Consider the following 55,766-nt stretch of genomic DNA (forward strand, 5'->3'; position numbering starts at 1 on the left):
CCCAATTTTTTTATTTTTTTTTAATTATTAGTATATATAGGTATTAAGTTTAGCTATTTTATTCTATAAAATTACACATAATTACTCTTAACAATATCATTAATACTTTTAAGAGTAATGTTATAGGTTATAGTCACAAACTTTTTTACAGTATTTTTATAAATTGTTGAGGTAACAAATTTAGAATCACCACATACATCACTTTTTTACATAACAATAACCGCTAACCACATCAATAATTTATAAAAGATAATAAATTCTGTAAGGATATGGTGTAAAACCTATGTTTTATCCTTCTAATCCCAACATGCCCCATCATCTTATCACATATTTAAAAATAAGCAACACTACACTCAATCAATTCTAATATCCATATATAAATCCAACCAAATTGGGAGTTTATTGAGATGTTATTAGATGTGGTAGGATATATTGAATTTTAAGTAAATGGCCGACATGACAATCTCTTATTGTATTTATAAAACATGGGTTTTACACCCCATCTTTACCCAATTTGGACTCTTTATAAAAACATTTGTAACTCTAGCATTTTCTTCATTTTAAAGGCTATAAAAAATTTATAGATCTAAAATCTAAAACAAAATATACAAGCTCAAAAATTTCAAACAAAATAGTTATGTCCTTATACATCAGTAAGCATCAAAAACACAAAAAATAAAAATAAAAATAAAAAAACCCAGCAACAACAACAACAAAAAAAATCCCTTAAAAGCTAAACAACAAAACCGAATGCCAGAGCCGCCGCAACCAGCAACAAAGCCACCCCTAATTTCAATTACCGGCTTCGTTCTATATACAGAAAAACATCGTAAAGAAAAGACTTTACGTGTATGTGATTGCCTTCAGTTCTATATTTATGTTTTCAAAATCAAATAGCCAAATATAACTGAAAAGTAGTATGACCAATGAGCAATTTTTTGTCCCTTTGGTCTCATTGATGGTCGGGCAGACTTTGGGAGAGAGAGAGAGAGCGCTAACTTTTGTATTTCTGTTAACTATCATGAGTTTAACCATTATTGATGCTCAGCTGAGCTCAGAAGCATATTAACTATGGAGTTACTTTTGAATAATTTATTTGTATCTAGCCAGTTTTAACCTTATGTAAAGGCCAAAGTCTACTGATATCATAAACAATGAAAATAATGCAAATCTTACTCATATATTTTAAAAAAATTAAGGATGTGGGTCTCCAATTCTCTGGATACTTTTTTTTTTTCCTTTTTTTGTGGTTAGGGGAATATGGTCGCCTATTCCTTACAATAAGCAATTCAATAGAAAAATATCTATGAACAAGGGAAACCAATGAGATGCAAATGCATAAAATAAGGAGCAACACATACAATATTGAGGAGCTGCGGTGGACCTAAACCATGCAACGAATTAGGAGCAAAGGACAAAGACAGAGTTTAGTAATGGCTAGCAGAGAAGTTTGATGGACTTTTTAGACCAGCTTGGCACTGCCCCAGCCACACACATAGGTCACTATTTAGTAGGGACACCACTGGTTCGATTGACTTTAGAGAGAGAGGAACGGTCCTATAGGTCACTCGTGCTTAAATAGTTAAGGGAATTAGTTTAAGGGAGCTACAGTGAGTATAGTGAGTGACCCAAGACGAAACTGCATTGAAAGTTCAAGAATTGGCTAGGGAACAGAGACCCGTTAGACCATGGAGAACAACTTCAATGATAATGGTTTCTTATTTACTTGAAATTTGTTTTCTAGTTGTATTTTAATCTAAAACTTAGAAAATTGTTTTGCTTTTGGGGTTATCTAGGGCTTGTGTGGTTGTGTTTTTTTTTTTTTTTTTAATAAAAAAAATATATATATATATATATATATTTATATATAAAAAAAATATAAAAAAAAAACCTAAAAAGTTGGAAGAAGAGGAGGAATTTGAAACCCTACAGGTTTATATATATAGAAAAACATGCTATATTTAAGAGTAACCATCTACAAATAACTTCTGAAAACGTATTTGTTATGCATAAACATAATTAATAAAAAATAGCATTAAAAAATAAGTGTTATAAGAATTATGTGTGATCTAACCAAAATAGATAAAATGGGAAGATATTATCTAGCTCCTTGTGCATGCATCCAATATCTTATAACATGAAATTTTACTTGTATAGTTAATTCCAGCAAATAATGAGGATGATCAAGTTTAAATGGTCACCCTTATTGTCACATTACTAGTATGCAATTTTAGCATTTAGCATCTAAAAAATCAACTTTATAACATATAACACATCACTTTACAATATACCTTACATCAAAACTTTTTTTTAACACTTTATTTAAATATTCTTTCTTTATTATTTTTTATTCTCTCTCTCTCTCTCTCTCTCTCTCTCTCTCTCTCTTTTTAACACTTTATTTAAATATTCTTTCTTTATTATTTTTTATCTCTCTCTCTCTCTCTCTCTTCTCTCTCTCTCTCTCTCTCTCTCTCTCTCTCTCTCTCTCTCTCTCTCTCTCTCTCTCTCTCTCAACCCAAGTATTCTCAGCACTGCCAACCACCACATCCACCCACCCATACCACATCCACCCACCATCACCGCTACCAGCCACCAGCTAGATCCACCGCAACCACAAACAACAACAGAAGAAAAAAAAAAGAAACCTAAAAAAAAAAAAATCTTTGGAACATCGAACCATCGCCGGACCACAACCATTGAGAGAGAGAAGAGAGAAGTGAGAGTTGGTAAGAATATATATATATATATATATATATATATATTTTTTTTTTTTACAATCTAGCTATAGTGAGCTGTTATCAATTACAGTTCACTGTAGCTCAATGCTAAAAATTTTAGCATTTAGTATCTTTATTGTAGGTGTATTTTTGTGATTTGAGGTGTTATAAATGCTAAAAAATAGCTTTTAGTATTTTTAGCACCTTTGATGAAAATGCTCTAAGCAATGCAATAAGCTTTAAAATAGGAGCACCCACCTTAATATCCAAATAGCAAAGAATAAAAATACTTCTAGTTTGTAAGAAGTGAGAAAATACAAAAGTATGAGAAGGACTTCTCTTAGAACAGTCTGTTTAGCTAGACCCAAAAACTAAATAGGTCAATGCCTATGAAATAATGAGTAAAAAATATTTGTATTGGTCTAGCCATACCTCTCAAATAAAAAACCAATGAATGAGTGAATGCCAAATGGCAAAATTAAAGCCTCACTCTTTCTCTTTTTTTTGGTGAAATGGATAATATATTAGAAACTACGAAACAAAAACAATAGGTTCAACAGGGCAAGCCCTGTTACGATACAGCCCTACAAAATCAGAAAAAAAAATAGAATCAATTGAGGGCGGGGGTTTACAAAACGAGTACAAACAGAGGAGGAATTAGCTCCTATCCTAGCTAATGCATCGGCGCAGCAGTTGGCCTCCCTATAGCAATGAGACACCTTAGCCTGAGGCATCCGCAGCAGCATCTCCCTGCAATCATCAACAAGACCGGAGAGGTCCCCGTTAGTAGAACAAGCCTCACTCTACTACTACAAGAGTTAGACATTTTTGTAGTGGTACTTTAGGTTAAGTAATGTGTTTGAATTTGGTGAGAGACTGTAATTAGAGTAATGTTTGTGTGTGTTAGCAATTAGTTTTTTTCTCCAAAAAAAAAAGGCAAAATTTGAAATTTCAATTAATGGGGAAATAAAAATAATAACATAAATATTATTTTTATTAAATAAACCAACAATATTTTTCAATTTCATGTTTTGTATATATTAATTTAAAGACAAAAAAAAAAATATTTTTAAAAGCAATAACCAAAAAACATGCCCCTAGTTTTTCAGCTACTCAAATAAATCCAAAAAGGAGCTAAGTACACAGAAAGCACGTCTAAATTAATGTTCTTCCCGATCTAACAATTTAAAAATAATTAGCTTTTTCAACGAGCAATATCGAGAGACCTCGTCATATATATAATATGAAAGCACAGTTGCACACGTACAATTACATAACTATTTTATTAGCAATACATTTTATATATATACAAAACTTAGAGGTCAACAGCTGTAATGCAAGATAAGCTTAATTTTGGAGTGTAAGGAAGATGATCAATGCCATCACATGTTGATGTTAGTATGTTAAGAGTGTCATTATTGAGTTTTTTAAACATTTGCTACTATTTCTTTGCGGTTTCCTGGAACTAAAGTAATTAGGTGTACTTTCTCTCAAAAAAAAAAAAAAATTGTAATTAGGTGTACTATTCGTCTATTAAATTAATATTATGTTTATGACATTTTTACAATACTTTCCTAACAAATTTTAAGTAACAAATTATTATTAACTATTATTGGTGGGCTAAAAAGTAATGTCAATTGTTAGTTCAAATTAGAACCAATAACAACTTACTACCTATAATTTGTTGTGAAAGTATTATAAAAATATTGTAGACGTAGTAACACTTCTCTTATAACTATATATTTTTTATTTTAAAACATAGTTTAGGAAAATTTTAATACCACTTTGATGGAAAATATAAAAAAGTTATTAAAAAAATTAGTTATTTTTTATAACGGAAAGCTAGTGAATCATTTTTAGAAAATTTTTTTCACCCAAAAAAGGTTTCTAAAAATGATTCACTAGCTTTTCCGTTATCACAATTTTCTTAAGCCGATCCATTAACAAATGCTCTAAGGGCATTTGTCAATTGAACCTGATTTTCAAAATATGCATATTATATCATACGATAATATGATGCTTCTTTTCCCCTCATAAAAGGGAAGCTTTTATTAAAACAAATATAAAATATATATACTATGATCCTACACGATTTAAATAAATATTGTCAATAGTTTAATTTTGTCAAAGGCTATTTGGTGAAATATGCCGGCATGCCATCTCTGTAAGCCTATATTAACTTCGTAGTAGATCTTTCCATTTTCTACCACGTGGAAATTTTATGCATAATTAAATAATAGTAGATAGTTCATCAATTACTTGACCCACTAAAATGTCATAATTGTGATCAATCACGACTGGTTGTTCAGGCACCTAATTTTGAGTTGAGGACTTTGTTTACATTTAAGAACTGACTTTAATTTACACTCATTTGACTAGGGCGTAAATGAAGTAAATTATTTATAATTTATAAATAGTTCAGATTTGGTTTGAGAAAAAAAAAATGTTTATGCATATTTGTTTAACTAACAAGTAAAGCTCAAACTCAATTTAATGCTTGATAATTAAACAAGTCAAGTTGAAATATAATAATGTGTTTGTCAGTAAATTAGTGGGTATGTATTGGGACATCATTGTCTAATGCTACAATCAAGATAGATGACGATCATCAACCACAGTCCACAACCGAAACCACATCAACTGTAAACTCCAAAAGAGTTTGATAATAATTAGGAGTTTTTATGTAATCTAAGGTTGCGTTTGTTTTGGCGTAAAACCATTTCAAGAAATGATTTTACACCTCACCGTGTGTTTGGTTGCACATGGAAAATAGAATTTTTCGAAAAAACATTTCATTTGACCGTAAATATTATGGCTTTGATCCGGAAATTGGTTTACATTTCTATTTTCACTTCAAACCATTTCCGGATTCAGACGCGCAAAGAGAGAGAGAGAGAGAAAAGATAGAGCTCAAGCACACTCCACTTGAAGAACCCAAGCATATCCTCGCCAGTCAGATCGCCGTCCTTGTTCAAACCCATCCTCGTCAGTGATGCCCAGAACCACCCCTCAACACACGGCCCCGCCGTCACATGCAAGCCACTTCGCTGACCCATCCCTTGTCCTCGTCCTCCGCCGACCCATCCCTCATCCTCGTCCTTACCAACCCACCTCCATCGACCCATCCCTCGTTCGAACCAACCCATACCTTCAAATCAAGTTTTACAGATTGAAAAGTCACCGCCAAACACAAATCGAAGCCTTATCATCTCATTCTCATTGCCGTTGAAGCTTGTCGTCAACGCCAAACACAGATCGGAGCCTTGACCCAATTTCAATCTCTCACTCTTTCTTCCTCCCCCTCTCTGTTTGACCGAGTTTGAAAGTTTAATGGTTTTATTTTGATTTTTGTTTCTTTAAAAAGTTTACATCTTGCAATTTTCTATTATAAATTTGTTTGGAAGTTGAGAAAATGTGAGAAACCAGTAAAAAATTTATATTTTTCAGAATGTTACCAAACACCTGAAAATATTTTCTAATACAATTTTCAAAATACAACCAAATACTAAAAAAATATTTTCCTTTCCGGAAAATATTTTCACCTAAAAATATTTTACATTCAACCAAACGCAACCTAAATACATATGTATAGTTATCCATTATTTTGTTATGTAAAATCTTCTCAGCATACATTGAATATAAATACAAGAGGCTTCTTCTGATACATTAATTAAAGAAGCAAAACAAAACACGTTCTCTATAAGTTTCTTTAGTATGTAGCTTGATTTGAGTATATATAATATTATATGTTTATTTGTATAGATATAGAAACTATACTTACATAGGCATGAGACTAGATTGTCTAAATTTGTAAATAAGTTACAAATATATCAAATTATTACTTATAATTTATTGATAACACAAATAGACAAATAGTTCATTTTGTAATAAATATTATATATGATTTTCAACAATACAAGATTGATAGATCTAATTTTTAAAAGTTCATAAAAATTATTCTATCTAATTAAATTTAACAATATAGTTGTAACTATAATTTAATTATTAGCTAATAGCATAGATTTGTGAAGAGTAAAAAAAAAAAAAATGTTGTGTTTACTTTCTATAGGAAAATAAGTTAATCAAGTGACTTGTAAATAAGTTTGAGTTTGTTCAATAAGAAATTAAACTAACCTTGAACATGCTATATAGCTTGGTGATAGCTCAAATTTGGCTTATATTCGAAATAACACTAAATGAACAATCATAAAATTTTAATACTCGACTTGTTCACAACCCCATTACATGCGATTTGGTTTCATACGTGATTTTTTGTATTATTCAGATATGTACCATGTGTATGTCTTTTTCTTTTTTCTTTTTTCTTTTTTCTTTTTTTTTAACAAAAAAATAAGTGGCGACTCCACACATAATCCTGAAAATGGAAAATGCCGATACCTCTCCCCTTTTCTGAGAGCACCCTAGTTTTTCTGGTCTCTAACACACCCACTTAACCTCATGTATCGTAGATGTTAGATATATTATGCCTTAGAGCAATTGCATCAATACTTCTAAATTTTTTTTGTCTATTTTACAAAAAGAACCTACTTTTTCTATTTTACACAGTCACTTTTACAAAGCAACCACATTAGTTTATCTATTCTAAACATTTATTTCAATAAAATATTCATTCTATTGCATTTTTTATTATGGCAAGAGATAAGTGGCAAGAAGAGAGAGAAAGAGAGAGAAGAAAAGGAAATTAATAAAATAATTTATACAAACCTACAGTAACCGTGTATATTTACACGGTTAGGTATATTTGCACAATTATAAACAAGAGATGTGGGAGCTTTCCATGTCATATTGTGTAAATTTTATCACTTTTTATATTTTAGAAGCATTACTGCAATAGGCCCAAACTTGTTGTCCATAATCAATGCACTCACTACGGGTTGTAAAACTGACTAATTTTCCAGCCACCCACAACGGAAAATGTGTTTTGGTAGATAAAACCAACACACATTTTGGCAATTGGTTTCCCTCATTGTCATTGTTTATCACTATATGTTGCCACCAACATTTGTCTCACGCATTCCATTCCACATTGAGTACAAGCTTTTGCGCATTATATTCGCCTAGTCTAACATGCCAAACTCAAAGTTTGTAATGAGTATATGGGTCTATAATAAGTTTTGTTCTTTTGGGGCATAATATATCTAACACCTCTATCAAACTAAAGGTATAACTTAGGGTTAGCATGAGGCTAGACTATATATTCTACATTGAGTTTATTGTAATATATAAAGTTGAATAGTAAAGCTGTAGCTATTTAGTACTTTCCACTTTGAAATATAGACGGTCAAATTAAACCATGTTGTTCTCACTCTTTATTGTCTTACAATCACTTTTAATCTCACAACAGTTGCTGTTCTAAGTTCTAAAAATAAAGATATATGGATTAGGATCGAGTGCAATACTAAAGATATTGCATCTGGTGCAATTACTCCCTCCCCACTCACAAACTTTTTTTTTTTAAAATCATTTTCACATTTTAACTTTAATTTTTTTTACTTTTTTATTTAATGGTCGAGATTAAAAGTTGTATTTTTCAACTCTCATTCTTAACCGTTGATAACTAGTACATCATGCGGTATTTCACCTAATCTTGATCCAAAGATATTGCATGGTTAGTGTAATTTATTTGAACTTAACCCTGATCATTCCCCACTCACAGATCAAAACTAAAATAATCTTTCGAATAGATAAAATTTGAAATTACTCAGCATACGTACTTTCCCCTCTGCCGACGGTACGTCAAGAAGAAGCTTAGCATCAACATTTCCTCGCCAAACATATAGAACAAAGACCTTATTGGTCGGTCGGTTGGTCCGACGTAGTCACGAGCACACAAGTTATTTGTTTTCTGTTTTTAAAGGAAAAGGTTATTTATTCATGCGCAACAGATATGAGCAAAACAAATAGTTTTTTTTGGATGAGTCAAATGAAAAACCTATAGCATAATATTTTATGTAAAAGAATAGTAAAACGTTTTTTTATACATAATATTACGTGTAATGTAGATCGGTACGTACTGCATCTGACATGAAATGAAATTACTGCACCTATAGAATTGCAACTTGCCTGACTCTATTATATATGTATGAGTTTTTTTTTTTTTTTTTTAAAAGAAGTACATGATATTACAGAATCATACTTATTTTTTTAACCATATTGAACAATTGATATATATATAAATGCTTATATTACTGAATTATTAGACTTTTTACTGTTTATTACAAATTGTTGATAATGAAATGGCTAATGCATGCCCACTTAAGTTGTTTATCAAAATGACCATAGTGATCATCAAACAGGGTCAAACAATGTCCAGTACAGTACTTGGAATAAAAGAAATAGTTTGAATTTCTTGTCTTTGAGATTTGAGATGATCTTTGGTAGCCTCTCGATCAATCCGTGGATGTATATAATGTTATGAATCACATTGTTACAGCATAAGACTAAGTCCTTGATGAAATGTCAGATCAACTTTTTTTTTGGGGGGGCCAAAGACAAATCAAATTATTAAGTTAATTTCTCAAAATAACATAGGGTATAACCTCGTCAAAGATTGGGTAGTACATATATAATATCATTATTCGCAATATACAGTCAAAATGAACGGAAAGGAAGGTTAAAATTACCCAAAGAATTAAAAATATAAAAAATGAAAGAAATGATAAAAGCATGCATCTCGGTGAAATTTCAGAGAAGAGAGAATTTGCAACAAGGACTTTGACAGAGTCCAAACAATAATGAATCTGTGTCTTTTAACGAGTTGGTTAAGGAGACTCCGACAAATAAGTGAGTAAATCAGTGGAAAAGAAGGTAAATGAAATTGACAAAATAACAATGTTCAAGGTCTCATATAGCTTACTTTGGTATGAGTAGGGTCAATTGGAACTCCTTTTGAGAATTGTTATACTAAATGGTCGATTTTACATGGCCGACCTAATAAGTAGATGTTGGTTGCACCGATGTGGTTGATCTGGTAGGGTAGTACACCTTTTTTGGTCCAGTCAAGAACGACCCCCACACGTGTTTTGCCTCTCATTATTGGTAAAGATTTGTGTACATTGCCGCTATGATAACGTGAAGAAAGGGTTAAAATCATTCCTAAAAAGAAGAATAATAAGTCAAGGAATATACATGGCAACAATTTCTATAATTTTTGTTTTAAACTATTGAGTTTGTATGTTATGATTGGTACGAATAAAAATGATGCTTTGATTTAAATTAACTTAAATATCCTCAAATGAAGGACTTTTAGTTCAAATCCTTCTTAAATAAAAAATCAATTGGTTTCTTTATTTGAGGGTAAAAAAAATCATTATAAGTTACAATCCTATTGTAAGTATAAAAGGGAAAAATATGTCTGTAATTGACCTATTAAAAAGCGAAGTTACTTCAATTATTCTTCTCAAATAATAAAACAAAGCTACTTCAATTGTAATTATGACATCAACAATTTGTGGGGAAAAAAAGGGTGAAAATTTGCGGTAAGAAAAAGAAGAACCCGTAAACGTCAATGAACTAATATGGCAAAGGGACCCTACTAAGATGAGCTGCATGGAAAAGTCAGCTGCCATTTATAAGATTTTCCATTTACAATACATTTAATTGAGAGAGAGAGAGAGAGAGAGAGAGTTACCAACAAGGATAGGTGTTAGGAAACAGGACAAAACGTTACAGTTGAGTTTTTGGAGTGATGGCATATAGGGGCTTTCTCAGTCCTTAATTACCAGCTCGTGGTCTGACTAAACCATTGTCAACGGTTCGTTATATGAATAGAAGTGTAGAACCAATCCTAGGGATTCACAAATCCGAAAATGGTTTCTCAAAAACTTGCTACTGTTCCAGCCCCCTCTTGCCTCTCTACTATATATACATGCATCAAAACCTTCTTATTATCACGCACTTCATTTCATTCTTGTACTCACTGTCCCTTTTATCTCTTCATCAACGCTTCATTTTTGGTTTGTATCTAAACCATAAACCTCTCTCCCCTCTCTCTCTCTCTCTCTCTCTCTCTCTCCCCACAAAAGCATAATACTAAGCTTAATTATAACATCATTTTCCTTATTTGTGCATTCCAGGTTATTGTACCATGTCTCCTGCAATGGTGATGGCAGCTAAAACAAAGCAGAATGACAATCTAGAAAGCCAATACCAGAAAGGAGTGAAGCACCTATGTGAAAATGGCATAAACAAAGTTCCCAAGAAATACATATTACCCGTTTCCGATCGACCCAATATGAAAGATAGAGAGCTAATTAATGTCAACAAGCAAAATCTTAAGTTGCCCATCATTGATTTTGCAGAATTGCAAGGTTCCAACCGGCCTCAAGTTCTTAAGTCTCTCGCTAATGCTTGCGAACAATATGGTTTTTTCCAGGTACGTTTTTGTGTGATTTGTAATTTGTTAGCAAGATCCTGACCTAAGACCTAGTTGTATTACATGTATTGGATATGTGCATTTTCTCTCTTCGAATGGATAAGTCTTACACAATTGTAAAGCCTACATAAGACACTATGCATATATTGGCCAGATACATAAAATACCTATTACTAGTTACCTTATTCAACTCTCTGAAATGTTTAACCCTTATTTTAAAGCAAATATTTTTGTTGGTTAATGCAGTTGGTAAACCATGGAATTCCAAGCGATGTTATAAGCAGTATGATTGACGTGAGCACAAGGTTTTTCGAGCTCCCATTTGAGGAAAGAGCCAAGTACATGTCCTCGGACATGCAATCACCAGTTAGATACGGAACTAGCTTTAACCAAAACAAAGACGATGTGTTTTGTTGGAGAGACTTCTTGAAGCTTATTTGTAATCCCATATCAGATGTTGTCCCTCATTGGCCTTCTTCTCCCGTGGACTTGAGGTGAGAAGCTTAGCTTAGCTTCAACTAATTTTCTATTTAAATTCTCTCTCTCCAATTGCTTGGCCTATAATCGCTGTCCAAGGCTTTGTTGGATTAGCTGCACCTTTCTCAACTTAAAGAACTGGTTGACTTACAAATCATGCAATTATATATCAAAAAAATTTATATTAGTAAACAATTTTGAATGACTTGTTTCAAGTTGTCTATCAATTAATGTAACTTTTTTTTACTTTTTTCTTTTTTAATTTGTCTGTCTATGATGTTGGTAATCTAGCAAATGACCAATCAAGCTTGTTGTTGTTGTTTAAACAGGAGATTGGTGGCTACCTACGCAAAAGAAACCAAATACTTGTTCCTAATGATCATGGTGTCCATATTAGAAAGTTTAGGACTTGTGGGAACCACGGAGAACAAGACAGAAGAAGATGACATTTTAAAGGACTTTCAAGATGGGAGCCAGCTAATGGTTGTTAATTGCTACCCTCCATGTCCTGAACCCAATCTAACCCTAGGAATGCCACCTCACTCCGACTATGGATTCCTCACTCTTCTTCTCCAAGATGAGGTTGAGGGTTTACAAATACAACACCAAGACAAATGGGTCACCGTCGAACCAATCGCTAATGCCTTTGTTGTCAACGTTGGTGATCATCTTGAGGTGGGTTTATCATATTAAATTAAAGAATAATTAAACTAAGATGACACATAAATTTGTAAGAATTATATAATAAAATCTGTACGTGTCATTCATGTATGCTAACAATAGTACTATTAAATTTTGTAGATCTTTAGCAACGGGAAGTACAAGAGTGTTTTACATAGAGTCTCGGTGAATTCTATGAAGTCTCGGATATCGGTGGCTTCTTTGCATAGTCTTCCTTTCAATTACATGGTTGGGCCATCGCCTAAACTCGTCAACGAAGAGAATCCAAGGGGTTACAAGGACACTGACTTTTCTAGCTTTCTTGAGTACATTTCATCTTGTGAGCCCAAGAGGAAGAATTTCTTGGAGTCGAGGAAACTATGCTGAAGGAAAGCGAATGATTAATGGATAAAAGATGTTTAATTATGTTGACTTTGTAACATCAATTATCTTGCGTTGATTACTTGATTAGATGGAATGTATTTTCCTTCTTTTTTTTCTTTTTCTTTTTTCTTGAGTGGGTCACGAATGGCTGTCAAACCCTAAGCTAAGCGGCTACACCCCCTCACCTGCTTGAATTGTAAGACAGATGTAGCATTTGCAATATATATAGTGTGATTTAGCTAATCTAGGGATATAGATTGTGTTGAAGATGATCTAGCTCTATTGATTGTACTGTTAGATATATAATAGTATATTTAAAGCTTTTCTATATTGTATATTTTTTTTTCTTTGTGTCTTATTTTATAATATCTACCTGCTACATTTTGTTTTTGTATGACATATGATCTCTGAACTCGCATCCACCCTTTAATCGCTTGAGCTAAACCAATCACTAGTCAATAGGCGGCAAATTGATTAATATCTTAATATTTATTCAAGATTTTCAAACTAATAAAACCATCTACAAACACAATTGGTAGCGCCATTAAGAATAATGTTTTATTACCCAATATTCAAGTCTCTTTTGTCGCCTACCTATCACATTTTGATATGATAGCGGTCACATCTAAGTTCTTTGAGATGGTCCACTCTAGTACTCATGATAAATTGATAATGAGTTGTTTGTTGACCGTTATTGTTGTGTTATACTTTAAACAAAAAGATGTTAGGGAAATAACAAATTAATGACAAAATGACTTTTATTATGTGTAAGTAACTTAAGCTATGAAGTATATATAATTAAAGTTGAAGTTTGTTAGGCTAGCCTAGACAAGTATATATTTATCAATGTCCAAGTAAATATATCAAATAGCAAATCCACCCTTTAATCACTTGAGCTAAACCAATCACTAGTCAATAGGCAGCAAATTGATTAATATCTTAATATTTATTCAAGATTTTCAAACTAATAAAACCATCTACAAACACAATTGGGAACGCCATTAAGAATAATGTTTCATTACCTAGTGTTCAAGTCTCTTTTGTCGCCTACCTATCACATTTTGATATGATAGCCGTCACATTTAGGTTCTTTGAGATAGTCCACTCCGGTACTCATGATAAATTGATAATGAGTTGTTTGTTCACTGTTATCGTTGTGTTATACTTTAGACAAAAAGATATCAGGGAAATAAAAAATTAATGACAAAATGAGTTTTATTATGTGTAAGTAACTTAAGCTATGAAGTATATATAATTAAAGTTGAAGAAGTTTGTTAGGCTAGCCTAGACAAGTATATATTTATCAATGCCCAAGTAAATATATCAAATAGCAAATCCACCCTTTAATCGCTTGAGCTAAACCAATCGCTAGTCAATAGGTGGCAAATTGATTAATATCTTAATATTTATTCAAGATTTTCAAACTAATAAAACCATCTACAAACACAATTGGAAGCACCATTAAGAATAATGTTTTATTACCCAGTGTTCAAGTCTCTTTTGTCGCCTACCTATCACATTTTGATATGATAGCGGTCACATCTAAGTTCGTTGGGATAGTCCACTCGGTACTCATGATAAATTGATAATGAGTTGTCTATTGACCGTTGACTGTTATCATTGTGTTATACTTTAGACAAAAAGATGTTAGGGAAATAACAAATTAATGACAAAATGAGTTTTATTATGTGTAAGTAATTTAAGCTATGAAGTATATATAATTAAAGTTGAAGAAGTTTGTTAGGCTAGTATATCAAATAGCAAATCCACCCTTTAATCACTTGAGCTGAAATAGTCACTAGTCAATAGGCGGCAAATTGATTAATATCTTAATATTTATTCAAGACTTTCAAACTAATAAAACCATCTACAAACACAATTGGGAGCGCCACTAAGAATAATGCTTTATTACCTAGTGTTTAAGTCTCTTTTGTCACCTACCTATCACATTTTGATATGATAGCCGTCACATCTAGGTTTTTTAAGATAGTCCACTCCGGTACTCATGATAAATTGATAATGAGTTGTTTGTTCACCATTATCTTGGTGTTATACTTTAGACAAAAAGATGTTAGGGAAATAACAAATTAATGACAAAATGAGTTTTATTATGTGTAAGTAACTTAAGCTATGAAGTATATATAATTAAAGTTGAAGAAGTTTGTTAGGAGCCTAGACAAGTATATATTTATCAATGCCCAAGTAAATATATCAAATAGCAAATCCATTCCAATAAATGTATTTACCAATGTCGATATCCTCTTGTCGAATCGACCACTCATGATGGCAATGTGTGAAAAATGTTATGTGTGTGTTCCTCATACATGCCTTGTGCATGTATGAGAGTGTGAATTGGTAATTATGGGGAATTGCCTAAATTTACGAAGTCACCGTCCATCATGGGATTTGTAAAGTGTGACGTGATTGGTCACTTATATTTATTTGATATTTTTTCCAAACATATATAGAAAGGAAGTCTAGTTCTCCTACTCTAAAAAAGGGTAAAAAACCATGTCTTGAAGCTAGAGTCATGAATTCAGGAGTTAATTACCTGTAGGAAATATTCTATGCAACCTGTGACGCTTGTCTCTCGACAACATTCTATCTTGAATTATTCATTGACATATAAAAGAGCTACTGACATTATCTTTTGGGTCAAAAATGTTTTTAGGTTTTTGAAGTTGCTGTGAAAATCATATGTGACAATTATGCGTGCTTTGCGAGCTGATAGGAATTCCTACTAGATTTCTATGACGAAAATCCCACAACATTTCTCCTTATTTTCATAATAGAAATCCATAAACGATCCAAACCTAGTGCATCACTATGCACTAAACATGATCCTTACCAATATTTTGTGGTAAAATATCGGCATCATTTTGCCTTATATTTACGGTGAAAATTTGGTAAAGATTCGCATTAAGTGCATCATGGTGCACTAGCAAGGTGTTGTGCCTGTGTGTACAGGGTGCACCAACAATGTTCATGGCCAGGGAGGGGTAAGCACACATAAAGACGCATTTTACACAAAGGTGCACCAATGACTTCCCTTGTGGTGCATGTCATACACACGATGAATCCACATATATATCACTAAATAACACGAATAGGGGAAATCACACACAAAGATGCATTGTACACTCCTGGAACATGCTTACATATCTACAACATAAGCTTTGAACACTTACATACTTTACAAGGTTAATTAGAAAATTTTATAACCAAGGAGGGTCGTTCCTTGTCACAAATTTCCATCATCCAAAGTATACAACTTGCCTTATTGCACACATACATCACTTATAGTATATAAAAGTACAAATGACAAATGGAAGTATGCTTAAATTAAATACGATTAACCATGACCAAAGTGAAATTCATGCATTGATGCATGAGCATGAGTAGGAGTGTGTTCTTTTTTTAATAAGATATTTTGTTAGATAAGTCAGACATGAACTTATATGTCACATTTATAAAATCTGATAGAAGTGAGTATTATTTATACAAACTTTTCAATAAATCCATCGGTGTAATCTATTAAAAGCATTTTAACTTTAATAGAGTAACTTCCATAGTGGAGCTGCTAGGGACTATATGTTTTGTTGAATACAATGTATTTGAAAATCTTCTAATTAAGGCAGTGACTAAAACTAAGTACAACCTACCGAACACAAAAATTCAAACACAAACAAACAAAAGAAAAGGCTAGCTCTGTTCTTGTAAATGCTGTGGAAATGAGCCTTTTTTTTTTTTTTCTTTAATTAATAGAATAGTCATGCATGTGTATGCTTAGGAGTAAAAAAAAATAACCTCAATGCTGATCTCATCATATCTAGCAGATCCCTTGTATCATTGTATGAGGTACTATCTGACATGGCTTTTGAAAGAACTATTGTCTTGCCGGGAAATAATGATGAGTTGATTAGGAAAGATAATCAAAAGGTCTGCTATTATAAATGATTTCTATATATGATTAAAATTTTCAGATAATCATATATATATTTTTATTAGAACAGTTGTCATCTAATATGCTTATTGAGAAGTACACGGAAAAACTGCTATACTTTATTATAGGATATCCAAATGCAAGTTCTCAATCATTTCTTAATCTCTCTATTTGGGTAAATGTTCTAAATTGTTGCCACCTTTAAGTGAATAACATTATTTATTTTCCTTATAAGAGTTGGTATTCAAATCTCCCCCCTAGCTCTACTATTGAAGTAACTATCAAATTATTTTTTTGAAAAATTATAAATTGTTATATGCTATGGAGTGGTTACTATAACTAAATTCTTATTTGATTCTAAAAATAAATTTCTTAATAAAAAAAAGTTATTGACTATTTTAGAATATTAAGTCATTACTTGTAGATGGCCTTCAATTATACATCTAAAAGATAAAGTTGTACCTTTAGATTGTATCCTGATTCTTGAGTACAAAACTAAACTATTTTTATAATGTCTGGAAAGGGTTATGGTAGGTAACTTTACTCTCAAATTTTTTATTTTTAATAACAAAAAAAGTTAATTCATAAACTTGAATTCGCCACTTGTCACTTTTGATAGAAGACATTTGCCATCACACTAAAAGCCGACTATATCCTATTTAAAAAAAGAAAAAGAAAAAAAGAAGTGATACTCTCCTAATTGAATAAAAAAATCTAAAACGTGTGGAGTGGTACATGGCACAAATAAAACAGAGGGAGGGGGAGGATGAACTTAAAAAATCAGAACAAAATCATTTCAAATAAGTGGGCGTCGAAGACCACTTTGATAAATACAGAAGGATAAGAGAAAAAAAAATGTCTAAAGACTATGAACAATAGAATAGAAATTCAAGGGCGTCTGTGTCCAATTAATCTCGTGGTTGAATTTCATTCGATGGCTCTAGCCCATGATGATATTATCATAAATCATAACTCGTTACTTGTGCCGTGACTGTGAGTGACGACCTGATCTTAGTTGACCCACAGTCCGGTCATTTTCTGCCAATGGCTTGGTTTCTAAAATTGGTAAAAATCTATAAAGTCACTGGAAACATTTCTGTGCAACTGCAATAATAGTAACATTCCTTCAGCTCACTACTTTGTACTCTTATCCTAATAATCACTCTATAAGTACAAAATAATTATGAGGTGAGAGAATAAGGGTCAAGGTTTAAGTTAGAATACATTCTAAAAAAAAAAAAAAAAGTTTAAGTTAGAATAAGTTAGAGTAGAATTACTATTTTTTTTTAATTCCTTTTTTTTTTAGAGAGTTTCAACCTCTCTTTAATTCCTTTTAACTAGCTCATTTAACCTCTTTTTTTTCTTTTTTTTTCTTTTTTTTTTCTTTTTTTTTTTTAAAGAATCAACTCATTTAACTGGTGTTCGGCACTACTCACATTTGTATAACCCACAGGGCCACAGTGAGTGGAAGGAGTATTATTGTGGAAAATTATAGTGGGGATTCCAATAATGTCTCCGAACAAAAAATGATTCTTTTAAATGCCTACATAAGAAACAAACCCAAAAAAAAAAAAAAAAAAAAAAAGTCCAAAAGAAAATGGAAGAAATTTCTTTTTCTTTTTTTCTTTTTCAAAAGTACATGATGCCAAAAAAAAAAAAAAGCAAAAAATATTAAGGGAAAGGATTTACTATACATAAGAAACAAACCCAAAAAAAAAAAAAAAAAAAAAGTCCAAAAAAAAAAAAAAAAAAAAAAAAAAAAAAAAGCAAAAAATATTAAGGGAAAGGATTTGCTATAAATTAAATTGTAGCAAATCCTGCAAAAATACATGTGTCAATGCATCATATAAATACCTATCCAGTCTTATATTTTTCCGTGTCAAGATTGAATTTTTCACGAAATAGAGTCTACTTGAGGCATTGACACATGCATTTTTACAGAAATTACTGCAACTTAATTTGCAGCAAATCTTTTTCCAAATATTGATAAGTTAACTGTACTAACAAACTAACGTTAAATAAACGTGTTTTCTACCACCTTAATAATATAATATAAATATAAATTTAAAATATTGTTTATAATTAGTCACACATTAATTTATACTATCCTAATATTACTGTAAACAAATTAAAACTAGGAAAGAAAAAGATAAAGAATGGCAGGTGTCTGGTGTAGTTTCAATTAGTGGGTGTGTATATATATGTATATTAGTTTATCAGAAAAATTAGTGGGTACGAAAGAGATCACATTTTCTTTTAAAGGGGATCGAACGTGTTTTCTCTTTTTCCTTATTTCTGTGTGAACCAAACATATTATTTAGTCTAAGGGAAAGAGTAAGGCCATTACTCTTGAAAATCATAATTTCAAGTCACGGTTATGATTTTTAAGTTAGAAATTGTGACTTCAAGTCAATGTTTCAATTGTTTTTGGAGTTATATGTAAAACAATTTGTGTATAATAAATACAACTCTATTTAATAATAATAATAATAATTTAAAATTTAAAAAAAAAAAAAAAGAGAGAGGAAAAACTACAAGTTTCATGATCCTATTCTATGAGAACAAACAGTTTCATGTATTGCTTTTTCATTTTTCTTTTTTCCAAAAGTTTCGTGATGCCAAAAAAATATTCTAAAACTATTAAATTTAACCACAAAATGCTAACAAGGTAATATAAACATATTTTTTATAAATAAAGGCTTGTTTGGTAATGTTGTTCTAGTAATATTGTTTGTATTTTTTGGAAATACGTGTAGGTGAAAAAGTGTATGAAAATACGTATAATATTGTTTAAACACTGAAAACTGTTGTTTAAAAAACGGTTCTAAATATTTGAAATACTATTACGACGATGAGTGATAAGTCAATTTATAAGAATTATTTAGTAAATTTATAGTAACATCCTATCCTAGCATTACTAAAAAAAATAAAAAATAAAATAAAAAAAAATCTAAAATATATTTTAATCCTTAATGGGCTAATTCAAGCACAAATAAATAAAAAAAGCTGCAACTTCTATAAATTGTAAAATATAGGATTGTAAAGAGGCACCAATTAAAACATATTTTCTCTTTGTTCTTATTTTTGTGTGGATCAAACATATTAATCAGTCAAAAGGGAGTCAGAGTAGGGTTTTTACTTCAAAGGCCCACTCTACGACCAAGTTCATTTTGGGCCTAATACATTAGCCTTTCGAAAAGTTAGTTCACAGAGAAGTGCGGGGACACGCACGCAGAGCCTCAAAGGTTAATCCAACAACGTGTTGTGCCATTATCATGGCCCAACCTATTTGAAAGAAAGGCCCAAATCTTTCCTCTGTCGATAAGAGACATGATGCAGGTAGAACTGTCCTTCCACTTGAAATTTTTGCAACAACTATTGCATTCAACTCGTGGATATATTGAATCTGATCCAATTCAATGATTCAGGTTGGCTTTTTATGAGTTGATGAATTTGGTTGGGTCTGAACATTTTCTCCGAATCTCATATTGGATTTGTTTGGGATAGTAAAATTTTCAACCCATACCATTATATCAAAGAAAAAAAAAATGAATGGACCTTAAGAACATTGGTTTATAAACTTTTTATGAAAAAAAAAAAAAAAAACTGATTTTTTTGACAATTTTTTAAATTTCTTATTAAAGTGGTATCAAAACATATGTACTTTTTATATATATACTTCAAAATATATATGTACTTTTTAGATTTTGAAACTTTGTTTAAATTTGTTAATCTAGTTTTTTTAGGTATTTCAAGACTTATAGCGAAGTGAAATATCAAATGAACATGTAATTAATTTACTGAATAATAAGCTTGTGGGGCCCAATAATTTATGGGCTAGGCCCATTTGCTCGTGGGGAGTCCAACGGCCCAAGCCGAGGAGGGCTATGGCCCCAGCTCAATAATATAAAGTACAAGATAGCCTTGGGATATAGTCAAGGACAATTCAGTTCTCGGCAGACCCAAAGTCCCACCGGAAGGAGGGGCAATAATGGTATAGGGCCAACTTGAAAGAAAATCTAAAATATCCAGGGAAAGCTACCTTTACTGTCATTCAATACTCTGCACCTGACAGATCCGTATTTTTCGGCTTTTACAACCACCCCCAACGACTTTGGGTATGGGCTGATGGGACAAGTATCAGTCTTGGAAAGGTTGACCCTATACGTGGACGAAGGACAGTGAACGCAGGCTAGTATAAAAGGAAAAATAAGTAATTTAGAGAGGAGGCTGAGAAAAATGGCCAAAAACCAGAGCCTCCCAGCCCACCTCCAGGAGAAAGACTCCAGGAGTGAAGAAAACTTAACCATATATGAACATCACGAAAAACCCACCGTCTAGTGACCAAGACCTAGCATTTCAAACCCACGCTCTACAAATAATATTGTTTGGGCCTTTTTACGTGCGAACCCAATACAGTTACGGTTCGTTGCAAAATCGTGTCCTTACAAAGCTTATATAGGGTGTAATGAAAATCCAATCTTTCTATTAGACCTAATAAAATGACCTAGCTTAATGGCCCAACTCAGCCCAACCGCATCCCTACATGTTGGGTTAGGGATTTTCTCAACTAAAGTAAACCAAGATGAGTTGAAAAATACCCTAAATACAACCCAATCCAATAGTAATGATGTAATAAGGTTTGTGTTAAAGATATCGAGGCCAAGCCTAGCCCTTGGTGTACAAATAAATTATTATTCTTATACTACAAGTCTATAAACTATGGTTTAATAAAAAATAAAATTTAGTCTATAAAATTATAAATATCATTTATTGGGTTCATTGTAGCATGTAATTTAGCATAGAGAAAATGTAAGAATGAAGGGCTTTCTTTCATGGATGTGGGTCATTAGGCAAAACCATATATTTCTTATGCTCTCTCTCTCTCTCTCTCTCTCTCTCTCTCTCTCTCTCTCTCTCTCTCTCTCTCTCTCTCTCTCTCTCTCTCTCTCTCTCTCACATATATTATAACATGGTATTAAAGCCTTTACTCTTACTCTAAAGTATCTTACTCTATGGTCTTGTTCTTCTAATGATAAAGGATTTCCAAGACACTTCTATTGTTAGATTCATCCTATTCACATCTCCGATCATGACGTTGATCACATTGTTAAGTACATCTCATACCGATGTAGTCAATTAAGTGGGGAATTAATCACATAAAACCCTTAATGCACCCTAGTACACCACTCAAATGTTCAATTTGTACCATCACATGCTACACGTGCCAATAAATGCCCCTCCTATGCTCTCACCTCTCACCCTTTTTGCATTTTTCCATGTGTAACAGTAATACTTTAGACTCCACCACCCTTCAAATGAAATGTTTATTAATAGTGAGATCTTTACAAGAATTGAGAGATCTCATTATCTCTGTCACACATTATCGAAAAATATATGATAATTTTTTTTTAATTAACAACTTATAAATATTCCACTACTCATCGAGAAAGTATACCATGTTTCGGTAATACCAACTCAATATCTGTTTTGGTATTTCCTATCCAATAAATGAGTGACACCTATTTCAAAAAATTACATTAAACTACTTCAATAAATGATTAATTTATCTTCTAGATAGTATAGAAAATTGTGATTAATTTATTGGAGTAGTCTGATGTGATTTTTTAAAACAGGTCTTACTCATTTACTGGATAAAAAATACCAAAATAGATACTGAGTTGGTATTACTGAAATATTGTATTATTTCTCCTAATCATCAATGAGTGAGTTTCTAGGGCCTAATCCAATGGAGACGAGTGACGGGTTGGTGGGAAATCTTGAGAATTGAGAGTGCAGCATCCAAAAAGCCGCTAAACCCAATCCACAACCTGTCGCACACATACACACACGGTTACACAACCTTGAACTGAAACACTGAACGCTCTTTTACTTGTCCATCAATGGTGTCTGAGAAAGAAAGGTCTATAGAAAAACCTCTTCAAACATAAGCCCCCCAAAAAAAAAGTACACTCTCATTCTCACTTTGTCACTCACCACTATGCCTTCTTCATTCTCACTCTCCACCTTCTCTCTCCTCCCAAACCCTCTTCTCAAACCCACAACCAGGTCCACCTCTCTCTCTTCTTCCAGACCCACCTCTCACTTCTTCACCATCAAGTCCTCCACAGAAAAAAACTCCACCTCAAATCCCAAACCCACCAATACCAACAAAGCCGGTTCCTCCTGGGTTAGCCCAGACTGGCTCACTTCACTCACTCGCTCTTTGACCATTAGCAAAGACGATGACTCGGGCATCCCTGTAGCCAATGCTAAGCTAGACGACGTGTCTGATCTTCTGGGTGGTGCTCTTTTTCTCCCACTATTCAAATGGATGAATGATTATGGACCCGTTTATCGCCTTGCTGCTGGGCCTAGAAATTTTGTGGTGGTGAGTGACCCTGCCATTGCTAAGCATGTGCTTAGGAACTATGGAAAGTATTCTAAGGGTCTTGTTGCTGAGGTCTCTGAGTTCTTGTTCGGTTCCGGTTTTGCCATTGCTGAAGGCCCGCTTTGGACGGTAATGCTTGCTATAATCCAATTGTTTCAGGAATTTATATGTGGTTGGAGAGGAATATGTTTAATTATGAATTCTCAAAAAAAAGAAAAGAAGAAGATATGTTTAATTATGTGTAGAGTTTAATTACATTGTTACTATAAATGGGTGTTTTTATAATGCTATGTATAATGTATTGGTCATGCTGTGGTTTTGGTGCATCATTTTAATTGTTTAGCCCATTAGGGACGAATGCCCTTGAATCCCTTGACAACTAGTTCTAGCGGTAGCGGGTGGACTCAGTTGCCTGTAGGTTTTACTGACTAGAGGAGAGTACAAAGGACTTTTCTTTAGAAAGCTTCTTTACATCATAAAAAAAAAAATCTTGTGGTGTGTTTTGAATATATTTATAGGGAAATAGTGTCATAAACATTAGAACTGTAAACATGCTCTCTTGAAAATTGCATATAGATTCAATGGTGTTAAAATAGAAAGTAAACATATGACTGATGATGTTGAAGCTGATTCCTAACTATTTGTTTAAAGCTTCTATGTTTCTTACTTATACCAAAAAAAAAAAAAAAAAACTTTAAGAGGTTCTTGGCGTTGATTGAGAAAGAAGACAAAATGCTTGAAAAAAAAAAATCAGTGTTATGCTTTATTTCATCTTATTGAACATGTGGTTATAGTCCCTCCCCCTCTCCCCCTTTTTTCTTCCCAATTCTCCTGGTTTCTTTATTGTTTTAGTGGCTAAACATGATTTTGTACTATATCTTTCTTGCTTGTCATTCTTAAGAATAATATAGGCTAGAGATTATGTCATGGAATAAAATGTCTATATAACGAGTCAAGTGGAGCTTTGGTGTTCTGGAATATGCACCTAGATGTACTTCTTTTTAATTCCCAATTTAATAAGCTCTCAGCCAGTGACGAAAAAAAATTCAGAGAACTGGTTATGGTACAGATGATTTTAGTATGTTGTTTGTGATAGGCAAGGCGTAGGGCTGTGGTGCCATCTCTTCACAAGAAGTATTTGTCAGTGATAGTTGATCGAGTCTTTTGCAAATGTGCAGAAAGATTGGTGGAAAAGCTCAAACCCGATGCACTAAGTGGCACTTCTGTAAACATGGAGGAAAAATTTTGTCAACTAACCCTAGATGTTATTGGCCTGTCCATATTCAACTACAATTTTGATTCACTTACAACTGATAGTCCTGTGATTGATGCAGTTTACACTGCATTGAAAGAGGCAGAGGCTCGTTCCACTGATATATTACCATATTGGAAGGTATGCTATTCTTCTGCACTGTTCTTGATTTTCAATTTATTTTTTCAGTTTGATACTTATACCTAGCCAATGATATTTTTTATGTAGATTAAAGCTCTTTGTAAATTAATCCCAAGACAAATAAAAGCTGAAAAAGCAGTTAATGAGATAAGGAGAACAGTTGAAGAACTTATTGCAAAGTGCAAAGATATGGTGGAAGCTGAGGGTGAAAGAATCAATGAGGAGGAATATGTAAATGATGCTGATCCGAGCATCCTTCGCTTCTTGCTCGCAAGCAGAGAAGAGGTCTGCTAGTGTTCTTTATCTCTGATCTATAGTTTGTTTTGTGTCTGATCATTGTTGTTTTGGTAAAGCATTCATTTTTTATATGGTTGCACTTGCTTTTAAATGTGAACAAGTGGCAATGAAAGGACATGTCAATTAAGGGAGTAACATAGAATATGACTTTGGATAGAGTAAAACGGAGGTAAAGAATGCATATGGCCAATCCTAATTAATATGTTGAGGATTCATAGCTGACCCCAAAATTTTGGGACTAATGCTTTGTTTGTTGTTATTGTTGTTGTTGACATGGGAGTTTTTTGTGTTTCATACAATGTGCAAGTTTCTTTGTGAACTTTGTTGAGTCAGTGTTTAATTTTTTATGTAAATTTATGTGGAAAATTGATATATATTGCATTCATCTCATTTAAGGTGAGATGTCATATTGAACATTTTTACCTTTTTTTATTGATTGGCAATTTCATGTTTTCAGGTTTCCATAAATCTTGCAAGATTTTCCAAACTTTTGACCATGAAAGCATAAAAGAGGAAATAACAAAGTTCTTTCAACAAATTGTGTTTGGTTGTGGTTGTTCATACTCTATGCCTGTAGATAAGATCTCTGATTATTCCCGTTTCTGGCCAGAAGTTCTCATTTGAGCTTGAAATTCATTTCATCTTAATGAATGTTGTCATATTTCTCAAATGGTGGTACTCTCAGTAATGGCTGTGTAACCACTTTATCTACCTTTTTTCTTCAAAAAAAAAAAAAAAACCAATTTTGTTTCTTAATCCTTTATATGCATGCATTTGAATACGGCAGACATCTTCATTGGTATATCCCTATAAAGTTTGAAGAAATTTAATAATAAATTCAGCAAGAATTTTCTATTTAATGATGCTTTGATTTGATATTGTCCCTCAAGCCCCCACCCCTCTCTCTCTTTTTAAATAATGAAATTAGCCTGACTGGACTTTCATTGTCTTTATGGGGCTTGTGTTCTTCTAGTTATGCTTTATCTTAACCTTTAGTTTTAATACAGTTGCTCTATATGTCTTAGGTTTCAAGTGTGCAACTTCGAGATGACCTTTTGTCAATGTTAGTTGCTGGTCATGAGACCACTGGTTCAGTCTTGACTTGGACACTCTATCTTCTCAGTAAGGTAGCCTTTCCATTTGCACATCTCTCTTTACTTTTTGAGTTTTTCGTTGCATACAATTTAAAACGTTGATAATTTTAGACATAATTAGAGTTCAAAGGTGGACTCTCTGTGTTGCAGGTGCAGAAAAAGTATGTAATGTGAATTTTATGTTTATCTCCTTTTCTTTTCTTGACTTCTTTTGAGTTTTTCTAGTGAATTATGAACCTTGTCGTACTCATCCACTTATAGCCAAGTTCTTATGATCTTTAGCATGGGTCTGGTGACCTCTACAACATGTATATATATTGCTATGTTAACTTCATATGCGTGCAGAATATATTTTCCATATGGTGTGGTTTTAAGATCAGCTACCTATTGTTCATCATCTCTTTTATTTTATTTTTTCCAATGCAGGACTCCATCTCTTTGGTGAAAGCACAAGAGGAAGTTGACAGAGTTTTACAGGGAAGGCCTCCTGCTTATGAAGATATTAAGAACCTGAAGTTCTTGACCTGCTGCATAATGGAGTCTCTCCGTCTCTACCCACATCCTCCTGTAGGTTGCATTCTTTCTCTTCCACTTAAAATGAATTGTAAATAAAAATGTTTTCTAACACAAAAAAGAAAAGAGTATATATGGTAGTTCTGTTAAATCAATTTCTTGTTGGTTTCAGTCTTTTAAATCTTTTAGGTCTTGATAAGAAGAGCTCAAGTTGCTGACATGCTTTTAAAATGAATTTTAATTCAAAATCTTTTCAATCACAAAATAGAAAAGAGTATAAATGGTAATTCTGTTAGCTCAATTTCTTGTTGGTTTCATTCTTCCAAATCTTTCAGGTCTTGATAAGAAGAGCTCAAGTTGCTGACATGCTTCCTGGAGATTACAAGGTTAATGCAGGTCAAGACATTATGATATCAGTTTATAATATCCATCATTCCTCAAAGGTATCACCTAATATTCCTCAAACTTCTCTTTTTGTGGTTATTTGCAACTCCTTTTTTTGTGAATTGCTTAAAACCCAAGTGAGAATCCATTCCTCTTTATTTTAAAAAAATAATATCATTGGTGTTGTCCAAGTATGGAGCCTTCAGTAGCACAATCAGCTGGGGGGCGCACGTCTCCTGAAACAGAAGTCACTAGTTTGAATCTTTCCTCCCTCCCGCCCCCTCCCGCTTAGGGCTAAAACTCACTTTTATATATATTTAAAGATTATTGAATATTATCCTAGACAATTTGATGCATCTTTTGACAAATCTGAGATGTAATATTTACCTCTCCTTTCCACATTTTTGGCAATTTCATTGTGATGTCATGAGGTTTGGGAGAGAGCAGAAGAGTATGTGCCGGAAAGATTTGACTTGGAAGGCCCTGTTCCTAATGAAACAAATACAGATTTCAGGTAAAATTTCTATTATATCCTTCAGAGATGCAAAAAGAGCTACTTAAGTCTCTTGGCACTTCATATTTCCTGATCCTATTTTCCTAAATATGCATTGTATAGCTCCAAGGCATGAATTCTTTACCTTTTTCATATCCCATTTAGCACTGAATACTAATAGTGTAAAATATATTGCCACAGATTCATTCCATTCAGTGGTGGACCCCGGAAGTGTGTTGGTGATCAGTTTGCTTTGATGGAAGCTATTGTTGCTCTCGCAGTATTTCTGCAGCACATGAACTTTGAGCTGGTTCCTAACCAAAACATTAGCATGACTACTGGAGCAACAATACATACAACAAACGTAATGTTTCCAATTTATCATACAGGGATTGCTTGATTTCAACTCTGAATTAGAAATTTGCATCCCAAACAATATCATGCATTTCTCTGCTGGTGATGCCATTTCTAGGAAACGATGAATTGTGTCTGGTTTGCAGTTTTTTTTTTTTTTTTGTCCCACGGTAGCATTTGTAGAACTAACTAGTATTTGTTTCTGTCATCTTATCATAAATTATTGCAATGCTAGTTTGGTTTTAAAGAAAACTAAGAACCAAATAGAAAATAAAGAAAAAAAGATTTTAATTTCATGGACTAGAGCTGGCTTATGTTTAATCCAAGCATGTAATGTCTTCTAAAAAGATGTTATTGTTGCAGGGCTTGTACATGACACTGAGCCAACGGCAACCAAAATCTGCATTTGTCTCTTCTTCTAGGTAAGCTGTAATGTATTACATAAATATTGATTGTATCCAAGGGTTTAAGGTAAAAAGTGTTGTAGCAATGTGTAGTAGTTTTGAAAGAAACATAATTTATTTATTTTTTTGACCAGAAAACATAATTTATTAATGTTGTAATTCTTTTGATTAACAGACAATATTATCTATTACTTTTGACTGACAACAGAGTGATTCAATGTAGGCTATAATAATTGAAGTGGTAAACAAAAAGCATCATTCATCATTCCATCATCTTGCTAGTGCAGTGCCATGCATCTTGATCTCACTTCAAGTTGCATTGCTTAGATATGAAGTTTGCTTTCTGCAAATTCTAGTAACTGCTATGTGCACAACAATTTACTATATGTTATGCATACGTTTCAAATTACACAATTAATATGTTGATATCCATATTCTTAAACTTTTGTATTATATGTGCACGTTTGGTTAATTGTATTAACTCGAGTCCAAAGGACCTACTGGTTGCCTTAAAATATATTTAAAGGGAGACAACAATTTACCTTTCCTTGGGGCATATTATGTGCTGCACAATAGTATCTATCTACATGTGGCTTGTCTTCTTTCTTGGTGGGATCTCAGATCTCTAAAACTGCTTTACTGAGCAATGCGTGTAAATGATTTCTTATGGGTCTTATGCCTCAGCAGTATAGAACATACAATCAGACTATCAGATTTCAGATCAAGAAGATTTTTTTGGTTGTGAGAATCAGTAGACATTAGGATATGTCTACTCTTTTGTTCATGCCAGCCCCTAACATTACTCTAAACTTTACTCCAAACTTTGTAATTTTGTATCTTGTCTACGCAAAAAACAAATTGATGTTTGTCTTATAGCTTAATAATAGAGAGAATTCTATCATATTTATATATAAAAAAACAAAGTGGTCTCTATATTGTTTAAATTCATCTGAACAGTTTCGATTTTAAAATAATTTCATAAATGTATATGAAAATAGATCAGGTCAGAGGTGGTGTGTCTTTTTATCGTAGTTTGAAAATGTATTTGTATATTGTTTCTATGCTTAACCTGTCGTGACGCTAGAACAATGGATGATCATTGGCTTTGTTAGTTTTGTTGTCCATCGCATGAACAAACCTTAGGCACCAACCCAACCTGTTACCATTAGCTCGTTGCAAAATTACAGCTTTTACATAATCTAGGAAGTGAGGATACTTTATTTAGAGTGTTGTACCTGTGTCGTACTGACTGTTTTGTGTTATAATTTTTCAAAAATTGCTTGTGTTGTACTCGTATTGTATTTGTGTTCATGCTTCCTAGTTTTATAATATATTTCTGTGTTATATGGTCCTACATGTGAGACAGGTTTCACATATTATCATTATGGGAGAAATGTCTCATATACCTTATCAATGTTGTGATATCAAAGTAGATGATGCTGATTATTTCACGCGTAAAACTAGTGACAAGATTTTGTGGGGGAAAAAGGCAATGAATTGGTTTCCTCAATTATTAGCATTTTCACGTGGGTGCTGTGGTATCTTCGGTAGGCCCACCATGTTAAAGCAAGTTCCAAAATAGCTTGTCCGCTCTAGAATTGGTTTTCGAAGATGAGATTCGAAGGCGTTGTAGGTCAATTTTATCATCGGTATTCTCATTCATTGTGATGGTGGTGTCGGCAACATTGACAATGAGAGTAATTGTGATGCCCGAATTTAAAAAGTGTGTTGTGTGGTTGTATGATAAGTTCCACGTTGGATATTTATTTGGTAGATTTAGGCTTTATTAATAACTCCAAGAAGCCTTAATTATAACTAGTCTTTTTGAGGTATAGCATAGGCTATCATAGCCGGCCCATGTGAGCCCAATGACAACTATCCCACAACATATTGTGATGCTCTAATTTGATTGATGGTGTGTGATAAGTCACACATCGGGTTTGGACTTTCTTAACAAAAGGAACCTTAATTGTGACTAGTTTTTTAAATCTTACAAAATTCTTCTGGGTTTTTACAAAATGGATTTTTACAAAAAAAGAAATTGGAATATATAAAGTTCAGGATTTTTTTTTTTTTAATTTTTATGTGTGCTTCTAATATTAGGATTTGTTTTAATTGGCAACCATTCCACTCATACCCGTTCTAATGTGTTCATTCAGTATCACATAAGCTTTTTATATCTATTAGTTGGTCCAATAAAAAAAAAGTCATATAATTTTATAATACCGTGTCAATTTAATAGCCTACAAAAATTTTAAATAATTAACATAAATGTTATAAAATCTAAAAACTACATAAACTGATTAAAATTCAGAGTGGACGGTAGTATGGTACTGTAGGTGGGTGGAGCGCACACGCTATCTATATAGGGAAAGATCCAAATGAGCTCACTCTTGAAGTCATTCTTAATTTCTTAACTGAGAAAGTTTAGGAATATAATTTTTGTCAAAACTTTAATGTTGTCAATTGTGAATAATAATAATAATAATAATAATAATAATAAATATAAATTTTCTATTTTTTAAAGATTGGAAAAACATTTTTAGTCTTGTTGGATTATTTTTCTTTTAGATTATTTTAAAAGAAAAAAAAATGTAAAACAAGGGAGTCAATACCGTAACTGTATTTTCCATTCCTCCACTTTTGCCGGTACAGAAACACTTTTGTTTCATTCTAGTTTGAATACCGGACATACCGTGTCGTTTCGTCCATTCCGGAGAAAATATTAGATTTCGGCCGAAAAATATGTACCGAACCGAAACAAAACCAAAAGTTACAAAATTAGATTTAAATCTAAAAACTAAAAATTACTCTCTCTCTCTCTCTCCTCCCACGAGCCCGTTTGGTTTAGAGATAGCTTAGTTTTCATAACTCAGTTTTCAAAACTCATAACTCCCTACTCAAACCTCACCTTCACTCAAAAATTGCAAAACAGCTGTTTGGACTCATAACTCAGTTACATATCTCTACAACATTTTGCCAAAACTGTGGACCCCACCAATTGACACTACCCAGTGTTGCCTACTGTTGCTATCCGCGTCTCATTAACAAAAAATCTTCTTCTGCTTTACTTCTCCCACTGTGGCATCCTCTCACTTTTTCATTTCTCTGACACTCCCTTTTTTCTATCAAAATTCTTTGTCTATCTCTCTTTCTCTGTCTCTCCCCGCTTCACTCTATATTTGATTTTTTTTTTTCCACTCTTCTCTATTTCTTTCTCAGCTTTCTCTGTCTCTCCCCTCTTCAATCTATATTTGATTTTTTTTTTCTCTTCTCTGTTTCTTTCTCAGCTGTTTTTGGTTGGTTTGAATCGGTGGTTATTTGGTTTAAAGTGGTGGGTTGTTTTAGTGGTTGCTAGGTTCAGATTGGTGATGGTGGGTTTTGGTGGTGGTCATTTGGGTGTTGGCTGGATTTCACAGTGAAGATCTAGTTTAAGTCACGGTAGATATCGGGTTATGGGTCACAGTGGAGATCGGGTTTGAGATCGGGTTTTTGGGTTTCAGTTGTTTCTCGGCCTCAGTTCTTGTGTCTTAGTTCCAATGGTGGTCGGTATGGAGAGTAGTGGAGGTGTGAACTAAATTAGTTGGGGTTGGGTTAAATCGATTGGGGTTGGTTTGGTGTTTCGATGGTGTGGATCGGCGGTTGGTTTTGTGGGTTGATTTTGGTGTTTTGGCGGTGGCTAAGTTTCAATTTCACGGTGGTTGTTGGCGGCGCTGGGTTTGTTGTGGTGTTGTTGTGGCAACGCTGGGTTTGTTGTGGTGGTGTTGTGGTTGTTTGCAACAATAATATCAAACAAGCTCTGAACTAACATGACAACACACGAGCTATGGGCCTTATAGAGCCCGAATATTTATGTTGGTGCCACTGAGTTTCCTATCTTAGTTTTTGAAAACACCCATTTGTTGTTTCCTATTTCCATCACTCTAACTCAAATTTTTGAGTTTTGAGCGATGGAAACAAGGGTTGAAAATCAAGCCAAATAAGAATTTTTTTTGTGGGACTTATGTGTTTTGAGAACTCAATTATGAAAACTGAGTGATATGATCCAAAAAACCCTCATCCAAACAGGCTATTACTGTTGCTCACATTGACATTGCCACCACCATTTCGCCTTCTTCACTCTCTCACCCAGATGCCTTCTATACTAATCCAGTTCATATTAACTTTTCTAATACTTTTTCATATTTCCTCTCTGTTTTTTTGTGTCTTTTGCCAAACCGACGTGAAAGTCACTTTCAAACTATCAATTTCAAATTTTAACTATTGAGTACCATATGTCAGTGGCATGATGTCATTGATATGCCATTGGTCCAAAAGAAAATAATTTATATTATTGTGGGGCCAGAGAACTTATGACCCGGCCCACTTTCCATTAGGACTCAGGGCCCGCGTCGAGGAGAGTAGTTGCCGAGGACAAATAGTGAAAGACCAAATAGCCTGGAGATGCAGCCGAGGATGACCCTGTCCTCGGCATCCCAAGATTTCAAAGTGAAGAGCGACATGTCATCAAAGGCAGCCTTCAAAGCGCCCCCAGAAGAAAATGCGAGTAGAATGGGGCTCACATGGGGGTACGGAGTGGGAGTGGTTCAAGGAAAAGACGTCACCTCCACATTGAATGCGCCCACAAACGTCTTAGCCATATTGATGGGAAAAGACTCCTGAACAGTGTGGTTTCGGTTATTGTAACTAACAGAAAGTAGGGGGAGGCGGCTATTGAGACAAGTACTTGAATAGGTACCTGCCTGATCAACAGATGGAGGGTCAGGATCAACCGAGAAGGGTTATATAATGTAAAGACTTATGCGCCAAAAAGGGGGGGTCGAAAACCAGGGTACCCAAAAAAGGGAGAGGAAGAATAAGAACATGAAGCTTCATGGACAAGATCCACGGACAACCTTAGCTCGTCTCTGAGTGTCCACCATGAGTACCATGATCAACTACCGTCCAGTGACCAAGGCCTAGCCTTTCAAACCCACACTCTACAAATTATATTATTTGGGCCATTAACGTGCGAACCCAACATCATTTTGGGGTCGTTACAAATTGAGTCCTTACAATTATTATTTTGACTATTATTTTTAGTATTAATATTATTATTTGGATTCTCAGCGGAAAAAAAAAATATATATATATATATATATAATAAATTAACGATAATTTCGAAACGGTACATCGGTACTAATTGGTACTGTAGGGCCCAATAATTTATGGGCCAGGCCCATTTACTCGTGGGGACTCTAAAGGCCCCAGCCGAGGAGGGCTATGGCCCAAGCTCAATAAATATAAAGCACAAGATAGCCTTAAGATACAGCCGAGGACAGTTCAGTCCTCGGCAGACCCAAAATCCCACCGAAAAGAGGGGCAAAAACGGTATAGGACTAAATTTGAAAGAAAATCTAAAAATATCCAGGGAAAGCTACCCTTACTGCCATTCAATACTCTGCACCTAACAGAGCTGTATTTTTCGGCTTTTACAACCACCCCCAACGACTTTAGGTATGGACTGATGGGACAAGTATCAGTCTTGGAAAGGTTGACCCTACACGTGGACGAAGGACAGCGAATGCAGGCTAGTACAAAAGGAAAAGTAAGTAATCTACAGAAGGGACTAGGGAAAATGGCCAAAAACCAGAGCCTCCAGGAGAAAGACTCCAGGGGTGAAGACAACTTAACCATGTATGAACACCATGAAAAACCCAACGCCTAGCCTTTCAAACCCACGCTCTACAAATGATATTGTTTGGGCCTTTTTACGTGCGAACCCAGCACTGTTACGGTTCGTTACGAATCGTGTCCTCACAATTGGCGCCGTCTGTGGGGAAGGCCTGAGTCCTGGCACTGATGGTGGGTTGATACCTTCACATCGTTTTTAGTAGCTGGATATAGTGTTTTAGGGTAAAGTCCCATTAGGGGCTACGTTTCTTCACTAGGGGCTGCGCTTTGTAGCGTAAATCGCTTAGATGGTTCTAGGGGCTTGGCCGGGGAGCTGATTCCCCTGAAGCCAAGGTCCCACGCCAAAAACTAGGTTTTGAACAGAACCAAGGTATTGTATGGTCCTCGGACTCAAACCTATGGGGAAACCAACTACTTGGATGAGAAAACTAGGTTTTGGACAGAACCAAGGTATTGTATGGTCCTCGGACTCAAACCTATGGGGAAACCAACTACTTGGATGAGAAAAACTGAGTTTTGGACAGAACCAAGGTATTGTATGGTCCTCGGACTCAAACCTATGGGGAAACCAACTACTTGGATGAGAAAACTGGGTTTTGGACAGAACCAAGGTATTGTATGGTCCTCGGACTCAAACCTATGGGGAAACCAACTACTTGGATGAGAAAAACTGAGTTTTGGACAGAACCAAGGTATTGTATGGTCCTCGGACTCAAACTTATGGGGAAACCAACTACTTGGATGAGAAAACTGGGTTTTGGACAAACCAAGGTATTGTATGGTCCTCGGACTCAAACCTATGGGGAAACCAACTACTTGGATGAGAAAAACTGAGTTTTGGACAGAACCAAGGTATTGTATGGTCCTCGGACTCAAACCTATGGGGAAACCAACTACTTGGATGAGAAAACTAGGTTTTGAACAGAACCAAGGTATTGTATGGTCCTCGGACTCAAGCCTATGGGGAAACCAATTACTTGGATGAGAAAACTGGGTTTTGGACAGAACCAAGACATTGCATGGTCCTCGGACTCAAGCCTATGGGGAAACCAACTACTTGGATGAGAAAACTGGGTTTTGGACAGAACCAAGGCATTGCATGGTCCTCGGACTCAAGCCTATGGGGAAATCAACTACTTGGATAAGAAAAACTGAGTTTTGGACAGAACTAAGGCATTGCATGGTCCTCGGACTCAAGCCTATGGGGAAACCAACTACTTGGATGAGAAAACTGGGTTTTGGACAGAACCAAGGCATTGCATGGTCCTCGGACTCAAGCCTATGGGGAAACCAACTACTTGGATGAGAAAAAATGGGTTTTGGACAGAATCAAGGCATTGCATGGTCCTTAGACTCAAGCCTATAGGAAAACCAACTACTTAGATGAGAAAAAGATTGAGTTTCGTAAGGTTGGCTACTTAATAAAAATTCTAAGTTACTTAATCCTCGGCTCAAATACTGTAAAAGGATAATGCCAATAAGAGTGTTAAGAAGATAGTGAAACGCCCCACTATTCAGTAGCCTAGGAGGGCTGTTCATTTTTCGGGTGATATGTCTTCGGATGGTTACTTACTACACCGCATCGAGCATTCAGTTATCATTGCGGCTAGTTTTGGGGTAAGTATCGTTTTTCACAGGTCGGCATGGTTGTGCCAAACAACTCTATTAAAGTTATGGTGATATCCCTTTCTTAGCAAGTATTTTGGCCCTAGGTGTCATTGATTCAAATGCTATATTATTGTGCCGAACAGTACTTGCAAATTCGTAATAGCGCCCTTCTCTTTGATAAGGGGTTAGGGCCCCAAGTATTGTACTCTAAGGTCGGCGGTATTGTGCCAGGCCGACTCAGTAAGTTCATCATAATGTCCTTTCTTTTCTTGCCTAATGGGAGTTTCAGCCCTAAGTATCATTTGTTCGATTCAGTATTATTAAGCCGGAATATTTTTATAAACACAGAGCAAGATCTTTTTATTAACTGGGACTTTGGTCCTAGACGTCGGCCACGGTTTAAAAATAAAAAGAATTCACAAGATTGTATGTCTATGCATTACGTTATCATTTCGGAAATATAAAGATAGAACATGTGAAGTAAAGTGATAACAATTTTTATTAATATAAAGATGTATTACAACGTACAAATAGGGGCTTAAACAAGCCTATACAAAAGGTGGATTGCCGAAACAATAAAAAAAAAAAACAACAACAGCAATACAGATAAGTAAACAGTCAGATGCCTTTTTAAACTCGTCTCCGAAATCCTTCCAAACTCTGCCTCAGTAGCGCCCATATTGAGAGAAGGACCTTCTTCAGAAGAAGATGGAGGAGATGAATGAAGAAGATGGAGGAGATGAATGAAAAGAAGGAGGAGAAGAAGAGGGAAGAGATGAAAAGAAAGAAAAGGGAGCAAAAGAGGGAGAAGGAAAAGCACCAGGATGGATCTGGTGGTGGAAAGAAGAAGAAAGAGAGGCAAAATGAGGCACCAGTGAACAAAGAGAGGAAGAAGCAGGGGCATTTAGTCTCTGCCTCAGTCCTGACTCCTAACATACTGGTACCATATTAGATATGCTCATGAGAGAACGGTTGGTACTGATAATGGGTGTCCTCGGCTCAGTCACGCTGAAAGTATGACGTGACGAGCCCCTGCTTCGGATTTTGGCTGAAAGGAAAGTGAGACAAATCTTGAGTCTCCGCCATCCTTGCCCTGACCGAGCCATTTCGAGTTTTATTAGAACAGGGTGTTTTTGGGAGGGGTATGGTTCCTTCATTGCTTATTACTATGGTGAACGTATCGCAACTTAAGGTATAACCAGAGGGTAAAAGTAAACTCTAGGAGGAATCTAAGGGTTTCAGATTTTGGGGGGGATTAAAGGGGTTCATGTATGGGAGAAACAACTCTCGCATTTTCTTTTTATATGAGGGGCTAAGCGGAAAGTACTTAATATGTTCAGATCTCCAAGGAAATCTGCAAACAAGAATATGCCCGTTCCGCTTCTCCACGCCGTCAATAACCATTAAATCTGAAAGGTCTCGTAAAGGGAAACTATTAAAGACACGCTTTGGATAGCCAAACGGCATGAGCGCGTCGTGAATAAATTAGGAGGAACATCTCGTAGACCGGTACATTTCTTGGGCAGGTGGAGAACCGTCAACATCAATGAAAGGCTGAATTAAATGAGCCATAATAAAGGCTCGGTATTACCAAAACCCCCCTTTCCAACCAAGAGGTCGGATAGCAGGGTTTTGAGGGGCTATTGTGGGGTCCAATAATTTATGGGCCAAGCCCATTTACTCGTGGGGAGTCTAAAGACCCCAGCCGAGGAGGGCTATGACCCAAGCTCAATAAATATAAAACACAAGATAGCCTTGGGATACAGCCGAGGACAATTCAGTCCTCGGCAGACCCAAAATCCCACCGGAAAGAGGGGCAAAAACGGTATAGGACTAAGCTTGAAAGAAAATCTAAAAATATCCAGGGAAAGCTACCCTTACTGTCATTCAATACTCTGCACCTGATAGAGCCGTATTTTTCGGCTTTTACAACCACCCCCAACGACTTTAGGTATGAACTGATGGGACAAGTATCAGTCTTGGAAAGGTTGACCCTACACGTGGACGAAGGATAGCGAACGCAGGCTAGTACAAAAGGAAAAATAAGTAATCTACAGAAGGGGCTGGGGAAAATGGCCAAAAACCAGAGCCTCCCAGCCCACCTCCAGGAGAAAGACTCCAGGGGTGAAGACAACTTAATCATATATGAACACCACGAAAAACCCACCGCCTGGTGACCAACGCCTAGCCTTTCAAACCCACACTCTACAAATGATATTATTTGGGCCTTTTTACATGCGAACCCAGCACTGTTACGGTTCGTTACGAATCGTGTCCTCACAAGTACTGATATATTTCATTTTTTTGATCAAATTGAAACAGTCTCGGATATAGTATTGACTCTCTTGAATAAAACTACCACAAATTTTACTATAAAAATCCTACAAACTAATACAATAATGAATGTGATTTGTGACATTTTAGAAAGATAATAAATAATTGTTTAAATTATTTTTTGTGTGATTGATGACATATCAATTTATAAATTCAATGGGCGAGGAATTTTCTTTTATCAAGAATTTCTATTATGCCAAACTTTAAAAAATATTTTTCAAAAAAACATGTTTCATCAATACCTTGCCATTAACATTTCTAATGGGAACGTTTATAATTTAAATCCTCTCTTATGTCTTATCAAAAAAAAAAAAAAAATCCTCTCTAATATTTAATATATATATATATATATATTTTAAATCTTGGACAAGTACATAAAATAAAGAGATTTAAGTCCATGATAATCAAGTAACCTATCTTTATCAAAAGAAAATGTAAAATAAAACAGTGCATGGTGCATACTCAATATCTTTCTGTGTGGCCCCGAACCCATCCCAGAGGTGGGTTTTAGTACCTCCATGGGATAGTTCTACATAAAAAAAATTAAAATAAAAAAATAAAAAAAACACCAAAAAAAGAAACTCTTGCCACAAATATAAATCAAAAAATGCATAAAAAGATAGCTTTTTGTGTTATGCGTGGCACCGCCTGATTGGATTTGGATAGATAGTCATCTTATCCACCCGATTCCATACTTCCATGCCTAAACCCCACTGATGCAAGATTAAGTTTTAATTTATAGCGTTTATTATTGCTAATAACTCTTTATCGTCAAAAAAGTTTCAACTTATAACCTATTTATTATTTTTTTTCCATCACTTTCAGCTTAAATTATGAGATTAAAAGTTGTGAAAATTATTGCAATGTAGAACAGAAGCACGTCTTTTAGTTCCAGCTACTTTCTTATAAAAGCCAGACACTGAACTCGTGGACTTTGTTACTGTCACAATCTTTCTCACACACACAGAGACCAGAAAGAGAGACTAAAACAGTAGTATTATGGAGAAGGAGAGCACAGAGAATCGGAAACAAGCTAGGATAGCCATAATGGAACTAGCCAACATGATCAGCGTACCCATGTCCCTAACCGCCGTCGTACGCCTCAACGTCGCTGATGCCATCTGGCAAGGCGGGTCCAACTCACCTCTCACCGCCTCTCAGATCCTGACACGTGTCCTCCCCTCGGGTCACCAAGGGGACCCGGAGAATCTCCAGCGCATCCTCCGCATGCTCACCAGCTACGGTGTGTTCGCGGAGCACCTTATCAAAACCCCGGACTCCGACGCCTCGGAGAGACAGTATTCTCTGACCGAGGTTGGGAAAGCTCTTGTCACGGACAGCGAGGGATTATCCTATGCTTCGTTCGTGCTACAGCACCATCAGGACGAGCTGATGAGAGCGTGGCCGTTGGTCCACGAGACTGTGGTGGACCCCACTTTGGAGCCATTTGTGAAAGTCAACGGTGAGCCTCCGTACTCGTACTATGGGAAAAGGCCGGAGATGAACGGTTTGATGGTGAAAGCTATGTCCGGTGTATCTGTGCCGTTCATGAAGGATTTTTTGGACGTCTATGATGGGTTTGATGGAGTGACAACACTGGTTGATGTGGGTGGGAGTGCAGGAGATTGCTTGAGGATGATATTGAAGAAGCATCCTCATGTTAAGGAGGGAATCAACTTTGATTTGCCGGAGGTCGTTGCCAAAGCACCCATCATTCCCGGTAAGAATTTGCTCTTTCTTCACTTGTTTTATTGATTCAATTGCTTCTTCTTTTTTCTTTTTTTTTTTTTAAATTCCTCTCTCTCTCTCTCTCTCTCTCTCTCTCTCTCTCTCTCTCTCTCTCTCTACGTTGAAATCTTAAAATCTTATCTTTTTTTTTTTATTTTTTGGAAAATGAAAAGATTGGACTTCATTATGTTAGCAACCATTTTTTTTTAATTGAGTTTTAATCTATAACGGGCACTTCTGATAATTGTGTTTTTTATCATCAAACTAAAATATTAATCATTTTCTAGTATTAGTGGAAATTAAATTTCAAATCTCTTATTATGTTAACAATATCTTTAATATGAGTAATTTCATAATTGTTGAAATAGTTGACTTTAGTCTTGGACACAATTTACATTCATAGATCCTATTGATTTTTTTTTTATCATTCAAACAATCCACTAATTGTAAAATATTTTATGGAAAAAAATTGTGTTCTAAATAGATATCAAAATTATGATAATGAAATATTTATAAGGAAAAAGTTTAGCTCCAGTATAAAACCATCTTTTTTTCATCTTATTAGGTGTGGTGATAGAAAAAAGCATTTATACCTAGTTTTAAGTCACTTGACTTTTTTAGTAAGTCATGTGATTTATTTAAATAATACACATGAATATTTTTATAAATAACTGCATATTGAGTTAAAGGAGATAGCTTAAAACTGATATGGAGCTAAATTTTGTCCAAATTTAATCGAATTATTTCTAAATGAATTGGTAGGATTATAGGGTTTTTAATGTGGAGTTAGTTTAAGAATTTTAAGTAGATATTAATTTAGAATTCGAAATCTATTGAGTCCGTTAGTGATGGTTTTTTTTAATCATTAATTCACTAATTAAAATATAAATGACCTTTTCAAGTCTCTTGTTTGTTTGGTCATTATTTTAATAGAAACTCACTTTCTTTTTTTTGAGAAACCTGCATCTGAATTAAATTATTGAAATCAGTCAAAATCGGCTAAAAGTACATCACTGACTTATGGTGGAACATTCTTCATCCACACAGAGAACTCATCAATATGTCTCGCAAGTTTAGCTAAAGAATGAGCTACTGAGTTACCCAATCTACGTGTGTGAGAAAAGGAAATACAATTGCATGAATGTAAATAGTGCTTAATTGAGGAAATTAAATGGCCAAAAGAAGAAAAGGATTCCTCCTCTTTTCTCAAAGCTGAGATGACCACCTCTGAATCTCCCTCGACAATAAAAGAGGGTAGGTTGAGGTCCATTACTAGTGTGATGGCTCGGACTGCTGCTAATGCTTCCACTTCATCAGATGAGGATGGGAGCTGAATTTTTTCTACTAAGGAGGGTTTTACTTTCCCTTGAGAGTCATGGACAACCATTCCCATTCCAGCTTCTCCCTTGTCCTTAAATACCGCTCCATCAAAATTAATCTTAAGATGTGGTGAAGGAGGAGGCTCCCACTTAACTGGTTGTCTTTGAGGCTGTGGCAGAAGGATAGGAACAACTGGTTGTACCTGCTTGAAATCTTGGAGCATCTGTTTGGCCGCCGATGTGACTTGTGTGAGTGGATACGGTTGGTTGCTTGTTCTAAGCTGGTTGCGCTGAGACCAGATTGTCCATGCCAAAGCTGCAAAAAGCTCCGGTTTTGTGCCATTCTCCAACACAAAACATGCCAACTCATAGAAGTTTGAGAATTTTTTTGACCTGCAAAATAGCTATAACGAGTCAGCTTCCTAAATGGCCGAAAGTGCAGCACAGTCTCACAAAGCATGGAACCCGTCCTCTGCTCTTAAATTACAGTGGCAGCAAATATCTTCAACCAAGACTTTCTGGCGCATCAAATTGGTCTTCACTAGTAAAGCTTCCTTACACGCCCTCCATAGGAAATTTTTTCTTTATTCGGCACCGAGAGCCCCCATATTCGACGCCAAATGTTTGGAGAATCAGCTTGAACCTGATGAGAAGGCTGTGGACCAGTTTTTTCTTGAACAAGGAACCTGTAACCCAACTTTACCACATACATTCCATTAGGAACATGGGGCCATATGAGTTTGTCTTCAACATTGGTGGGGCTAAAGGGGATTTTCAGTATGAGTTCAACTTCCAAAGGAGCAAAGAAACCAACCACAACATCCCTATCCCAGCTTCAATTTATTGGGTTAATGAGGTAGTTTACTGTAGCTTCATGTAGGCCATCAATGACTGGAGATAAGACCCTAGGATGCTCTAAACTTGGCATTCATGGGTAATCCCATATCTTAATAGATTCTCCATTCCCCACTCTCTAGCATGCCCCTTTCCACAACACCTCCATTCCCTTAAGTAAACTACTCCAAGCATATGAACCACTAGCACACTCTGGGGCCTCCATGAAAGAACAGTCTGGGAAGAATTTACCTTTAAAGACTTTGTGGAAAAGAAAGTCTTTATTGTGCAGGAGATGCCAAGCTTGTTTGGCTAGCAAGGCGTCATTGAAGAGAGCCAAATCTTTAAAGCTCATACCACCATCAATCTTGGATTGTACAAGTGTCTCCCATTTGACCCAATGAATTTTTTGCCGATCTCCTCGTTGCCCCCACCAAAATTTCCAAATAAGGCTCTCTAATTCAGTACATAGCCCTATGGATAGCTTGAAGCAACTCATAGTATAGGTGGGAATAGCTTGTACAACTGCTTTAATCAGAATCTCTCTCCCAGCCTGAGATAACAATTTTTCCTCCCACCCTTGTAACTTCCTCCAAACCTTTTCCTTAATGAATTCAAAGCTGGCTTTTTTCCTTCTCCCTACAAAGGATGGTAACCCAAGATATTTCTCATACTGTTTAATCTCTGAAATCCCCAAAACTTGTTTGATATGCTCCCTTTTTTTTTTTTTTTTTTGAAGTAAGCTTACTAAAAAAGATGGTGGTTTTATTTCTATTTATTTGCTGGCCAGAACAGCTCCCATACACCTCCAAAATTTCCAAAATATTACTGCATTCCTGATCTGTGGCTCTACAAAAAAGTAGACTATCATCTGCAAAAATAAGATATGTTAGTCTAGGTCCACTTCTACATAAAGCAAAGCCCTTAATATCTCCACGGATGGCTGCTTGTACAATTAGAGCATTCAAACCTTCAATACACAGCAAGAACAGAAAAGGAGATAATGGGTCCCCCTGTCTGATACCCCGGGTTGGAGTGATCAATCCTTTTGGTTCCCCATTAATCAGGATGAAATAGGAAACAGTAGTAATGCAGGTCATCATCAGTCAAATCCATTTTTCATCAAACCCCATTTTCCTCATCACTGCCTCCAAATACACCCACTCCACTCTGTCATAAGCTTTGCTCATATTCAGTTTTATGGCTATATAATCATCCTTTCCAGTATGCCTCTGCATGTTATGTAAGGACTTAAAAGCCACCAAAATGCTATCTGAAATAAGACGACTCTTTGTGAAAGCACTCTGATTCTCAGTAATAATATTTGGTAGGATTCTTTTGAGTCTATTTGCTAAAACCTTTGAAAAAATTTTATACAAAACATTACAAAGGCTAATAGGCCGAAATTCAAAAACTAATTCCGGATTTTTAACCTTTGGAATGAGAGTAATAAAAGTATGATTAAGGTTAGCAGGCAAAGATGCAAAATTTAAAAAGTGAAGCACAGAGGAGGTGACATCCTCACCTAATAAATCCCAATAAGATTGATAAAAGATAGGGGGCATACCATTCGGACAAGGAGCTTTTAAGCGAGCCATTTGTTTTATTGCATCATGCACCTCAGAAGTTTCAAAATCAGCCACCAACTTGGCATTCATCTCTTCATTAATGATGGTGTTTATATGCTGGGTGGTATTCTCCAAGTTTGTAGGATTGGCTGAAGTAAATAATTCCTGATAATAAGCCACAATAAATTCGGCCACCTCTTCCTGGCTTTGGTACCAAGTGCCATCAACTCTCTTCAAAGAAAGGATGGAGTTACACCAAAATCTTTGAGTAGCCCGTGCATGAAAATACTTCGAATTCCTATCTCCATATTTCACCCATTGAACTTTTGATCTTTGCAGCCATATCCTAGCCTCCTTGTCCATGAGATTATTGAGTTCAAGCATTAGTTCTTTGACTTGAAAGTTTTGTCCAGACCTCATAGCATTCTTCTCAGCTTTCACAATCTCCTTCTTCTTTAATTCTAGTTCTCTCCGTATGCTGCCAAAACTCTTCACACTCCACTTCTTCAGTTTAACACCACACTTCTCAATCTTCTTTATAACTCTAATACTTGGGTCAGTAGAATCCAGCTCGACCCATACAGCTTGAATAGTATCTGAGCACCCTTTTTCAGTCAGCCACATCTCTTCGAACCTGAAAGGTTTGGTTGCAGCCGAAAAAATCAAATCCCGTGGTACTATCCAAACTGGACAGTGATCCGAAGTGAAGGAATGTAAATGGTGGACTACAGTTCCAGCAAATTTAAGCATCCACTCTCTATTAGCCAATCCCCGATCCAGTCTCTCCCACACTGAATGACCATCATTAAAGTGCTTCTTTCAAGTAAATTTAGAACCCGTAAACCCTAGATCCATAAAATCACACTCATCAATAGCATTTCTAAAGAGTTGCATCTATGCCTAGCTTCTGGTACTACCTCCCAATTTCTCCGACTGTTTGGTGATTTCATTGAAGTCTCCCAAGCAAAGCCAAGGAAGTGCCATCCTAGAGTTAAGATCGCGAAGGAGATTCCAAAACTCTATTCTTTTGTGTGTCACAGGTTCCCCATAAAAACCTGTTAACCTCTATGCTCCATCTGCTCCTTTATTAACAATAGCATCAATATGGTTTCTTGAAGACGTTTGAACTTGCAAGTCCACACTACTTTTCCAAAAGAGAGCCAAACCACCCTCTCTGTTTATTCTATCTACAAAGTGTAAATTATCAAAACCCAAATTTCTCTGTAAATCTTTTGGCCTTGCTTCATTTGCCCATGTCTCGACTAAAAACACGACAGAAGGATCTTTAGCCCGGATTAAGTCTCCAAGCTCCCGAACTGTACATGGGTTCCCAAGCCCACGACAGTTCCATGCTAAGCAACTCATTGGGACTGGCGGGACTACACAGCAGCCTCCGCCAATATAAAGTGGTCACCATCGGAATTCTGCATCCTCTTGGATGCCTGTCCAGTTTCTTCAAAATCCTTAGCTTCAATAGTACGTTTTCCTAGGGTTGGTGCATGCATGGCTGGTTCAACAGTCTAGTTCAAACGTGCCAAACGTTTCCAATTCTCAAACCTGGTTGATTCCCATCATGATCACGTGGGTTGGTAATGGGCACATGTGTATCAACATGGTTCAAGGGAGCACACCTGTCACCTACACAAATCACTTTAGCAATGCTAGACTCCCTATAAGACACATGTCCCTGAAAATCCGAGTTAGCTAGAGAAGTAGTATGAAAATCAGAATCATATTTATGTAAGTCCATGTCAATATCCTGAAGTTGGTCCTCAAAAGTGATCATTTTGCTGTGCATGTTTTAAGGCGCCACGATAGGAAAAGATCCCAAGCCAACATTATCATTACCTACATGGGAAGTTGGATGATTTGGCGCTTGAATTTTTGGGCTTACTGTATTTTGACACTCAGAGGACTGGTTTGGGTCACCTGGACTAGAAACCACCGGTTGCGGTGTCTCCTACGACTATTTGCCTACTCTCCGAACGCCTATTCCTTCTTGCCGGGCCATCATCCCCTCCGAAATCTCCTTCGGTGCGTGAGACAAAAACTAACAATTTCTTCCCTACTGAGAAAGGATCGGCCCAGAGCCACGCACCATACCCCTGCTGTTCTAGTGACAGAAAACCCTTACTGGAAAGCCAAACACTGCACTCTTTCGCATCGTGGGACACTAAACCGCACCAATAACAAAAGTTTGGCATCTTCTCGTACCAAAAGGTTACCCAGACCTCACCATCCTTACCAAGGAGGACTTTGAGTCCTCCGTTTAATGGTCTAGTAACGTTAACTCCGACTTGGGCCCTTAGGAAGTCACCACCAATTAACTCTCCGGCTTGTGTTGCTCTAGAAACTTCCCCCAAGCTTTTTCCGATCTCGTAAGCCGTCTTCTCATTTAATTTGTTCACTGGAAGCCCACGGAGTTGAACCTAGTATTTAACAGTGTGAAATCTGATACTCCGGATAAGGCTTGTACCATCATAATGAGCGAGAAGTATGAGGTGTTTGTCATATGTCCACGGTAGGGGTGACCACGGGTCGGTCCGGGTTGGGTTTGTGCCCAACCCGCAACCGACTCGACCAAGTCAGGTTCCAATTTTTCAGACCCGCTGCCGACCAGTCAGAAAATCGGATCGGATCGGACGGTTCTCGCCGGAAAGTTGTCGGGTCTCAGTCGGGGTTGATTATTTGGAAAACGGCGAGAATCCGGCCAAGAAAATATGAAAAACGGCAGTATCTGGCGAGGAAATTTTGAAAAACAGTAGAAATCCAGCCAGATCTCGCCAATCCAGCGAGATCTTGGCCATTTTCGGCAAGATCTAGCGAAATCTCGCCAGATCTAGCTTAAATCTTCCCAAAGAAAACTCAAAACTCACCAGATCTACCCAAAAAAATCTCAAAACTCGCCGAAAAAATGATGCATCGGTCGGATCGGGTTTCTCAGATTTGAGAGGAGGAGATCCAATCTCCGACCCGTTGATCTCGAGTTTTGGAGAATGAAATCCGTCGCCGACCGCCGGAGCAGTCAGTTCGGTCGGCGACGGGTCGGGTACAGTCGGTAGTGGCGGGTGGGTCGGTTCCGACTGGTCCTTGGACAGCCCTAGTCCACGGTTCAGTAGCTAGAATTCTCTCAACCTCGTTTTCATTGTCAAACACAAACAGTATAACATGGTTGCCAACATCTCGAATCTTAAAACTGTTTCGGGTTTTCCACAGAGGCTTCAGTGTTCTTCCAACCGCCTCAATATTAAGTGCTCTTCTAGTCAAGAACTTTGCTGCGAGAATCACCTCTTTATTCTCGGTATTTTCTTCATCTAAAGTAACCTTATTAGTTTCTTCCTCCAGAAGAGAAAACCTTTTCCAATCGTTGAGTATGTCCCCCATAATCGTTTGTTGAAGGCGCTTCTGTGCAATAGAAAGAGAAAGAAGTTTATTGTTTCCCACCCCAAGAACGGGAACCCACTAGCCCTACTGTCAACCGTGTCAACAGCGGGGAAGATTATCACTCCTTATAGAAACTCACTTAATTATATATAAATTATTAATTCAAATCAAGGGGACGGTGGTGATGCTAAGTTACATATAATATAATTTAATATTAAAAGTACACGTACATAACGTGATAGCCATATTATTATAAATTCTTTTAAATGGTGATATGATTTAAGTCATTATATTTTATTATTGAATTTTATCACATTCAATGAAGTGTCACCAAACATTGAATCTGTTTTATAGGCTAATTCGAACAGTCGTCTTTAATAAAAGTTCCTTGTATTTTTTCTCAAATAATTTATTATTGATTTTTATCACATAGTCTGAATGAAAGAAGCGTCACCAATGACCAAACATTAAATTTGTTTTATAGGCTAATTTGAACAGTCGTCGTTAATAAAAGTTCTTTGTATTTCTTCTCAAATAAAATAAAAAATAAAAAAAAATTAACTCCTCGATAAGTGGTGCAGTTGCTCTGCGTCATTTTTTACTTTCTTTCTTTTATACATTAACTGGGGGAGATATATAGGAGTTGACAAGGGTCTTTGGTTTGTCTCTGACTGATTTATTTTCTCAATGGACGTTAGAAATATCAAATATGAGCCAAAGTTCGGGAATAGAAAATAAATAAAAGGGAATCTGCACTAGAGGAATTGTTAGCAGATATTCATGCCTAAATATAACTATTAGGATCATGACAAAACATGGGAAATTAATATATAATGAGTACATAAAATAGGCATTTTATATACATATATATATTTACCTATGTATGTATTTTTTTTTTTTTAATTCTTGTTTACTACTGTACAAACAAAATAATTTGAAAGATACATTTTTTTTTTTTTTTTTTGTAATTAAAAGTATAAAACACATATCACATATTATATTTTATGATTTTATCATACTTTTTTATTTGAGAAACACACACACACACATATAGGGGAAGGGGGATGAGATAAGGGAATACACTCACACGCCAACACGAAAACTGCATGCGGCAGTTAGTGTCATGGAGCAAGTAATAAACCCCTTCTCAATATCATACCTTCATACTTCATACTCCAATTTTACTAAAATTTATTAATTTTATTGGCATTATAATTGATAATTGTGTTAAGTATTTTTTATTATTGATAAGCTTCGCACCGAGTAAATTTTGAACTCACAACCTCACTCTCCAAAAAATTATTATGGGATAATGAAGTGTCTGTTAAGCTATATATATTGCTTATTAATTAGCAAAGTAATATTATTATATACAATATCAATATCTTTTGATTCCATGGTTTACTATATTTATATTAAAAATCAATATTATATATTTTTATCATAATCTTAAATGATTTTTTCTTTAGTCTATTACTGTAATATAATTATTTAATTTGGATGATTAGATTTAAATATATATATAAGCATATATATATAATATTTTAAATTGAAAATCAAACTCTTTTAAGTTTTAGTATATGAGAAAATAAATAATTTTGTTTTGTATTGTAATTGAAAAAAAGGGTAAAAAACTAAACCGAAAGAAACTTGTACCTATTCTATATTATATTATCCTATCTCATATATTATAATAATATAATGAAATGTGTACTTATTCTTTATTAATATTATCAGAAATGGTCCAACTCTACAACCGCTACCCTCATGGAAAAAAGTAAATTCTCTATCCATTCTAAATCTTCCACTTTATTCTTCACAAATTGCATTACGTCATGTTTAATTTATTTTTTTCTCATTTTAAGCTTTAGTTATTTTATAAAATATGCATAGCCCTCGCTAGCTCTAATTGCGTCACAAATCTCCAAGCCCATTTGAGAAGTAGTTAAGGTTTGCATCCCAAGCCAAGAAGAGTTGAGACCAGAGAATGAATAGGATTGGTATAACTTTGAAGTTTCAGAATTTGAATTTTCTCTTCTAAATTTTGGGAGTGTTTAAATTTTACACCCAAAAGTTTCAGAATTTGGAGTATAAAATTTAAATTCTAAAATTTCAGAGTATAAAATCTAAATATCCCTAAATTTTAGGGATGTAATTTATAATTTACCCTAATTATTATAAGAAATTGTTACAAGCACCAATGACACACATCAAAATTTTCGCACCGTATTGTTTTTGTATTGTGGTGGATTCCAGGTTAGGCAAATTCCTATGATAGAGGATGTGAAAATTCGGTACATTTTTACCTGTTAACACTACTCATATTTTTAACTTCACTCTTATTAGTTCATCATGATGTGACGCTAATTTTTATTTTTTAAGATAAAGAGTTTTAGAAGAGTTGCCATTTTACAATACCAGCAGCTATGCGTTGTATTTCCTATATCAAACATAGGTGATGGTTCGGCGCTAGGCAGTGGGGAGAGGGGAGGTAGAAATCCAATCATATAAACCCCCCCCCCCACAAAAAAATCATTATCATTAATAAATTACTCCACAAAGGTTTTGTATTTGAATTGACACATTTTCATATACAAAATGCAAAGACTTTATACCTGAATTGACACATTTCTATATATAAAATGCTTGAAAATTTAAGGAAAAAAGAATTTGAGTTGCGAGACTAATAACGTAATGTAATTATCTCTATTATAAAAAAAAAACATATTACTCGAACAGTATTTTTTGTATCATGTTTAAAGTTTAGAAATAAATAAATAATTAGTTTAGAAAAATAAAAGAACTCACCTTTTGTTTTTTCTTGTCGTCCTGTCTTTTCACCAATAAGCTACCACCAAACTCAAATAATTCGGCTGAACATGTCAGGCCATAATTACTCAATTATATATATATATATATATATAAGTAGAATAACATATTCTTTTCAAAAAAAAAAAAAATGTAGAATAACATATTACTCGAACCGTAATTTTTGTCTCATGTTTAAAGTTTAGAAATAAATAAATAATTAGTTTAGAAAAATAAAAGAAAAACTCACCTTTTGTTTTTTTGTCGTCTTGTCTTTTCACTCAAAAAGCTGCCACCAAATTCAAATAATTCGGCTAAACATGTCGGGCCATAATTACTCAAAAAAAATTTTAATATATATGTAGAATAATTTTAGAACCACATGAAATTTTTTTTTTTTTATTATAGTTATTTTACGTGATAGGTTCTGACTGTAATTGATTTTTGGTTAATTTCACATATACTTATAACTTATTCTTTATTATTTATAGTCTATCACATAAATTATAATATTTTATGTGATGAATTTTTAGTTCAGTTTCTTGTTCTCATGTTAGGAGTTTGCTCTTGATTGTATAATTTTTGCGTAAAAAATTATTTATCTTTTTTGTAAAATATTATGTATTGTTTTTGTGATACTAAAGGTCCGTTTGGTAAAGAAATTTGAGTAATGTTGTTTATATTTTTTTAAAATACGTGTGAGTGAAAAAGTATATAAAAATACATGTAATATTGTTTAAAAACTAAAAATATATATTTAAGATGCCCTACCAAACAAGACCTAAATTTTTTTTATTTAATCCTATAAAGTAAAATATTCCATGTGATGGTGACAACCATTCCACATGGTTAATGACAGCCGTCACTGTTTGTTTGTTTGTTTTTTTTTTTTTTTTTAATTATCATTTTTTTTTATTATATATAAGTAGAATAGTTTTAAAACGGCCTAAAAAATTATAATTTTTATCATAATTATTTTGTAGGATAGATTGATTGACTTTAGGTTAATTTCATGTAGGCCTATAACTTATAAGCCCGATTTGGATAGTACGTTCATGTTCACGTTTGTAAAGTTTGTGCATTTTCAGCTTCCTTTTTTTTTTTTTTTTTAAGACAAGCGCCTAGTACATCAAGGCATATAAACAATAAAAAAAAGAGTGAACAGTAATTTTTCATACATTTAAAAATTATTTTGCTACAGTATTTTTAATTTTCAGCAAAATAAGTTATATTCAAACAGACCTATAATTTATCACATAAATTATAATTTTTTATGTGAAGAGTTTCTCGTTCTCATGTAACATGTTCTGAGTTTGCTCTTGATTGTATAATTTTTGTGTCAAAAATTTTTTTTTTTTTTTTTGGTGACATTAAGTTATTTATTTATTTATTTAACCCTATGAAAGGAGAATATTCCACGTGATGGTCACTTTTTCCGCCACTAAAATTACTTGATGGTAACGTGTGAATACCATTCCACATGGCATATGACAGCCGATCATTGTTTGTTTTGGCAGGCGTGACCCACGTTGGTGGTAATATGCTCAACTCTATTCCGGCTGCTGATGCTATCTTCATGAAGGTCTGTATGTTGAAAAACTCTTTCCCTCTCATATATAATGCCCAAAGTGAAAATCTCACATATTAATGGTCCCATACAGGGGCGGCGCCACCTTAAGGCTGGGAACACCCGACCTGAATTTTTTATATATATATATATATATATATATATATAATAATTTAATAAATTTTATTTGTCTTTCCTTCAAAAAAAAATTTGATAACACCCTCAGTTTTTTTTATGCCAATAAAATTAAATTTTGCTCCATAATTTGTTCTACATTTAGTAAATGAATAATTGCTTGGTTATGTACATTGAAAGAGACGTAACTTGTAGCATTGATAATGAGACTATCATGCAATAATTTCAAAATATGAAAACTCGTAGAAGGCAATTGTAAATTTTATGTATTTACGTGTTTTTTTATTGTTATTGTTGTTAATATATGAATTTCTCTTTTTATTAAATTATATAATTTATACTTCTTAAAGAGCAACCTGAACAAAATTTCTGGAGCCGCCACGTCTCCCATAAGTGAAAATTTCTGTGTTTGATAAATGTATCTATTCTATTGTCTCACATGTAACGGGTCCTATAAGTAATCATGAAATTCATTCTAATCACGTCTCTGTTTACTGGAGTATGATCTTCTTTTATAATCTTAAGAATTATAATGTTGTTTGACCTTATTATTTGGCAGTGGACCTTGGAGATATGTACAGACGATGAATGCAAGTTGATTATGGAGAATTGTAACAAGGCAGTTCCAGTTGGAGGAAAGTTGATTCTTTGTGAGCCAGTGCTGCCTGAGCAGTCTGATGAGAGTCATATGACTCGTGCACTCTTAGAAGGAGACATCTTTATCATGACTGTCTATAGGACCAAGGGTAAGCATAGGACTGAAGAAGAATACAGGCAGCTTGGTCACTCAGCTGGTTTCAAACATTTCCGGCCATTCTATCTCAATGATTTCTTTACTATTCTGGAGTTCCAAAAGTGATGAGTTACTTAGTGAACTCCACCTGTATCAAAGAAAATGTCTGCCATATAAGTGACTAGTGGTCATTACTAAAAAAATAAAAACTAAGGCATCTTCTTCATCACTCAAATTGTACTAGTCTTTGATGGCCGAATCGCAGTCTCTTATCCTAGTGTTAACAAAATTCCAGGAGTTGGAATTAAATATAGGGGTTGAGCTTTGAATTTAAGCATGAATATAACACGTTTTATTCTTAAAAAGAAAATGAAAAACTGAAAAAGGAAGTTCTGAGAAAAAAGGTGACAATGTTGGTTTAAATTTTAGTAAGTAGTTCTTCCATCACTTTCAGAAGCATGGTTTAAAAAAATTAGACAGAAAAAAGAGTGATTTTGGTTTTGGTTTAACTGGAGTTTTGATCAACTGTTAGACTGGCGTGATGCTGCAAAAACCAAAACGATATATGAGGATAACGAATAATACACACAACTACATTTTATAAGGAAAATCATGATGCTTTCAAAACTTCAAAATCATGATTTAAAGTCATGAGTTTCCTTGTAAATTGCAACTTGTGTGTGTTATATATACAAAAGTGTGTGTAATAGATAATCCTCTAATTTTGGAAAATAAAGAAATAGAAAATAGATACATTGTACTTAGATTTATTTAGAGCCAGTACCAAATAAGAGAGAACAAACTTCTAGAAAGTCAGCACTTAAGGTTGATTGGAGTGAGACTAAACCATTAAAAATAATTCAAGAGAAATTCTATTAATCAATCTTTTTTTTTTTTTTTGCACTTCATCATCTCCCTTAGTTGGAGAAAATTTATTCTCAAAGTTTTGCAATGTTGAAAGATAACAATTCTGGTAAGACACACTACCAATTCTGGTACTACACCAAATCTTGAATCTCTTTTACGAGCACTAAGAACAAAGAAACCTCACATCTTATGGAAAGCGAAAAATCTAAACTATTGTTAACTATGGGTGAAAATAGCCAAATAGTACATTTTTGCAAACTATGTTGTAATCTACCACTGTTTAAAAAATATATAGGAATCAACTACTTTTTGAGTACTTGAGTTTGGCGAAATCGAGTTTTCCATGGTACTCGAGTTCCATAAAAAATTTTCAAAGTATATTTTTTCAAAGAACTCTAATTTTTGGAATTCGAGTTTCACAACGAACTCGAGATTCAAAAAGGTGATAAATCCCTACATATTTTCAAAATAGTGATGATTACTAATTTTTTTGTTAAATAGTGGTAGTGGACCATTTTCGTCGTTAACTGTGTATGTATGAGTAAAATCTCAAGTGAAAGGGGGAAAAAACAATTAAGAAGTAAAATAGCATAGTATATAGTTAAACCTAAAGGTTCTAAACTGATATATCGGCTACTCAAATGCGTATAGATTGAAGGGGATGCCAAGATTGTGAGACACTCTTCCTTAACTGAGATTGGATGGGAATTCCATTTATATATCATAATCCATAGACATATAGCTTTAGCAATTTCAGCCTTGTTTGATTTTTTTTTTTTTTTTGGGGTTAGATTCCTAAGTGGGTTGGCTCACAATTTGGCCCGTTAGGCCTCTTTTTGTACGACTTGGGAACCCCATCCTTTCTCTCTTCATTTATGGGCCCTTATTAACTTTGATGGGCCGGTTTCCTGCAAGTCCTTTTGTTTCTTCCTAATGAATTTGTCATTACTCACCAAAAAAAAAAACAAAAAAAACAAAAAAAGAGTAAAGAAAAGAAAAGAATATAAGCTTGAGCTCTTGCTTTGTTCCAATTATTCTAGATAATTCCCCATTTTTAATGGGTAAAAGGTAATTGGGTAGGGTTTGGATATTATCCAAATATTTTGGGTAGGATTTGGATATTACTCATTTATCCATTATTACCCATTTAACAAATTAGATTTAATTCAAACCCAACTCAACCAAATTATAATGGGTAAACCTCAACCTACCCAATTACCTAATAATCAAAATTAACCAATTGCCCCTAAAACTTGAAAATGACCAAAATATTCCTAAAATCCTCTAAAATTGCTGAAATGACCAAAATACTCCCAAAATCTAAAAATTTCCAAAATATCTCTGAAACCTAAAAAATGATCAAAGTACCCTCGAAAACTAAAAATTACTTAATACCCCGTAAACCTAAAAAATGACCGAAAGACCATCGAAACCTAAAAATTACCAAAATACCCTCTAAACCAAAAAAATGGCTGAAATACCCCCAGAACATAAAAAATTGCCGAAATACCCCCCATAAACTTAAAATTACCAAAATACCCTCTAAATCTAAAAAATGACCGAAATACCCCCGAAACCTAAAAATTACCAAAATACCCTCAAAACATTAAAAAAAAATGATCGAAACACTCACGAAACCTAAAAAATGACCAAAACACCCTTGAAACCTAAAAAATAACCAAAATACCCCTAAAAACTAAAAATTACCAAAATAACCCATAAACCTAAAAAATGACCGAAAGACCACTAAAACCTAAAAAATGACCAAAATACCCCCAAAACATAAAAAATTACTGAAATACCCCCTGAAACCTAAAAATGACCAAAATACCCCCCATAAACTTAAAATTACCAAAATACCTTCTAAACATAAAAAATGACCGAAATACCCTCAAAACCTTAAAATTACCAAAATACCCCCTAAACATATAAAATGACAAGAATACTCCCAAAACCTATAAAATAACCGAAATTGAAAGTTTGGATCGGGTAGGGTTGGATATCCATTATCCAATGGGTATGGCCATCCCTACCAGCAAGTAACTAATAGCTCCCAGACAAGCATAGTTGTACTTCTTTTATGATTTTTTTTTTCTTTTGAGAAGGTTCTTTTATGATTAATTAATTATTGCATTTGGCTAAAAGGTTTGGGTGAAGTTAACAATACCCAATACCCAAATGGAGCTAGATATGGTAGTCGTGAAAGGGATGTTTGGGTTGTTATTCACTTATTCAGTTGTTATATGATTGCTAATAAAAACTTACTTTTTTTTTTCTATTTTAAATAATCACTTTTTAAAAATACATTATCTATTTTATACTATATTTTATTAAAATATTACTTTTTAATCAATTTTTATAACTCTCTCAAATCATTTCTTTCTTTTTGTCTATATAAGTAAAGACTTATATTTAAAAAATAGATTTGCTTGTGAATAGTAATTGTGTATATTTATATGATTACCGTAATAATAATTTAAAGGGTAAACTACATATTTGATCTTTATCTAATACACTATATTTCAATTTGATCCCTAACTTTTCAATTGGTTCAATTTGATCCCTAACCTTTCAATTGTTTCAATGTATATTTGTACCGGACCGAAACAAAACCAAAAGTTACAAAATCATATTTAAATCTAAAAACTTAAAATTACTCTCTCTCTCCTCCCACAGTAACTTATTGTTGCTCACGTTGACATTGCCACCACCATTTCGCCTTCATGTTGCCAGTTAGCTCAGGTTTTTGCGAGTTCTTCCTCTCTCCTTCTTCTTCAACTTCTTTTTCTTCTTCTTATTCGTTTTCTTTTGAGTAAAATATTATTTTGGTTCCTAAATTTGACCAAAAGTTTTTTTTCATCCTTAAACTTTAAGAAATTCATTTTTCGTCCATGAACTATTAAAAAGTTAATATTTCATCTATAAACTATTGAAAATATTTTATTTATGTCCTTAAATTTTACTAGAAGTTTATTTTTCATCTTTAAACTATTGAAAAAGTTCATTCTTTCATCCTTATTTTGTCTCTATACTATTTAAAAAACTCTTTACAAAATTTCTAAATAAAAAAAGAACTTTTTAAAATTTAAAGACAAAATAAACTTTTATTATAATTTAAAGATCAATAGTATTTTACCTTTTTCTTTTTTCTTCGACCTCTCACTCAGATGTCCTCTGTATAGTCTTGTTGATATTAACTTTTCTAATACTTTTTCATATTTATTCTTTGTTTTTTTGTGTCTTCTGCCAAACCGACGTGAAAGTCACTTTCAAACTTTCAATTTCAGATTTTTAACTATTGACTAC

General features: G+C 34.4%; 3 protein-coding genes across 4 annotated transcripts; all 3 read left to right on the forward strand.

Annotated features, from left to right (window-relative positions):
• Positions 1–10,658: 10,658 nt before the first annotated feature.
• LOC115952059 (protein DMR6-LIKE OXYGENASE 1) lies at positions 10,659–12,639 on the forward strand. The gene is made up of 5 exons (XM_031069149.1): positions 10,659–10,696; positions 10,817–11,115; positions 11,362–11,609; positions 11,922–12,267; positions 12,394–12,639. The coding sequence occupies exons 2-5, from the start codon at positions 10,828–10,830 to the stop codon at positions 12,637–12,639; spliced, it is 1,128 nt and encodes a 375-aa protein (XP_030925009.1). The 5' UTR covers positions 10,659–10,696; positions 10,817–10,827.
• A 9,704-nt stretch (positions 12,640–22,343) lies between these two features.
• On the forward strand, positions 22,344–29,675 carry LOC115953099 (carotene epsilon-monooxygenase, chloroplastic). 2 transcript variants are annotated; one of them, XM_031070593.1, is made up of 10 exons: positions 22,344–23,099; positions 24,067–24,363; positions 24,451–24,648; positions 25,686–25,787; positions 26,181–26,321; positions 26,603–26,710; positions 27,083–27,165; positions 27,346–27,508; positions 27,862–27,920; positions 29,269–29,675. In XM_031070593.1, the coding sequence occupies exons 1-10, from the start codon at positions 22,581–22,583 to the stop codon at positions 29,333–29,335; spliced, it is 1,737 nt and encodes a 578-aa protein (XP_030926453.1). In that variant the 5' UTR covers positions 22,344–22,580; the 3' UTR covers positions 29,336–29,675. The 2 variants fall into 2 exon arrangements, with proteins under 2 accessions (XP_030926453.1, XP_030926454.1); XM_031070594.1 differs by lacking the exon at positions 29,269–29,675 and adding an exon at positions 28,126–28,344 and having other exon boundaries at positions 22,345–23,099.
• An 8,685-nt stretch (positions 29,676–38,360) lies between these two features.
• LOC115953091 (caffeic acid 3-O-methyltransferase-like) lies at positions 38,361–51,857 on the forward strand. The gene is made up of 3 exons (XM_031070576.1): positions 38,361–39,237; positions 50,676–50,740; positions 51,420–51,857. Exons 1-3 carry the CDS (start codon positions 38,517–38,519, stop codon positions 51,717–51,719), a joined length of 1,086 nt encoding a protein of 361 aa, XP_030926436.1. The 5' UTR covers positions 38,361–38,516; the 3' UTR covers positions 51,720–51,857.
• Positions 51,858–55,766: the final 3,909 nt, after the last annotated feature.

Source organism: Quercus lobata, chromosome 7 (genome assembly GCF_001633185.2).
Source record: "Quercus lobata isolate SW786 chromosome 7, ValleyOak3.0 Primary Assembly, whole genome shotgun sequence".
NCBI lineage: Eukaryota > Viridiplantae > Streptophyta > Magnoliopsida > Fagales > Fagaceae > Quercus > Quercus lobata.

Bases quoted from the DNA above. Each gene is read 5' to 3' on its own strand.
- LOC115952059 (XM_031069149.1), top strand. From the start codon at position 10,828: ATGTCTCCTGCAATGGTGATGGCAGCTAAAACAAAGCAGAATGACAAT. The intron at 11,116-11,361 runs GTACGTTTTTGT...TGGTTAATGCAG, and splicing joins AACAATATGGTTTTTTCCAG to TTGGTAAACCATGGAATTCC. The intron at 11,610-11,921 runs GTGAGAAGCTTA...TTGTTTAAACAG, and splicing joins TCTTCTCCCGTGGACTTGAG to GAGATTGGTGGCTACCTACG.
- LOC115953099 (XM_031070593.1), top strand. From the start codon at position 22,581: ATGCCTTCTTCATTCTCACTCTCCACCTTCTCTCTCCTCCCAAACCCT. The intron at 24,649-25,685 runs GTCTGCTAGTGT...TATATGTCTTAG, and splicing joins TGCTCGCAAGCAGAGAAGAG to GTTTCAAGTGTGCAACTTCG. The intron at 27,166-27,345 runs GTAAAATTTCTA...ATATTGCCACAG, and splicing joins GAAACAAATACAGATTTCAG to ATTCATTCCATTCAGTGGTG.
- LOC115953091 (XM_031070576.1), top strand. From the start codon at position 38,517: ATGGAGAAGGAGAGCACAGAGAATCGGAAACAAGCTAGGATAGCCATA. The intron at 39,238-50,675 runs GTAAGAATTTGC...TTGTTTTGGCAG, and splicing joins CAAAGCACCCATCATTCCCG to GCGTGACCCACGTTGGTGGT. The intron at 50,741-51,419 runs GTCTGTATGTTG...ATTATTTGGCAG, and splicing joins CTGATGCTATCTTCATGAAG to TGGACCTTGGAGATATGTAC.